The sequence below is a fragment of the Osmia bicornis genome, unplaced genomic scaffold (assembly GCF_907164935.1).
Source record: "Osmia bicornis bicornis unplaced genomic scaffold, iOsmBic2.1, whole genome shotgun sequence".
In the NCBI taxonomy this organism is placed as follows: domain Eukaryota; kingdom Metazoa; phylum Arthropoda; class Insecta; order Hymenoptera; family Megachilidae; genus Osmia; species Osmia bicornis.
This window is the reverse complement of record NW_025791113.1, coordinates 667003-739091: the sequence shown is the minus strand read 5'-3', so window position 1 is coordinate 739091 and position 72089 is coordinate 667003. Positions and strand designations below refer to the sequence as shown.

At 40.5% G+C, this 72089-nt stretch overlaps 5 protein-coding genes across 5 annotated transcripts; 4 read left to right on the top strand and 1 right to left on the bottom strand.

Moving 5' to 3' along the window:
- The first annotated feature begins 21894 nt into the window (after nt 1-21894).
- Nucleotides 21895-22839, top strand: LOC114882385 (myb/SANT-like DNA-binding domain-containing protein 3). Its single transcript, XM_046289500.1, is given in 2 exon segments — nt 21895-22071; nt 22186-22839. Coding segments are annotated over 2 exon segments (831 nt in total).
- Nucleotides 22840-31212: 8373 nt separating this feature from the next.
- On the top strand, nt 31213-33302 carry LOC123988747. The gene is given in 2 exon segments (XM_046289499.1): nt 31213-32956; nt 32959-33302. Coding segments are annotated over 2 exon segments (2088 nt in total).
- A 14623-nt stretch (nt 33303-47925) lies between these two features.
- On the top strand, nt 47926-48491 carry LOC123988746. Its single transcript, XM_046289498.1, has 2 exons — nt 47926-48404; nt 48482-48491. Exons 1-2 carry the CDS (start codon nt 47926-47928, stop codon nt 48489-48491), a joined length of 489 nt encoding a protein of 162 aa, XP_046145454.1.
- On the top strand, nt 48409-49362 carry LOC123988738. The gene is made up of 2 exons (XM_046289487.1): nt 48409-49044; nt 49154-49362. Exons 1-2 carry the CDS (start codon nt 48727-48729, stop codon nt 49232-49234), a joined length of 399 nt encoding a protein of 132 aa, XP_046145443.1. The 5' UTR covers nt 48409-48726; the 3' UTR covers nt 49235-49362.
- Nucleotides 49363-57658: 8296 nt separating this feature from the next.
- Nucleotides 57659-63317, bottom strand: LOC114881610 (putative nuclease HARBI1). Its single transcript, XM_046289497.1, is given in 8 exon segments — nt 57659-57739; nt 61216-61569; nt 61953-62202; nt 62292-62500; nt 62567-62676; nt 62759-62945; nt 63026-63202; nt 63204-63317. Coding segments are annotated over 8 exon segments (1482 nt in total).
- Between the last annotated feature and the right edge of the window lie 8772 nt (nt 63318-72089).

Below are 72089 nucleotides of genomic sequence, written 5' to 3'. Positions count from 1 at the left end.
TATTCTAATGTAGGAGATACAAAAGGAATGTTCTTCTATTTCAAAGACATGAGGGAGTAGGGCGAAATCCATGTTTACAGGTAGACATGTGTCGATGTACAATCTGATACAAATAGAGCGAGCATCGTCGAGACAGACGTTCGGTCACGTTGTTGCTTGGATGCATATTTGATGGCTCGCTGACACGGTCACGAATTGCTCTTTCTTTACAAACTGCATTCCGCGTGCTCACCACCACCGCGCGCCGCGGAGAAAAAAGGGTTAATTGCGGTTAAAGCGCATTATAGCCGCGGAGAAAAAGTGTTAATCGCGGTTAAAGCTGGTCTACGGCCGCGATTAAATCGCGTTCACGACGCGGACAAGCAGCTTTTCCGCAACCTATAAAGAGGATGAATCATTGAATATATGGTTATTATACAGACGATATGCGTTTCGCAAAGCAGCCCTTGTCTATCCTTGTTCTCAAATCAGACGAGAGAACAACACGCATGGACGATCGTCGGCGACGACACGGGCCCCTCTTGCCAAATAAGATACGTGGTATAAAATGCGGTCCATCGAACTGCGGTAAAACGAACGTCGTAATCAGTCTGATCGAGAGCTCAAACGGTGTAAGATTCAATAATGTATATGTATACTCAAAATCATTGCAACAACCAAAGTACAAATACCTCGCACGAATTTTGACAAACGTTCCTGAAATCGGATACTTTTCATTTTCTAATAACGCCGAAGTCGTGCCACCGAACGAGGCGCTGCCCGATTCGGTGTTTATATTCGATGACGTTGCGTGCGACAAGCAAGACGTGATAAGAGAATATTTCGCTATGGGTAGGCACTCGCGCGTGGACTGTTTTTATCTCTGTCAGACTTACGCGAGAATATCGAAAACCTAATTCGCGACAATGCCAACCTTTTGATTATGTTCAAACAAAATGGCACCAATCTACAGCACATTTATAATGATCATGTAAATACAGACATGTCGTACGAAAACTTTTGTAAATTGTGTGCAGAGTGCTGGGAATAGAAATATGGTTTCGTAATAATCGACAAGGACAGCTTGATGGAACGTGGCCGTTACAGAAAAGGATTTAACGAATTTGGAATAGAACGCATAGCGAGTAGACGTCTTCTCTTTGCAATGGATAATAGTAATATTAAAGTATCGAGTAAGGTTGCGAATGCTATAGCTAAAACAAGCGGTGCTATACGCAAAACACGCAGAGCTCTCAAATCGGACAGCATCGACGAGGATACAGTCATCGAAAAACGATTGAAACCCGTGGTAGAACCGCTGGAACGAATTATCGAGAATATGTCAGCGGAATCGCCACATTCAGCCACGATCGATATAAAATCCGAGTCGACATTCCCAACTTTGAATATTAAAGAATCGCAAAAATTGACGTCAACTCCTTTTCTTAACCCTTAAAGCGCACAAACTGCAGGAGCACGCATTTATTCCGAACCTGGCACATCTTCGAGTGAACAGACGGTGGATGTGACGAAAGATCGTCCCGATTTTTATCCGACTTCGAAAAGGAGGAGGATACTTGCGACGACAGCCGTGGATCGGCATCGCGCATCGCGGGCCCCACCACGGCGGCATCCCCTCTCCCGTGCGATTAGACTATAAGTAGGACCGATCGATGCGTTGATCGATGAGTTGCCTCGGTGCTTCGGCCCCGAGGGGACCTCCTAGGAGGTACGGACCGGAGCACCAGAGCTCTCGACGCCATGGTTTCCTGGCGAAGAGATCTCTGGCCAACGGGCCGTAGCATCGCACTACGCTACGACCTGGCAGCTCCCGTAGGTCCAGCGGCCGTAGGCGCCTAGCCTCGTCAGTCCCGTGGTTGACCCGGGGTGACCAAGCTAGTGCGCGTTCATAATCTCTGCTGGTGCTTCCGTGGGGATTCCGAACGCTAGCCTACACGGCACCGCATTCTGCCTTTGGCAGCCGATTCCGTCCAGCTTCGTGGCGCTACCCAGGCTGGCCAGGATTGGTCGTCGTCTCGTTCGCTGTTCGGTTCTACCTCGGCGTACGAGAAGTCGAGCCGCGTGAGGCAAGCGGGCGACAACTCCACCGCAGCGCGAAACACCGCAGCGCGATTGAATAAAACACCGTCGGCCCAATCGGGTCATTCCTTTCCCGACTCTTGCGTCCGTTTTCCCGGCATTCGATAGTGCCTCGTCGCCTTCGCTAAATTGTTCGCATTCGCGCTCCGCTTACGCTCGCGCTCCGGGTACACCAGCGTGCGTCCGTTTAGTTGGTAAGAGCGTTAGATATAAGTTCCACGTGATTTCTGTGACGGACCGGGTTCCGACCGTAGTACACAAGACCTGTACATTAGTTTTAAGACAAACGGCTCCACGCGTCTAACCACCAGATGATATTTTGATTGTAGTATCCGAGGCCGGAGACCACGGCCCGACCCCCGGCTCGGTGAGGTTAGGACCGCCACGCTGCATACGCAGTCTTCAGTAGGTTTTATCTTTTCTTGAATAAATTTATATTTTTCTAGCATAACACCGCCTCGTTATTTACCGACCTGTTCCCTTGCGAACCCTGGCACGGGGAAACCGACCGCGGTGCGCAACGCCGTGCGCACCGAACCGACCGACCCCGTTACATACTCAATTCGATCAGTATAACCAATCGGAATGAAATCTTTTGCGTTTTGTAGGATATGTCTTCCGATTGGTCCCGTTATAAAAACATTTTGCATTTTTTTATTCCGAACGGTTTTCATTAATGCAAAATACGTTCTGGTTCAAGGAATACACCGATTGCGATGAAAGTTTTCACATTTCATAGATCATTCGACGATGATTCCATTTCCCAAAATTTATGTAACTTCTTATTGTTAACAACTATTGTTATTATAATAAAAAGCCTATTCTTTAGGGTTAGCCTCCAAGGAATATACCGATCGCGATTTTTCAAAGTTGTCCCGGCAAGTAAACTTCGTCAGTTTCTTTACCAATTGGTTGCTAATAGGGTATCCTTCAAATACTGCTCGTTCCGCTAAAAAGTGTGAAATAAAATAATTTTTAACAAAAAAAAAAATCCGACTTCGAAATGCACTAAAAAGTATAAAATAATTTCTATTTCATTTATATCTGTATTCCACAGCTATTAATACAATCTATTATACTAAATATATTTCAAGCATTCAACCAGTTTCATTTCGTTCCATACCAATGGTTTCGTTCTTAATTGCACTCATTCCTTGTGGAAAGGTCGACTGACGCATGCCTTGCAGGTAGGAGAGGTATCTCGCTGGTAGGGTAGAACAAGAATTTTCTTTGTACGGCGCGGTTAGCTGGGAAATTTCCAAGTGCGTCGCACTGCTTAACTGCACGGCGAGGGATGTTTATAATACCTCTCCCTTAACGGTTTTGACTTTCTAAGTTTATTATTTATTATTTATTATTTATTATTTATTATTTATTATTTATTATTTATTATTTATTATTTATTATTTATTATTTATTATTTATTATTTATTATTTATTATTTATTATTTATTATTATTATTTATTATTTATTATTTATTATTTATTATGTTACGTTGCGCGGCGCGAGGCGAGCGCGCAACGTAAAGTGAATTTGGAAATTTACTAGGAAAGAAAATTGGAAAAAGATCGATTGTTAATTTTCCTTGATTTGATTGATCTTTGCGATGAGAAAGGTCTCGCTGCCACCAGCTCTGACCGCGTATGACGCGTTAACGTCCTCTACGATCAGAACAATTTTTAAAAGACGGAAATTTAGATAGAATTTATTTCCGTTGGGTTCGTCAGTGTTCTAGGTCCCATACGGGTCCCTCCTTGAAACGTTGTGTTGGCGTGCGTGGATTTGATGTAAAAATAGGCGTTGTAACTCAAAGAAATAAAATAGACTGGATAGTGTGCAACAAATAAAAATGTAATTCAAAAAAAAAACTATTGAAAGTAGTACAACTGAAAATGACTATTAAATTTAATTCTATTAATGCTTGATAATATTAATGATTACTATTAGATAAGTTCAATTCAAAAACAATACTGGTTTGACAAGGGTAAAGATGCTTAACCTATTTCATATAATAATGACTATTGTTTGTCTGAAAATCGTGTAAAATATAGATAGCCTTTGATTCGCAGTTGGACTTCGAATATATTATAAATTTAAACGTGTTATCGAATCTAGGTGTAAGACGACTTGCTCAACTAATTAATATATTAATTGGATGGAAAATTAGCGGTGTTTGGCCGCGAGGCAACGACCTGAATGGAGAGGGCCCTCACAACCCCCGAAAGGGCTTTACAGGTCGCCCCTGACAAAATATCGTAGTCGAGCAATCGTCACGCACACAAAGTCGCGATAAATCAAAATTCAGAATTTTAGAATAGCGTATTATTTATAAACGGTACCTGAACGTAAAAATCGAGACGATCTAAAATGGAGAGACTCTCATAACCCGAAGGCTTAATAGATCGCCCGTTTTGCCTTGTTGAAAGTTCAATGATAATGCCGTGCTCGAAAAATTAGTAATTGACAGGCTTACCGTGAAAATGTTGTTTATAAATATATGATAATAAATCGCTTGGAAATCGGTGGTAGCTCGTTGAATAATCGCTGGTTAATCTGGAACACCAAGAGAGAGATGATGAGGAAGCTGTCGCACTAACACTTGTCGCGCGCCCGATTGCCCTTTATTGCGTATCAAAATTTAATCAAAACGAACACAAGACGATTACGATTTTGAAGAAAGATGACTATTAACGCGATTGAATTTAATACGAAGATTACGCGATCAAACGGAATAAAAATGAAAGAGAAAAGATAGAGGTTTAATAGTATGAAAGCTTAACGTGCGCGTCTCTGAGTCTTTGCCGCGTATTCGCGAAATTCACCCTCACGACACTCTGCCTAACGGGTAGGACTTGCCGCGCAGCTAATTTACACAAAGTACAAATCGGCAACTCTATCTCTAGACGCACGGGCTCCCGTCACGACTTACTCGATTGTTCGACGAAGAGTAATCGGAATCGAACGCGATCCTGGCCGGAAGGGCCCGTCGCGGGGATGATGTCCTGCGTGGGGACATTCCAACAAATCATAGCGCGTGACGACAGCGTCGCGTGCGTCGCTATTGGTCGAAGACGCGTGCCAGCTAAATTCCTCTAGACTATGTTCTTTCTCTCTCTTGGTGTTCCATCTCTGTCTAACGGCTTTTCGGTGTTCCCACGCCGTAGATTTTTCTGGAATATTCCATTTCTCGCTTTCGATAATCAGCAATTATTTAAATCTGAATTAATGTTTAAACCAGAACCATTCAACAATGAAGCGAATAATTATGAATAAAATTTATATCCATCATACCATTATGTATTAATAATTTGATCGATAGGCAATCGCACGATTTAAACTAGCAGTCGGCGTAATTAATTAACATTATCAGTAGTCGTTTGTTCATAAATCGCAACGCGAGTTTCGCCGGCGCGCATGTTGTAAAACATTCGATGTTTGGATGAAATTCTCGATTAGCTAACATATTCCTTGATTATTAAATCGAATATAAGTTATTTCATTAGCAGCGTAGCTAGTTCTAGAACGTTCTTGCTATTTGAAAAATTACCGTTGGGTCTTGGTTTCAGGCAAATTCTCGGAATTCGATACAAAGACTTTTATTGCCCCGTTCGACCCTTCGCCCCTAAACAGTCGTCGAACGCTTGCTAACGCTTGACTGCGAGGGTTCTCATTCCTCGTTCATTCTATCAACCAAATGTTCAAATAGATAGATTAATCCGCGCTTCCATTCCAGCACTCATCTCACACATACGATCGAATTAGGGGCCGACTGGCGCCCACGCGTGGAAAAGAGGAGAGATTCGGTTGAAATTCGAATGATAAATTGATCTTTACGCTTTTGCGCAGTTAACCTGAGGAGACCCCTATAATGCGAAGCACTGGCTAACTGCGCAGCGAACGCTGTTTATGATACCTCTCCTCTGTCGAACTCGAGTTTTTGTATAGTTCGAAATCTGTTACTACGCAGTTGAGCACGACGATAGTTTCAAGGAGGGGTAATAACTAAAGAAAAGAATTGAGAGATGTAAGGAGAATAAAGAATAGAAAAGACAAAATAGAATAATTATAGACTCAAACTCTTCCCTGTGCCTTTCCCACATGAAGAAGATTCTCATAACCCGAAGGCTTGATGAGAAAACACAGAGTCGAGGAGAAAATTGAAAAAGATGAAGTAGTAATTTGCCCTCCCCACGTCCCTTACATGAGGAGACTCCTATAACCCGAAGGCTTGATAAGGAAGCGTGAGGCGGACAAATTTGCAAAATTTTCCAGACGTAACAATTATTTATTATTTATATTAAACATGGCTTGTATCGCCTATGAATCCGAATATCTAGCCATTTCTTACAAAAATAACATGATATCCAAACCAAAACACTTCGTGTAAATGTTGACCAAGTTCCCCGGCCCATTCACTTCAGTGATATGAAGGATTAGCAAATAGCTCATTGACATAGGAGCGATTAATCTCGAAAACTTTAAAAATACGGATTTAAAAGTTGGAACTATTTTTGTTACAAAACGCGGTAGCAACCACGTGTTTACTATCGTCATTAAAGATAACATCAACGACGATTTACCATTAGCTAAACTAGAATCAGGTTTAAATAAACTAAAACATAAGATGTCTGAATTAAATGTTCAATCGTTCAGGATATCTAGATTCGATGATTTGACCGAGGGTTTGCCTCAGGATGCATTATCAAGCATTCTGCGGAAAGTTTTCGGTCAAACGAATATTAAAATAACGTTATGCTATGGTAAAGTCCAGTTACCACCCACGGAAATACGTCCGGATATCATCTCGGAACTACATAGTAGCTTAGTGGATGGACACAAAGGGGTAACGAATTCGTGAGAGGTTTTATTGGCCGAATATGCGAAAACAAATTGAAGAGTACATACAGAATTGTGAGAGTTGCCAAAGCGTAAAATATCGAGAAAACGTACACGCGAACCGATGATAATTATGGATACACCGGTTGAACCGTTCGCGAAAGTATCGTTGGACACGGTGGGTCCATTTCCCGGAACACCTGACGGGAATAAACATATCTTGACCATCCAAGATAATTTAACGAAATTCTGCATTGCTGTTCCGGTACCTAATATCAGAGCCGAAACAATAGCCCACGCACCCGTTACAAACTTAATCCTGCAATTTGGCGCTCCCAAGGTCATACTATTTGATCGAGGCACGAGTTTCCTGAATCGAATTATTTCCGCCGTAGTTAAGATGTTCGGTATACACCACCTTACCACGTCAGGTTATAGGCCACAAACGAATGGCTCATTACAACGGAGTCATGCAGTTTTGGTGGATTACATTACACATCACTTAGGAGACTTCGATGATTGGGATAGATTAGTACCGTTTGCGATTTTTGCCTACAATACCTCGGTACACGAGGGAACAAAATTTACACCGTTTGAACTAGTGTATGGAAAACGCGCACGGGCACCTACCGCGTTTCCCGCGAGCGACGACCTGCCCACTTATGAGGGATACATTCGCGATTTAAGCGAGCGTCTGCACGAAATGCAGGACATCGCTGGACAAAATCTTGTAAGAGCTAAACATCGTTCGAAAGCTTATTACGACACTACAGCTCGTCCATTCAAAGGGTCGCGTGGGGGACGTGGCATATGTCCTGGTCGAACCGCGCAAGGGCAAGTTCGGCCAAAGATACCATGGTCCATATGAAATAGTCGAAATAACCCCTCACAAAAACGTGTTGAAGGATGAAATGGGAAACGTCTTTAGCAAACATATTGATAAATTAAAGTTCTGGAAACCCAAAGACGGTTGATCACTGCATAGTTGGCCGTCTATCCGTTTAAAATCGAATTGATCGATGAAGGGGCAACACAGCTCCATGGAGGGCCAGCTGGCGCAGTGCATTCCTATCTTGAATTAAAACAATCTTTTCAGGAGCGGACCGAGCGTTAACACTGTATTCAAATCAAAATCTAGCGTGCGAATATTTGATTTTTACACTGTATTTAAACAATTTAGGAATTCATCATCGTCATGGCATCGACATCAAAGCCCGTTTATCGGAATACGTCTGAGGAGAACCCAGGACGCCGAGTCTTCGAGACGAGGATCCCGATCTTACACCAGGACCAAAGACCTTCGATGCGCTTGCTCGTCGCCCTAGAGTTGTCTCAGTGCCGTCTGCTAATCAGCCGTTGCGGGAACGCTGAGATGGAGGACGTTGACCACACCGAGGAGCAATGAGGGCCTACGTAAAGAGAGAAGTCGGTCCAACAGACGCAGCCACATCCCTGGCAAAAGGATTCAGAGACCTGCATACTAAACTGGGAGGAAAGGCGGCGGTGCTGGGCCTCTGGATCGGCGAGACGAGCGCGGGTCAAAAAAAAACGAGCGCCTCCGTACTCGGACATACCGGACGATTCTGCATCCATCGAAGGGCCAACACATTGCAGCATAGAACTCAGCAACGTGCAGGCACCTCCTCATCGCCGAGGGCGGCGATAGTTTTAAGGGGGGAGGATTTGTTACGCCCCGGCGGAAAATTTGAAATTTATCCGCCTTACAACCCTTATCAAGCCCTTTTGGGGTTCCGAGGATTTCTCATGCAAGAGTCGTGAGGTGGGTGTTTCACTTTTCCGCCAATCTTTTCATTCCTCCTCGACCTTTCTTTTCTATTTTTGATTTCTCCTATCGCTTTCTTTTCTTTATCTGCTCTACCCTGGAATCGTGTATCTTGTCAAGCCCTTTTGGGTTCCGAAAATTTCTCATGCGAGGTACACGAGGAATGGTCATTTCTATTTCCTTCGTTTACAATAGTTTACGTGACCCTCCTTGAAACTATCGTCGCCAACCATAGTAACACAACACAGGTTAATATCAGATAGCGCACAAAAACTCGGGCTTAGCACGAAAGAGAGAGAGAGAGCCGTTAGCATAACACCAACGCTACGCAGTTAGCCAGAGCTTCGCATTCTGGGAATTTCCCTTGGTAACTGCGTAGAAACGGGAAAACCGTAATAACTTCTTTGTTAAGAAAACTCTTTCTCTGTCTATTGCACAAAGCGTCAGCCGGTTCAACCAGGATCATTATTACCTGATCGGAATGATAGCGTGAAAGGGATGGATGAATGAATATGTGTTTAAACGATGAAACTAAGGAATGAGGAGAACCCTTATAAATTCAAACGTCGCGAACGTTCGACCGCCGTTCGAACATCAAGGGTCGTTCAAAGCAATAAACACTATTGTATTAGAAATTCTAAGAACTGCCTAGTGACAACGGCAAATTTTGAACAAAGGAACGTTCTCGAAGAAATGTTTAAATTCATAGAAAACGAAATGCCGAATCCACCGAAATAACTATGCGAATAGATTGTAAATGAACGCATAAGTCGCCACGGCATTGCGATTATCGCAAATGCATCGTCCGCTTTTATACCGATAAGATCATTGTTATAAATCAGGAAAGTAAATAATTTTGATCCTGTTAAGGGAAAATATACGGATGACGGTTTCATCTCTTAAATTATATATTATAATCTCAAATTCATTCTGCATTTTAATCAAATCAATAGAATTTAATAGTTAATTATTCAACAATCAACTAAATCGATCATTTTATAATTATACATATACAGAGAAATACTGGGTAGTTTCTGAAAACCGTTGAAACTATCATGGCGACGAGATAGAAAGAAAAGGAACACCAAAGAAAGGGGATGAATGATCTTGTCTAGCTCGCGCGTCTTAGTCAATCACCGGGCACACGACACTACCGAATACGTGCCACGATTCGTCAAACCGTCCCCTCCAAGGACGATGATCGCGCGACGGGCCCTTCGATCGTCGATCTCGCGCAAAATTTGTCACTCTTGATCGATCAATCGTTTAGGTACGTGATCGGGAGTCCGTGTATCCGAGAAACAGAGTTGTTCGGAAATCGCGATAGTTTTCCTCTGCGGTAAAGTCCTCCGCGTAGCGAGGCAGAGTGCCGTGGTAGTTGAATTCGTCAGTTTCTTAACAAGGACTCACTGACGTGCACGTAAAACCTTCTATCTACCTAAATTTACTATCTTTTTCTTTCTGATTTTAAATGGTTTGCTCGCGTACTAAATTTCGTATTAACTTCACTCCGCGTAATCAAATAAAAGTATATTTTCTTGTAATCCGTTATTCGTTTGTCTCTCGTCGACGTACTCGTCCGTAATAATTCGGTTTCCGCCGCGACAAGTGTAGTGATCGAAAATTTACCGTTCTTTGGTGTTCCAGATTATCAAGCGAATACATATAGCGAACTACAAGCGAACATATTATCTTGTATTATATTAACAGCGTTTCGGTAAGTCGATCTTAGTACATTTTGAACCCGACGTCTATCTGTTGGCAAAGAGGGCGATCTGGTCCAGCCCTTCGGGGTTCCAAGAGTATCTCCGGTCAGATCGTTCCATCATATGAGGTATCGATTGTTATTTTCGACTATTATTGCTATCCGGTTGCTGCGGTTTCGTTTTCTAATTTCTGTAATATCAAAAGGGACATCTTAGTCCAGCCCTTTTGAGGGTGCCGAGAGTATCTCCGGCTGGGGTGTACCCTCACGGCGAAAATACGCCGATTTCACGTTAATTCGAAGGAGAGCGAAATAACAACCATTTACGCGACCGGTATACTACTTATAGTTTCAAGTGTGATATCAGAGCGTTTGCATATTATTATATATTTTTGTGAAATTATACTAAGCATCTTTACACTTGTTAAACAATTCGCATGAACTGGTATTTTCAATAACGAGTTTTCCAAATTAATTTACATCTCAATTTTTGACATTTTATATTTTGTTATTTACTTGACTTTTCCGTTCAAAATTAAACCAGTTTCATTACTTAAACAGTTTCAATTTCATTTCAAACACACCTAACACCTTTTCAGTTGTACACGCCTACCATCACATACAGATTCAAGGAGGGACCCGTACGGGACCTAAAGCGTTGAACGAACCCAACGAAGGACTAATAAGCTAAATTCTAACTTCAACATCGGGGGTCACGTGACGATAGCTATAGAGGCAGTACGTGTCGGAGAGTAGTGAAACAGAATCAATCAATTCCAAAGGAAAATCTGAACGGATAGAGGGGCAATAAATACCGCTGGAAAGAGGAAAAACCAAAGAACACAGGTGTATGAAGGCATCAAAAAGATACACGGACACAAGTTACTTAAAAGAAATGAAACTGGCGAAAGAGGTAAGAGATTAGATTGACTAATAAGCTACGTGGAAAAAGTCGATATTGTAGATTAATAAACGACGTGGAATAATACGTCGATAAATGTAGATCGATTGGATGATAAACTGATAAGATAAAGAAGAACGAAGGTAGCGACACCAAGAGGCAGACCAGAGCGGCCGCGTCAAGTCTGGCGCAGCCACGTAGAGAAGCATAGACATAGAAGCGAACACAGAGAGAGAAAAACATAGATGAGTAAGACAGGAGAGACGGAGAGCCCAAAGGATTCCGGAAAAAAAGGAAGGCCGACGTTAGCTGAACAGCTTGGGAAGTATAGGTCGGGCACCCAAGGATCATTGCTGGACTCTTTTAAAAGAAAAAGATAAGAAGAAGAAGCAGAAGAAGAAAGAAGAAGAGTGGAGAAAGAACTGATAGAAAATTTCCAAAAAGCAAGAAGAGTAGGAAGATCACCACCGCAAGAAGTTATGGAAGGGGAAGGAACAGAAGGCGAACCTAAAGATATAAATATGGACAAGTTAGACGGATTGACTGAGCTTGTGCTGACAGTGAAGAAGGACACACAAGATATTAAGGAAGAAAACGAATCCATAAATAAGGAAATAAGAGAACTAAAAGAGGAATGGAAAAGAAAGCAAGAAGCATGGGAGCGAGAAAAAGAAGAAATACAGAAGAAAATTAAAAATCTAGAAACGAAAAGGGATAAGGCGGACAAATTAATTGAAAGAATAAACCGTATAGAGCGAAAAGAGGAGGCAAGAGAAAAAAGGGAGAAACGAAACAATATCACACTGAAAGGAGAAGATCTACCAAGAGGCAAAACACCGAAAGATACGGCAGTAAAGGTAATATCAGAAAATTTGCAGGTGGAGGTGGAAATAGAGGATGCTTTCTGGACGAGAAAGGGAGAGAGAGGGAGTATTTTGATAGCAAAGTTAAGAAACTGGCAACAGAAAAGGAGATAATGAAAGGGCAAACTGAAAGTTAAGAAAATATACATTGATAATGATTTAACAAAAAACGAAAAAGAAACTCAGAAGGCAATCTTAGGAATTGCGAAAGCGGAGAGAGGGCAGGGAGCACATGTGAAAATAGGATACAGAAAGGTAAGGATAAACGACAGGATTTTCAAATGGAAAGAGGGAGTAGGACTTGAAGAGGCAAAATTTTGGAGCCGACAAAGTTCGGTGACTCTCTAATTTCAGAGAGAGACACCGAGCGAAACGGGACCGCGACAGAAGATAAGGCTCTAAGTACCACTCCTCCCGCGTGTGAAAAGACGAACAGGGGAGGAGAGGGAAATTACAACAATGAAAAGAACGAGAAAAGAAAACAGAAGATACATGACAAGCAGCAGGTAAAAAATAAGACATTATCGATAGGTTTCTGGAACGTCGCAGGTCTGTACAATAAAGATAAGTAATTTTGCGAACACGTGGAGACATACGATTTTGTAGGACTAACTGAAACTTGGGTAGACGAGAAACAATGAAATGGGTTACAGAACAGGTTGCCGAACAGTTTCAACTGGAAATGTCAACTGGCAAAAAAAGAGAAGAACAAAGGTAGAGCGAGCGGAGGCATCATAACGGGAGTGAAGAAAAGGATAACAGAAAGAGATACACAGGAGGAAAATTCGGACATACAAGAAAGGAAGATTGAGATACAAGGTAACATATGGAGAATAATCACGGTATACAGCAGAGATATGAAATAGACGAGAGAGAATATAGAAGATGCAATCGGAGGTATGAAAGAAGAAAGACTTATAATCGGCGGGGATTTCAATGCAAGAATAGGTTTAGAAGGATCACTTAGCAATGAGGATAGGAAGGACAAAGAAACGAGAAAATCGAGAGATAAGATAAAAAACATAGAAGGAACCAGGCTAATAGAAATGGTAGAAGACAACGGATGGGAAATTATGAACGGTAATTTTGAAGCAGACGAAGAAGGTGAATATACTTTCATCGGGGGCAAAGGAAACACAGTAATCGATTATGTATTAGTAGACCCAGCAATTAAAGAAGATATCAGAAGTTTCAGGATAGAAGAAAGGATAGAGTCAGATCATTAACCGCTGAAATTAGAAATTTATGGAGAAACCAGCGTAGAGAAGCAAGAAGAAGAGATATGGAAGGAGAGACGGCTTTGGACGGAGGAAGGAAAGAGACACTACCAGGAGGAAATGGAACAAATTGAATTCGAAAAGGAGGATTCAAACGAAATGATGGAAGAAATGGTACATAAGATCAACGGGACGGTACTCAAGAAAGTGGTAAAGGTAATGGAATTGAAACCAGGGTACAAGAAATGGTGGGATAAAGAATGTACAGAGAGAAAAAGGGAAACGGGAAAAGAGCTGAGAAAATGGAGAAGAGGGAAAGGGAAAAAGGTGACATACATTCAGAAAAGGAGAGAATTCAAGAAACTCTGCGAGAAGAAGAAGGACCAACAACAGAAGAAAGAAGAAGAAGAAATAGAACAAATTAAAAACACAAATGAAATATGGAAATATATCAGACGGGAAAGGAAGAAAAGAATAGGAACAACAAACAAAGTAAGCATACAGGGCTGGAGAAGATATTTCATGGAATTATTAGAAGGAAAAGAACAAAAGGATCAAGAAGAAGAGAGCTTAGAGGATACAGAGGAACAACAGGATACAAATGAAATTATAACGGAGCAAGAAGTGATGAGGCAAATTAAGAAATTGAAAAAAAGGAAAGCAGCAGGGGAAGACGGCCTAGAAAACGAGGTCTGGATACATGGAGGAAGAAAGGTACTCACCAGAATCACAACACTGATAAACAAAGTATGGAATGGGGAAGGAATGCCAAGGAGATGGAAAGTAGGTATAATTAGCCCTATATTTAAGAAGGGAGATAGGGATGATGTAAAGAATTACAGAGGGATAACGCTACTAAATACGGCATACAAGATACACGCGATGATTCTGGAGAACAGATTAAGTGCAGAACTAGAGGAAAAGAAAATCATACCAGAGACGCAAGCAGGCTTCAGAAAAGGAAGAAGCACAATGGACAACATTTTTATTCTGATTTTTATCTCTGTGGTAAACAGAGAAATCAAAGAAAAGGGAGGAAAGCTATATGCTTTCTTCGCAGATCTAACAGCGGCTTTCGATAAAGTAAACAGAGAAAAACTGAGCAAGGTTATGGAGGAAAAAGGAATAAGTAACACTCTAAGAACGAGAATTAACGAAATTTACAAAGAAACAGAGAATAGGATAAGAGTTAATGGGAAAGTATCTGAAAAGTTTTGGACAACGAAAGGATTAAGGCAAGAATGTCCACTAAGCCCTACCCTATTCTCGTTATACACGGCGGACCTTGAAGAGAAATTGAGAGAAGGACAAGTAGGAGGAATGGTGGTCGGAAAAGAGAAGTTTTGATCACTGTCGTACGCAGATGACATCGTAATATTAGCAACACATCCGCAGGACTTAAAGGAAATGATAAACAGAATGAAAAGATACTTTGAAAGAAGAGCGTTAATGCTAAACGCTGGAAAGTCGAAGATAATAATTTTCAAGAAAGGAAGAACTCAGAAGAAAAAGAGATATGGAAGTGGGGAGAAGAAGAATTAGAAAAAGTAAAAGACTTCAAATACCTAGGGTATCACTTCCAGAAAAATGGAGGAACGGAGATGCACTGGAGAGAAACAGCGAAAAAGGCGATGATAGTGATGAAGCAAACATGGGGAATAGGAGAAAGGAGATTCAAAAACAACTTTGAAAGAAGGATGAAGATCTACAGCAGCTTGGTGAAAAGCGTTATGATGTAAGCAGCAGAGATATGGGGATGGAGCGAATCGGAGAGACTTGAAAAACTACATACAAAATACATAAAATGGGTATTAGGATTGGACTTCAATACACCAACATATATAGTAATGGATGAAACAAAGGAGGACAAAATAAGAATAGAAGCAGGCAGGAGAGCAGTGAGATACGAAGAAAAAACAAGGACGAAAGGAATTAACAAGATAATACTAGAATGCTGGAAAGAGGTAGATATAAAATGCGAGAGGAAAAGATCTAAATGGGAAGAACAGAGAAGACAATACTACGAAGAGAAAAGGATAGAAATATAGGAGGTTAAAGCAAGCGGGAGACCTGACGCTAGCAGAAAATTTATCACAGTTAGACAGAGCAGAGCAGTGCCAATCATTTTATGACAGGATAGTAATAGGAAGGTATAACGGAAAATACAGAGGGATAGGGAGGAAAACCGAGCTTACTATTTGAAAGCAGAATACAAAGGAAGGGACCAGTTAATGATTGCAAGGTTCAGATGTGGGAATGAAGAAAGAGGCAACAGATACTGGAAAAAGAAAGAGGACAACGTCTGTAGAATGTGTGGATTAGGAGAGGAGACAATAGAACACTTGTTAGAAGAATGTAGGGAAGTAGAAAGGGATAATGATTTAAAAAGGTGGAATATTTTGCAGGGTCAAGAGCAGGGGAGAAAATGGATGAGGGAAATAATCCGAAGAAGGAAGGAGATAGGCCAGGGACAGAAGACCTGAACGGACGTTATTGTATTAAACTTAATGTACATCTCTTATAAAATATTGTAGGCGCACTCACGTGCCAAACCCCCTTTCAAAGCCGAAAGGCAAGAAGTAAAGCTATCAGGAGACTCGGTAAAGTCTCCACGCCAAGTAGTTTAGGCCGAAGGCTGGTCCGCCGGCGACAGCGAAACTCTACCGAATATATTATCCCGAAGCAGGGCGTTTTGAGCGTTATGCAAAAAGTAATTTGCTGTTACAGAAAAAGTACGCCACTTAACTTCATTCTAATAACACAATCTGCTTCGGCTTGTCTTTCTCTTTCTTTTGAGTCCAATAACACCTCAATCGGTGCATTTATTTATGAGATATTAATTTTCTTTTGTATCGATAAATTTCGATCACTTTCATTATCACCTACGTCATGCCTACGTCAGCGTGGATTACACATTTTTGCTGCTAGAGGCGCTGTTAGCGCTGTGGGTTACGTTACGCACATGCGCCGTTACTGATATTCGCGTTTGTTCAACATCATGGCGTACGATACTCTAACACGTTAAGATCGTATTGCGACGGCGCGCGGCATCAGCCGCGTTAAGGCGGCGCGTACAAAATTCAAAACGGTAGTATGTACATCGGTCGCCTATGCATCTACATATGTATTTAACGATGCTGGGTAATCATCAAAACTGCGACAGAAATGACAATACTTTTTCAAATTATTTTGAATAAAATATTTTCTTCACTTACGTACAAATTATAATCTTTATAAGTAATCTTCTTTATTCCATGGGAACAGAAGAGCAGTAACAATTTATTTTACTTTAAATAATGTAAATGTTAATTATCACCACAAATTATCACAAGATTATTTCAAGCAATATCCAACTCTGATCATACGTTATGAAAATAATGAACAGTCCGTCTATTTACTTTACATGCGTATCATAACTCAAGATTATCTTACTATTACACATGTAAAATACTTTCTGTAACCACGACCTCTTTTCGTTGCTTGCCATAACTTTAGGAGTATTGCTGAGAAATTACATATACAGTGTAAAAATATTTTTTAACAAAAAAAATCCGACTTCGAAATTCACTAAAAAGTGTAAAATAATTACTATTTCATTTATACCCGTATTCCACAGCTATTAATAAAATCTACATAATCGTTAAATAGGATACTAAAGACATTTCAACCTTTTCTTCTACTAGGAAGATCCTAGCTCAGGCGTCGGCAACCTGCGACAAATAACCCATTTGATAATTTCAAGTAAACAGTATTCAACGGAAATCAACATACCCATTGCCGATTAACTATACTGCAGTTCACGAGAGACCATACTTAACTCGCGCAGGTTACTAGGTCTAGGGACATTTTTAATAACGTGTGTGATTCCCCTATACAGCTTGCTTCTTTCTTGACGATCATATAATCTTTTTCTTTGAAAAATAATAGGAATTTCATTGTATCGTGTATCTTTACCATGTTATCATCGCTTATCAGTTATCGTACGTCACACATTTCTGTCCACTATTTATATGATCGGAAAGTAAGAAGCAAGCTGTAGAGGGGAATAACACACGTTATTAAAAATCTCCCTAGACCTAGTGAGCTGCGCGAATTAAGTATGGTCTCTCGTGAAATGCAGTATCATGTACATCAGTAGTGCTAACAACTTCTGATACAATCGTTACAATTACAAATTTTTTCTGCCGTATCTATAACGTTTCGAATTTGTTTTCTTACGACTTATTAATTATCAAGTTTACCATACCGCAATCAAATCGTTATTGGCAGGATTGTGTATTCGGGTATTTTTAATTTTGCGCCGCCTCCGAAAAGGTTGAAATGTATTTAGTATCCTATTTAACGATTAAGTAGATTTTATTAATAGCTGTGGAATACTGGTATAAATGAAATAGTAATTATTTTACACTTTTTAGTGCATTTCGAAGTCGGATTTTTTTTTGTTAAAAATTATTTTATTTCACACTTTTTAATAGAACGAGCAGTATTTGTAGCATGCCGTAAGGTGGTGTACCGTTCTTATTGGATAATTACAACAACAATAGTTATTAACAATAAAGAATACCACAAATGTTTGCAAGTGGGATCATCGTAGAAATATCTCCTATTAGATGTGAAAGGTGTTACGGGCTATGTGTTCAACGTGGGCATTTTGTAAAATGACCGGACATTGTGTATGAAATATTTCATCGCGAACGGTACATTCCTTGCAGAGTAACACCAGCGAATAGGATTCTTGCTATAACAATAGTTATTAACAATTACAAATTCCGCAAATTTTTATAATTGGGATCATCCGAAAATATCTCCGATTATGATCCGTCTCCGATCATAGCGATCGGTACATTCCTTGCAGAGTAGCACTAAAGAATAGAAGTTTGCAATAACAATAGTTATTATATATGTACAGGTAAGTCTCGATTAGTGCGAGTAATAATTCCCAGAAATTGTTCGCATTATTTGAATTCGTACTATTCGAATATTTGGAATATAGGAATTGGTCCTTATCATACGTACATTATTAAATTATAATAGCACAAACATGTTTAGTATTTTAACAGTGTTGATTGCACTTTCTTCTGCTTTTTCATATCTCCGTATATGTGATGATAAACCCGCAGTATTTTATCCAAGTTTCTGTTAACTTGCATGCTTCGATCCATGTCTGAATCGAAAAAAGCCTCGCAAACCTCGCATTAACTGAATTTTTGTTCACATTAAATGCGACCTGGTATCATTTTAACATTCGCACTAAACCGAATATCGCACTATGTGAACTAGCATTAATCGAGACTTACCTGTATACAGTATAGACTCGTTATAAGCTAAAAAGATCTCTACGCTATTTGCAAAGAAAGCATCCCCACCACTGGGGGGTATACCCCTCGAGACGCTGCGAAGCTCGCTCGCCGAGTAACGTAAGATGATCTGGGATCAGATATCAGTGAAGCAACACTAATTTAACAATCTAACTTTGTTATTTTTCATTTTTTTTTTATAATACTTTTTCCATGATGTTTCTGACATTTTTCTAGTTAAAATGATACCAAACACGATATAATTCGGACCATACTTATCGTGTAGACTCGTTATAAGCAAAACGCTCAGGACCGGACTTTTGCTTATAACGTGTAGTTCCACTATTGTTTGATGTTTGCCGACTGCTTCGAACGTCTGACATAGAACGGTTTGTTTTCGCACCGTCCTCTTTTTCATTCAAGGTCCTTTTCTACGTTCGAAGCAGTCGGCAAACATCAAACAATAGTGGAACCACACGTTATAAGCAAAAGTCCGGTCCCGAGCGTTTTGCTTATAACGAGTCTATACTGTACTGGTTTCTGGTCGACGCGATATGTGTATAGAAACTGTAGAGACAGGCGATTGCATTCTGACCCATACACCATCATACTTCACTATGACGAACTATGCATAAATATGCAGCAAAGAGAAGACAATGTTTACTGCGAGCTTTTATCGAGAGTTCGTTTTGGTGTTTTTACGAAACAAGATATTGCCACACTACAATCGAGGACAATTCCTTTTCACTCTGAACGTAGTGAAGACAGATTAAATGAATTATGCAATTATGTCCAAAATTGCCGTTTGACGCAATTTGTATATTTTCTACGCGTTACATGTGTGATGTATTTAATACAGCCATGCTTACAACAATTAACAGCGAAGAAGTGAAACTAGTGTCACGCGACACTCTTGATTGTGTTGAATATTTAAAGAAACGTGTGCACAAACTCTTAGATAAATACGAGGAGGATAATTCGCAAACAGCTGGCTTACATAGAATTATCACTGTCAAACTTGGTGCCAAGGTGATGTTAAGGCGTAATATAGATGTTACATTGGGCCTCGTAAACGGTACTATTGGAGAAATTGTTGGATTCTTACGAGCACCGGATAGTGAAGACATCAGCACAGTGCAGTTTCGATTATCAACGGGTACTGTGCATTCGTTACAAAGAATTACTTCCAAGTTTGAAATAATGGATAAAGCTTATGTCCTTCGATATCAATTTCCAATATCTCTCAGTAATGGAATCACCATTCACAAATGTTAGGGATTAAGCGCAAAGACAGCTGTAGTCGATATAGGTAATAGTATTTTCAATTGCGGTCAGGCTTACGTGGCTTTATTTCGAGTAACGACTTTAAACAGGTTGCATATAATTAATTTCAAGCCGTGCATGGTAAAGGCAAATACATTGGTTATACAAGAATATAACAGATTGAGAAGTATTTATAGGTCAGATTTAGTTGCACTGAAATGTAAGCCGGTACGAAGACAGAAAATTCATGATGTACAATGGACTTCAATTTCCAAAACTCGTCCATTCTTTGTACCAGTGGATACAGATAATGCGACAACAATCCATGCAGATGTCTCGGTTAAAGGATTCATTAATGCTGACCACGTCTCTGCAATGTATACTTTGCTGTTATAGTATGCGCCGAAAGTTATTGACACGTAAAAGTTCAGATGCTATGAGAGCTGTAGCCCAAGCTTACCTAGGCACTGATGTACAGATACTTAACTCTTTTGCTGTTAGACAACATGCGGGTGGTACTTTCGTACAAGAAATTCCACAGGACGCATCTGAATTTTTCTTGCATATTATAAATAGTTATACTGATATCCGAGCGATTGTGAAACATGAGTTAACTCACGCAATACGTTGTAAATGTTGTCATCAAACGTCTGTTAACACAGAGGACAATATAATTTTAACACTACCTTTATCTTAGGTGGAAGGAAAAAGAATAACATTCCAGGATATCATTAACACCTATTTGGAATTGGAACACAGTGGATGATGCTGTATGTACTCATTGCGGACAGAAGGATATACTTTCAAAAAGTGATATTACGACAGCTGAAAATGTTTTCATAATACAATTACCGCTATTTCACAATGAAAATGGTAAAATTGTGGACATTAAAAGACGTAACATCGCAGCCGCGCATACAGAAAGCATACACGTTGCCCAAAGTACATATAGGGCAACAAGTGCTGTATTGTATATTGATAGTAATAGTAAAGGCAAGAAACATTACACATGCTATATAAAGCATTCAAAAAAGACGTTCGTATACATTAATGATGACACAATTCAATATAAGAAACAGTGGCCAAGAGATGCAAAAGATGTATACATGGGGCCGTATTCAGAGTCGCGACTTAAGTGAGGACTTAGGACGTTCTTTACAAAGATCGTCTTATTCGAATAAGCAATGCTTAAGTCGCTATGTATTCAGAGTCAGAGAATAAGACCGACTTAGTTAAAAAAACGATGAATAAGCTTTGCTTAGTAAAGTCCGTGGTTAAGCAATGCTTATTTGACGTTCGGCTATTTCCGTCGATTTTCTACTGTAACAACCAATGAAAATGATTCTTGAAAATGTAGCATTATTTCTTACTTAGTTACGCGGTTTTTGAATTGAATTCAAATAATTGAGCGAGCAATAGACAGAACCAAATTTATTCATAAAAAAAGTCAAATTTATTAAGAACAATTCTGAAATATGAACACAAAATAACACAAAATTAAACTAACCACTGAAATTATTTAAAAATAAAATTTAAATGTAATTCTTTGTATTGATTATGAATCCTAAACTAATCTACAACGAATTCAGCGATCGCGGTGTAGCGGCGACAAACGTGTTGCCATTCTTTTTATATTTCATTCGATATGTTAGCGACGGCATATTTTGGAGCTTTGTCCAAAGCAATTAGCCAGGCGCTATTGTGCTTTCGTACCATTTATGATAGGGACCAGTGCTGGTGGCCAGGTATCAGGTACCAGGTATCAAAAGACTGTTCATACGAATGTAGAATGCGTAGAAAAGGCAAGCAGCCCGACACTGTATTGCTAAAAATGTGGACTTTTTCGGAGTGAGGAAGGCATTGCCTTTTGGTAAGAAGACTGTGATGAACCCCACGGCACTTACCGTACAACCGTACATAGGAAAGGACAGTGCAATTTTCTATACAAAATGACCAGTAAGAAACATTTTACCGAAATCGATAAAAATACATTCGTGGCAATATTAAAAAACTTTGCGCACATAGTAGAAAATAAGAAAAGTGACAGTTCCACTCTAAAGAACAAAGAAGATGCGTGGCAGGAAATAACATAGCAGTATAATATGTCGGCTGTGATTTCATGCAAGGTTTGTAGAATAAACGATATTATTACGTGAAACTATTATCGCTATTTGTAATTTGGAACGCACTGTGTGCGCTCGTATTCTGGGACACCCTGTAATATAAATTTTATTTTTCAGAGGAATACTGTACAGCTGAAGAAGATGTGGAGTAACATGAAAGCTGCGCAACGAAGCGCGATCATGAGGGAAAGGCAATCCCGAATGGCAACAGGGGGAGGACCGGCAGAACCGGCAGCCGAAATAAACCCAGAAATAGCGGAGATCGTGCCATCGTTAATGCAGAATGCACCAAGTATATTATCCTCCAATTACACAGAGGAAGAGTTGGCGAACAGACGCGAAGCTATATTTCATGGGGTATACATTTTGGACGATGTTGAAGTGGATGATAATCCAATTTGTATAAATACCAGTCAGGGAAGTAGAAACGTTACACCGGAAGGTAATGATGAGGGCCGTGAAGAAGAAAACTGTAATCGGTCCCTACAAAGTAAAAACTTAGAAATTGATCAAATCGTGGACAGCACGCTGCAGCGAAAACCGCAGAAAGCAGCCATTTCCACCGCTCCAAAGATGGATTATGATGAGAGGAGGTTGAAATTCGAGCGAATAAGACGCACAATGAAAAGTGAGGAAGAATTGGCCGATTTGAAACTGCGGCACGAGCAACGGAAAAATGAATTGGAAATCGAATTTTTAAAAACAAACTATGATTTCGAAATCCGTGCCGTAGCCGCAGCAGCAGAGAAAGCTGAATTTGAATTAAAATAACTGAAAGGTAATAAACATTAAGAACAATCTTTTTAATAATTTATTTATATAAAATTTTCTAATTTTCTAATACGTTTTAATTTCAGCCTCCTCTCATCATAATCCATCTTTGGAGAGGCGGAAGTGATTGGTCTTCGAGAGTGATGCCCACTTGGACGCCGTGCCGATTGGACGCGTTCCTTTTGGATGCCGGACCGATTGGACGCGTTCCTTTTGGACGTCGTGCCGTTTGGACGCCGTGCCGTTTGGACGTCGTGCCATTTGGATTCGTGCCATTTGGACGCCATATCTTTTATAATAATTGCCTTTGGAAATCGGCATATGGTGTTATTGTTTAAATTCCTATGCTATTTGAATGCGTATACATGCTAAAGTATATGATTACATATATCTAACGATAAGGTCAAGTGGTTGTGTGTAACGTTTGACAGATATTGGTTATAGTGAAAAACATGTGGAAATTGAATGCAGTTACTTTCATACAAGATATATCTGGAAGTATGTTTAAGGTAAAAGAAATATTAAACCTTATTTTGTTCAATACATTCTTTATTGCAAATTAATGTTGTTGTGGACAATGTATCAATATATAATAATACGATTTCTTTTTCTTTATTTTCAGCATTTATTCAGACATTGATGAGGAAATTTAAACCAATAAATTATGCAGTAAAAAAATTGAATAGATCCATTAAAGAAATGAAACAGTACGGAATAAAATAATAGGACAAATAAGAATAATGTACCCTGAAAACAGATGCAATTACATTCTCGCAGGATATATCAGGAAATCCCCTGGAGACGGGGGGTTCAGAATACGTCTCCAGCCGCCTCGGCTTGTCGTAAAAGGCGACTAAAAAAGGAACCGCGCGCGTAGCCCCTTCAGGTAGAGAACGACGTACCCGTCGTACACGAACGCGGCTCGTCCGCAACCCTTCGGATATCGGCCGATGGCTGATCTATTGACCCAGTTCTGGCCACTACCTGCGAGCGGGTGACGCAATCCGTGCATCGCCCGCTCGCACGCGACTCCCACCCACTCAACGAGACGTCAAAACTTCAAAACTGCCACTCCGGTTCTAAAATTCAAACTTTGAAAACCAAATTAATTTATGCTTTACTGTCCGAATACCTACTTCTCCCTTTGATAGAATTTTGGAAACAACCCGCACCAACTTTACTTCGCGAAAACCATTTTTTTTTTTAATTACCTTTAGTACTAATTTCCATTTAATCATCATGACAATTTCAGAGTCAGTTACGATACATATCAATTCTCATTTATAATTTCAACGAGGTTTTCAACCACAAATCATCAATTCTAGCCTCCTGATAACTTCCAGATTCTGATAATTTTGAGCTTTATTATACTTCCCAAATCTCAAATTACATTTTATTAATCTAATTAAAATTTTAATTTCGCACGCGCGATTCCCAAGCGGCGACCTTGAATCCCGGATTGTGCTCGCGTCTCGGCACTCCTTCGGTTGTTGAATCCGCGGCTTCATCTTTGATCCTCTGCGCTCGCTCCTCGCAGCATCCCGGGCATGAACGGTCCCTCTCGCCGTGCCCGTTGACAGTGGATCGAGACCGGCCGGCCTGATCCTTCTCCTCGCCGGCCGACTCTTAGCGAACCGCGACCCTACCCGTTCTTCTCCACAGATTCTCCGACTGCGTACGTACTATACGTAGCATCCCGCTTACGGTACCCTTACATACGTGTAGTATAGAATTGAATTACGTGTAGTATAGAATTGAATCGGTACCCTTACATACGCGTAGCATAGAATCAAACGAATAGAAGTTGAATGAATGAATGAACGCTTGCGACAAACGACACGAGCCTACCGAGTGCTACCGCGTGCTCTCGCATGAGCATCCCCTCGCTCGAAAAGTTTTCGCGTCCTCTCCCACGCCCGGAATTCGCTCATCGAGAGATTTAGCTCACCCAAATGCGTGTTGCGATCAAAGGTGTCCAAGCGACCCGGGCACCCCCCATACGCGGGCTCTCACGAGCACTCCCCCGTTAACGCGTTACGCTTCACATCCCCTCCTTCATCTGGAACTCGCCCGCCGGGTGGTCCAGCTCACTCTCACGAGTGCTGCTGTCACTGGCGTCCAGGCGACCCGGAACCCTCGCGCATCGACAATCCTCCGATCACGCGGTACCTTACGCTTCCATTGCTGAAATCGGATTTCGCCCATTAAGAGGACAGCTCACTTAACCCGGTGCTGCTGCCTCTGATGTCCAGGCGATCCGGCGTTACCTGCCGCGAGCTCACACGAGCTTCCCACGGAGACGAATCACCCTACGCGTTTATCCTTAACCTGGAACTCGTCCATCGACCCAAAATTGTGTTTTGGCCGCAGATGTCCAGGCGATCCAGGTCGGTTCGGTACGCGTTTTGAAGGGCATCGTTGCGTGCGAGCAGTGCCCTTTCGCGAGTCCACCTATGCTTGGTATTTGCCCATTAAGAGACTTAGCTCGCCCAAATGTGCGTAGCGGTCGCTGGTGTCCAGGCAACCCAAGCCTTCCTTTCGCTCGCTCTTATGCGTGCATTTCCTAGTGCGCGTAACCAATTCCCGACCTGAATTCCGCTCATCGAGAGGCTTAGCTCACCCAAATGTGTGGTGCGGTCGCTGGTGACCAGGCGGCTCAGGTTCTCCTTGTCTCGCAATTTCGCGAGTTCTCCTGCGTTGTCGTGACCTCTTCCAGGTTGAGACTCGCCCATTGAGAGGCTTAGCTCGCCCAAATGTGCGTTGCGGCCTCTGATGACCAAGCGACTCAGCTATCCCACCCATTTCCTGCGTAGCAAAAACACGGTTAGGGAAACAACTCTTCAAGGAAAATTTCACACTGTCGGCGGTGTGTACGCACAGCGGCTGCAGGGTGCCCACCTAATGCATTCTGTACCTTCTGTGGCTAAATGAAATCACCGTCGGCCAAAACGAGCCTGCGCCATGAGCGGAGGTGCGATGGGGTTTATTCGCGACGTTCTTGGGCGACTGAACGCCTTTAGGTCGTCCGAGGGGGTCGATGGGTAAGCAACATCGTGGCTACACAGTATGCTCTCCATCAAGGCCCTTTGGGGTTGCCGGAGGTGTCTGTGGCTGATACGGAGCAAGTTTTTAGTGGGTATTAGGGTACTGTAACGATCCAACTCAGGGAAACCTGTTTTGGTATGTACCTTCGAGTCCTACACTGCCCGAGACCCCTCCTAACCCGACGGGTCCCTCGCGTACGCAAATGTATTTTCTTGCTGTCAAACTAAAAAAAAAAAAAAAAAAAAAAAAAAGGATATATCAGGAAATATGTTTGAGGTAAAAGAAATATTAAATCTTATTTTCTTTAATACATTCTTTACTCTAAATTAATGTTGTTGAGTATAATGTAGCAATATATAATAATATGATTTCTTCTTTATTTTCAGCGTTTGCTCAAACAAGGAGGGGAAAATTGCAACAGAGATATTATGGAGTAGAATTATTAAATAGATACAGTGCAGAAATTATTCAAGCAAGAGCAGTATTAAATTAGATAAGTTTGTCTTGCACGTTATAGACTTTAAAAACAATGTAATACCAGCATATTTCAAATAAATAGTTTAATAAAATAGATGAATCCCTTAAACTTTAACTTCCTATTCTAATTTCCTTAGTATAGAATTTAAGTTACAATTTACAGTGTTTTCTTCTACTTTCAAATAAACAGTTTTACCAAGTAATAATTTATAAAAAAAATAATTTGAAACAGAGTTTCTATTTCAATATTCACTTGTATCTTTTTTATAGCGCTTGTATTGTTTACAAATCTTGAATTTGTGTCAAACGAGTAGAACAGTTGTATTGAAATATTCCAATGCTAAGTCGAATCTGAAATGATATTAAATTGTTTGGAAAGAATCTTGTCAAAGAAGATTTATGGACAGAATGTTGGAAACTCTTTTCCTCTCTAGTCAGTCATATCGTTATTGGTAAATATGCGACGACAGCCGCGGATCGACGTCGCGCATCGCGGGCCCCCACCGTGGCGGCATCCCCACTCCCGTGCGATTAGACTATAAGTAGGACCGATCGATGCGTTGATCGATGAGTTGCCTCGGGGCTTCGGCCCCGAGGGGACCTCCTAGGAGGTCCGGACCGGAGCACCAGAGCTCTCGACGCCATGGGTTTCCTGGCGAAGAGATTTCTGGCCAACGGGCCGTAGCATTGCACTACGCTACGACCTGGCAGCTCCTATAGGTCCAGCGGCCGTAGGCGCCTAGCCTCGTCAGTCCCGTGGTTGACCCGGGGTGACCAAGCTAGTGCGCGTTCATAATCTCTGCTGGTGCTTCCGCGGGGATTCCGAACGCTAGCCTACACGGCACCGTACTCTGCCTTTGGCAGCCGATTCCGTCCAGCTTCGTGGCGCTTGCCAGGCTGGCCAGGATTGGTCGTCGTCTCGTTCGCTGCTTGGTTCTGCCTCGGCGTACGAGAAGACGAGCCGCGTGAGGCAAACGGGCAACAACTCCACCGCAGCGCGAAACACCGCAGCGCGATTCAATAAAACACTGTCGGCCCAATCGGGTCTCTCCTTTTCCCCGACTTTCTCGGCACTCGATAGTGCCTCGGCGCTTTCGCTAGATTTGTTCGCGTTCGCGCTCCGCTTGCGCCCGCGCTCCGCGTACACCAGCGTGCGTATTCGTTAGCTGTAAGGCGGTAGCGACCGCAGTAGCATGTAAGAGCGGTAGGTTTAAGTTCCGCGTAACTCCTGTGACGGACCGGGTTCCGACCGTAGTATGTAAGATCTGTACACTAGCCTTAAGGAAAGCGGCTCCACTTGTCTAACCACCAGCCTATCTTATGATTGTAGTATCCGAGGCCGGAGAACACCGCCCGACCTCCAGCGCGGCGAGGGTAACCGCCGCACTGTAACACCGTAGTCATCACTAGCTGCTATTACTTTCTTTGAATAAATTCATATTTTTCTACATACACCTGTTTCGTTATTTACCGACCTGTTCCCTTGCGAACCCTGGCACGGGGAAACCGACCGCGGTGCGCAACGCCGTGCGCACCGAACCGACCGACCCCGTTACAAATATAATCTGAGATTTTCGACATGTCCCCAGATAGCCAAACCTGCGCATAGCAGATTCTGTCGGATTCCTGTTACTAGGTTTTGTAAGCAGAATGGCTACAGATTTGATGCAGGATCTGTTAAATACAGTTATTGCAGCAGATTGGCGGCAGAAATGTAACAAACCCTGCAAAAGCAGATTGGCGTAAGAAACCGAACAGATTCTGCTACCATAACCTGTTGCCAAATTGGAGGCAGAAACAGAACAGAGTCTGCGCGCAGACTGTGATGGCAGATTTGCGGCAGATTGGCAGCAGATCCTGCAACTTCAGCCATTTAAATTTTAAACGGAACAGTGACTATACATATAAGTGGTATTTAAAATCTTTTTCCGAACTACGAGTGTTGAGGAATAAGAACTCTATAAATTTCATAGGAGCACAGGATATTTTTTTTCAATAACATGAATTGTAATACTACGAACGAAATAAAAAGAAAATTATAAATTATAAAATAAAATTATTGATAATTAATAAATTGCAATTAATTGATAATGCATTAACTTTATTCAATAAGAACAATGAAAGACACCATTATACATTTTTCATGTATACAGTGTATGTACATTTATATATAATCTTCTGAAAAATTGTCATGATCAGATTGTGAAAAATGAATGTATAACATATATACAATACATTCACACTTGTCCTTTTCTGGGGGGGGGGGGGGGGGGGGGGTAGGAAAGGGACGAATACTGAAAGAACTGTAAACAGAATATATGACAAAAAATAAAATATTTTATTTGGCAGAATAAATACAAGAATACCGACATTTGTTGGTAGGATAAGGAAAACTGCCAAAACCTTACCAGTATTCACAACCAAAAAATGTACATTTACAATGTCAATAATATACATAACAAATCAACATATAAATGTTGATATAAATAATATATAAATTCATAAAAATAAAACAAGTGTACAAAATAATTATATCTTCAGGTCCTCTTCCGTTTCTCTTCAGTTTCTCTTCAGTTCTTCTTCAGTTCCTCTTCACGGCTTGACCCCAGCCTGCTGCAAATTATAAATATTATGCATATGTATAAATGTTTATGTACATATGTACATTCTCGCTAGAGGGCAGTGTTAGAGCTGCCGTGCCATAGATGGATTGCTCGCTATGAGAAAGCGAAAGAGAAGAGAAAGATTGAAAAAGATGTGTTTGGATTAGAGTTATTTATCCAACAAGTGAGTTTATGGCAGTGAATGAAAAAAGGCATGAAGGTACTTGCGAGTACATACGTAAGTACATGGGTTTCAAGGTTATGATTATATATGTAATAAAATACAAAACTAACCTCTTCTTGTTTCAACGTGATTCTTCCTCAGCGGTCCAAAAGTTATCCACTGTTTCATGCTGAGAATTTCGGGGGCCTCTTCTTTTGCTTCGCACTCTGTCCTTAGCAGTGCGAAGCGTCGCTTTCAAGTGTTCCGCTACATCCTTGCGGGACGGCCTTGGGAAGTGCCTATTCCGGAGCACGGCATCTAAAAATCAAATGTAAGCATATAATATGAATACTGAATACCATATGAAGTAATAGTATCACAATTATACAAACAGTGATTCTTACCGTGTATAGCACGAACAAATTTTGTCTCGCAAAGTGCGAGATTGTTATCTTCGCGGCCCAACCAGGAATAAGATGTTAGCAAGCAGTCACTCACTGTTTCTTTAAAAGAGAGGGTGACTGCTTCCTTCAGGTTGAAGCCGCCCACGTACTCCAAATAGTGTACCTAAACAAAGTAAGTAACAACTGTCACAAACATTTGTTACATAAAGATAAATAAAATGAGACTTCTGTTTCACTTACAACTTCCGTGTAGCTGTCTTCATCAATATTTTGGAATTCCGTCATTCCAGCCAGTGATGAAATTGGTAGAAACGCTGGCTTTGACGGAATTCCATGATGCTGGTGCAGCAGCTGCTGCTGCTGCTTCGCCACCTTCTCCAATAATGAATGGGTTTTCCTATAAAGATAAATGATAATTATATATACTTTAATAACATGCAATCAATACTTACGTCACCATGAACTCCAGGTTGCCAATTTTTGTATATAGATCCCTGTAAACATTAATATTTGTAAGAAAATGTCCTTAAACATGTAACAAATTGAGGAATATATTTTTATTCCCTATATTGTATAGAAGAAGAATGAACATGCAACTTACCTTATTTGTAAATTTGTAGGTTCCGGACCTTGCTGCATCCCTGGTTCAGGCCTGCTCTCCGCTGCATCTGGAATATGAAAACTTTGCGTTGGTGGTGCATATACTGTTGGAGGTGGCCTGTATGTGTTTGGTGGTGTGTGTGACGAGTATATGTTTATGTTTGGTGGTGTGTATGTACTTGTGTATGGCGAGTATGTGTCTAGTGATGTGTATGTGTTCGTGTGTTCGTGTTGTCTATAATTAGATACAAATTCATCGTCCGCGCCCTCCAAGGTAGCCCTCAGGTCTGTTATGTCCTCGACGATACTTCCGGGGGCCACCTTTAAACGCTTTCGCGGTTCTTCGTCGGAGGACGTGGTTTGATACCGGGCCGGCTTGTTAGCTATCGTCTTCGGACGGTGTTCCATTTCCATCTGTAATAAATGAATATTGTAAGAAAATTTAAAATATGTATACATTCATATCCACGATACATGTAATTGCAATGAATAAAAGTCATACTTACATTTGAATTCATCCTTGGCAATTGCACTTCTCTCCGGTAGTCCCTATAAAGAAATTGAAAAAAAAATCGCAGTAAAATGTATCCGAATTTCGCAGTCTGTACCGTCTCCGACGAGCCTCACAAGGGATAACAATCATCTCTGCGGTCGTTCCGTTATAAAACAAAAGACGATCCATCAATTTTCGCTGGAGGTATTTGCATTGGTTGCAGAAATCAAGGTGACGGAAATTCGCATCCAATAAACGCGTTTCCCGCAAAAACTTATACCAGAGACAGCGTCCAACCGTTTTATATCATTCGCTTTGTGTCGCTGAACGAACGAGAGTGCAGTGCAACAGGCATCTTATTCGAATCGCATATTAATTAATATAAATTATTCATATATTTTATTTACTATTATCACTACTAACTACCATTTTTCTATTATCTACTAACCATTTTTTTCCATTTTTAAATTATATTGATTTTTTTCATATATTAACCACAAATTATTTTTACTTACATTTATTTTTTCATATACATATATGTACATTTATATTCCTAACATACATTTAATTTAATTAGTAACTTTAATTATGAGTTCCTTTAATTTTAAGTTATCTGTGTCGAAGAAGCCGATATTTAAAATATCATCGACCAGACAGAGACGCAACATAAGGAATGAGGTAGGATCCAATAGTGTTGTCCCTTCGTTGGCTTCTCCTTCTTCTTCTTGTATTCAAGAGATCAATGCCCCTGTTAATCTGGCGGATGTTCCTTCATCTTCAACAGATTACGCAGATGGTATTGATGCCATCCATGGTGTAGATGTGGATTACAATTCTTCTTCCTCTTCTTCTTCTTCTTTGTCTTCTTCAGTGTTGTGTACTTCTGAAGCTGTTCCTGAAACTTCATTTCAGGAAAGTTTGGCTTCATATTGTGTGGCTAATAATATTAATCACGTTCAGGGTAATAATTTACTTACCCTTCTTCGAACACATAGCTGCTTTAGCCATCTACCCAAGGATATTAGGACTGTCCTGGGTACTCCACGAACTTGTGTTGCAACATATGTTGTAGAACCGGGAGAGTATGTGCATTTTGATGTCGAAGCTGAAATTGTAAAATCTCTCAGGAATGCTTTTTTTTCACCAGATAGTAAATTAGAATTAGATTTCAGCACAGATGGATGTGCTTTAGATAGAGCGGGAACAATCCATCTGTGGCCGATTCAGTGTATGATTAGGAACATACCTGATGCAAGGCCAATAGTTGTCGGCATTTATAGAGGATTGCAAAAGCCTAGTGATCCTAATAGGCTTTTCAATATGTTCATCATGAACATTACCCATATGCTTTCCAACGGTGGTGTTGATCTTGATGGTACTAAGATACCAATAAAATTAAGGTGCTTTATTGCTGATGCACCAGCAAGACCTTTCATCCTTAACCACCGTGGACATACATCCAGCCGGCCCTGTTCCAAATGCAAAGTGTCTGGTACGCACAGCGAAGGTAGATATGTCTTCAATGGCATAAAGCATCTGCTTAGGACTGACAACCAATACTCTCAATGTGTAGATGAGGACCATCATAAAGAAGGTTGCAGTCCCTTATCATTACCACCTTTTGGAATGGTTTCCCAGGTTCCATTTGAATATATGCATTTGGTATGCTTGGGCGTCACGAAAAAAATATTATCTGCATGGATAAGTGGAAAATTTTCACGTTTGTCCAAATTGTCAGGTAGCCATCTTGCTTGTATGTCTGCAAGACTGGACAAACTCAGAGAATTTTGCCCCTCTGAGTTTGGAAGACGCCCAAGATCTCTGGTGTATTATACCAAGTATAAAGCAACAGAATTTAGACAATTTCTTTTATACACAGGGCCGGTTGTGGCATATGGGCTCCTCAATGACAATTTATATACTCATTTCCTTTTCCTTCACACCGGTATTCGAATTTTAGCGTCACAATCTCCGTCTAGTCACTTTTTGAATTTTGCAGAGCTTGCTCTGCAAAAATTTGTCCATCGTTGTGAAGAGTTGTATGGCCCAAATTTTTGTTCCTATAATGTTCATGGTCTTCTGCATTTGACTAATGATGTAAGACGTCTTGGTCCTTTAGATTCTTTTTCTGCTTTTCCGTTTGAAAGCAATATGCGAATTTTTAGAAAGTATTGTAGAAAGCCGGGCCTACCTCTTCAACAATTTCTGAACAGAATGGCGGAGATTCAGGCTCATGGAGCAAATAGGGTGAGGGTCGTTCCATCTTCTCATATTGAAGTATCTGTGCCTCTTGGTTGCGGTACTGATTTCCTCCAGTATCGTAGGATACAGTTTATGGCATGTCGTTCAGTCTTGATGTACGCGATAATTGCTGCATCTTGCGCGACGGTGCCATATGTATTCTGTCCTCCATTGCCGAGCACAGTAATACATTCCGCTTAGGTGTGAAGAAATTCACAGAGGTCGATGATATTTTTGATAGTGGCATAAAATCTTCTGCGGTAGGTCTGTATAAATGTCGATATTTGAGCCCCGTATTTAATATTAGTCCACACGATGTTTGTTCAAAGTGTTTCAGAATGCCGTTTCCTGGAGACAACATGGACGACAATGAAGAGGACGAACAAGAAAGAAGAGAATACGCCGTGGCTGTGATACTACATTCCGACAACATGTAAGATCGATATGTATATATATGTATTTTCCTACTGTTAGCGTTTCGAGTGTTGGCAGTGGGAAGGAATGCGGGCTTGATCGGTCGTGCCCCATCTTGGCTCATACGCATTTTCGGCCGTACTGCCAACTTTTCAAACACGAACAGTATTTATTTGAAATTATTAAATAAATAAATAAATGCAACATGTATTCATCTCTCTGCATCTCTTTCAATATTGCTATTGGTTTTACAGGCTACACTAAAGACGCGGGAAGGAGATGGCATTTAAATAAGAAATATATACAGGATGAAGCGGCTTTAATTTTAAGGTATGACCCACTAAATGTTTTTGTTATTATAGTATTATTCTTACCATTATCCTATATGACAGGTTTGAAAATTAACTACTCTTTCTGACCAATTTTCAGAAGCTACAACCTACCCTACGAATCAGGGTAAAGCAATGCTGACACAGGCGGTTCTGGTGTATATATAGGTAAGTACGAGGAGTAGGGTTTTTAGTGGGTATACGGAGTCCCACACTACCGGGCTTGCGGTCCCTGCCCGGTGTGCATAAAGCATTTTCCCCCTCCTCGCCAAAAAATAAAAAAAAAAACCCCCTAGGAACCAACCCTCGTCAAAATGTTTTATCCTAATCTAACCCTAACCTAACCTCAACCTAACCAACCCTCGTCAAAAAGTTTGGAAACACCTCATTTAAAATTGGACCAAACGACGAGATTTTTTGAGAAGTTCTACACATGAATTTACTAACATATGTACTTTTGTCGTTTTAAAAAATTTCATTGTTCATAGTAACTTCTTCATAGCATTAATACTAATGAATTGTATACTTTCTTTTTTCATGTACGGTAACGGAGAGGTTTCAAGAAGAAGCAACTGGATACGCGATGCATACACGAGCACGCTCGCTTCAGCCCAAATGCAGTGGAGAAGAGGAATCACCACAACAAAGAAGAAATAAATAAAATACTAGCAGTCACAATTTTGGAATTCGATTACAAGTAATATAATTTCACATTTCTTCTCTTTGTTTGCAGTACTTACAATCCTGATTTCAAATTTTTGACTGATAGTATACTTCACAGAAATTGTTAATATAAAAATGAACACCGAAATTATAAATATGTATATTAAATTAATAAATACATATATATATGTCGATTATTATGAAAGTGGTGTAAATAGAAATGTAAAAAACATTGAACTTGTCAGTTCTTATGTATTATGCCGTTCAATAGAACTGATCAATTTTGACTTATACCACATTCATAATAACCAGCACATATGTATATTAATAATAGAATAAAAATATTATAATATTTCTTTTTTTTCCCTTCAAAAATAAGTAATAATAAGAATTTAAAGAGTTCATTTAAATGCCAGTATATGCACGTCCATTTAAAATTTAAATGGCTGAAGTTGCAGGATCTGCTGCCAATCTGCCGCAAATCTGACATTACAGTCTGCACGCAGACTCTGTTTTGTTTCTGTCGCCAATTTGGCAACAGGTTATGTTAGCAGGATCTGCTCGGTTTCTGACGGCAATCTGCTATATCATTTTGTACGCAGGTTCTGTTTGCAGAAACGCAGCCAAATGGGGAAACAGATGGCTATGGATTTGTAGACAGATTCTAGCAGAGACTGCTGCCAATCTGCTGCCAATCTGCATGCAAATTGCTATCTGGGTCATTGTTTATGCTATTATGATATTAAATCTATTAATCTAAATGCTCATCCATATATATTTATTCCGCGACCCAATCTCATCAACAGTATTTAACACGTAAATTCCAAAAACACTAAGTTCATGCTTTGGAATCCACTGCTTCTTCTAACACTTTGATAATATTCGATTGGAAAATTCGTAATTTATATACATATGTAAAGAAAATGTACCTCTCTAATCTAAATATACTGCCGCGCCGCCGCGAGCGCTGATGGCAGAGATCACAGAAGAAAGAGAGAATTAGACTGCACGTGGCTAACGTACATTTGGAACTGATTAGGAATTAATTAATTAACGGGTCACTGGGAATTAATTGGTGACTAATAACACTAAATGTCGTTTCTTTTATTACAGGTAGGAATGTTGTAATTAATGTAAAAAGATAGATAACGTAGAAAATGTAAATAGCGAAATATAATCTTTTATTACAGAGAAACTCAGTGGTGTTTAATTGATTGGCGCCAATTCCCCTGATTAACTCACAACACATTATAAAACGACATTTCTTGGAACTCCCTGGGAAAATGGAAAAGTTAAAATTTGTGTTTGAAGCGAAAGCGGCAGCGGATGGAAAATCCAATTATATCGCCATAACCTCAATCATCACCCAGGATGACAAAACCTTCTTGGTGCCTGAAGAGCTGCAAGCAGTAGCAATGCACAAAGAGATCATTAGTACAAGAGTTTTTACAAATATCAAAAACACAATAAAAAGAAGACACCAGACCAGAAGTGTTTGGATAGGACTAACAGATAAACTAAAAGAAACATACTTTGATGAAGTTGAAAATTTGGTGTTTGAAAACCAATATTTGGAAGAAGTCACACAAGGAAAACAATTTACTGCTGCAAATACACAGGGTCCAGAAGATCCTATTGTAAAAATTTTGGAAAAACTGGTTGAACAGAATCAGAAGAAGAATGAAAAACAAAATGTAAAGAAACTTGCAGAAAGATTTATATTAGAAAAATTTGATGGGAAAAATGGAAGTGTGTATCAGTGGGTGGAAATTTTTGAAAAAGAATGTGCGAGATTTGGTATAACAGAGAATGAACAGAAAATTGAAGTTTTTAGACTATTTCTGGAAAAATCCTGCTTGGACTGGTATAACTCCATGATGATTAGAGTCACTTTGGAATCTGAATGGACGGAATGGAAACAGAATTTCTGTGAAACCTTTGCAAACAAAGGTTGGTCAGCTAGTAGATATGCACTGTCATTTAGATACCAAGCAGGTTCCCTATTGGAATATGCTATAAAAAAAGAAAGACTTTTACTTGAAGTAAGGAAATCAATTGATCAAGGTACCCTAATTGATATTATTGCAGCTGGTCTACCAAACTTTGTGACTGACAGAATCAATAAAGAAGAAATACAAGAAACAAAAGATCTATTCAATGAAATTGGTAAACTGGAGCATCTAGTTAGCAGGAAAAAGTTGGTAGAAAAGAAAAACGATACAAAGTTAAACTCAATAAAGAAACAAAAATGTAGTATCTGTGAGAAACTAAAGAAGGGTGTTCGCTTCCACCCAGAGGCCTCATGCTGGTTTAGAACAAAATACAATGAAAATGAAGAGAAAAATCAAACTAAAATCATTAATAACTCAGAATTGGAATGTGAACTAAGAAATGAAGATCAAAAAAACTAGTTGCGCCGCCATTGATCAGAATCAAGTTAGTATTGAATGATAAGCTGGAAATATTTGGAATCTACGACTCAGGCTCAAATGTTTCTGTAATAAATTCAAGACTATTGAAACTGAAAGACAAGAGAATAAGTGATGCAAAAAATAGTAAGTTGAAGACAATCAATGGCGTGAGCAACACGAATGGAATAGTAACATTAAAAATAAAAATTTTTAATATAGAAAAAACAATCGATGTTTTTGTAATAGATAAAGAAAACTTTGATTACGAATTTCTAATTGGATTAGACTGCATAACAAACTTCGGATTAGCTCAAGATGAAAATCTAAAAATCACACAAAAAGTCCCCGTAACAAAAGAACATAATCAGGAAAATAACATTTCTAAGGAAATAAAAACAATTATTTCGGACTCAACAGGTGTAAACATTGAAGATAAACGTTCAGGAGATAAAATACACATTTCTAAGGAAATAAAACAAATTACTCCTGATGCAACAAGTGTGAACACTGAGAAGGAAGATTCAGATTATGGGAAAAAGATTTCTAAGGAAATAGAAACAGACTCTAGAAATAGGGAAAAAATCTCTAATTGTCCAGACAACACCATTAAAAGAGATAACAAATTTGAAAGAAAACATTTAGTAAACTTTAATGAACATGTGGAAGAAAAGGATTTTGATCTATGGATAAATTACTTAGACTATGAGCAAAAGTCGAAAATAGACGAATTAATACTCGAACATAAATCAGTTTTTGCCAAGGACAATTACGACATCGGCACAGTAACAGACTACGAAGCACATATTGATGTATTGATAGATAAATATTGCAGTAAAAGGCCGTACCGATGTACAATTGAAGATAAAAAAGAAATTGAAGAGCAAGTCTCAAAATTATTAGAGAGAAATCTAATAGAGGAATCGTACAGTCCATTCGCGGCCCCGGTAACGTTGGCATACAAGAGGGAGGAAAATAAAAAATCAAGACTGTGCATAGATTTTCGGGACCTTAATAAAATTGTTGTCCCTCAGTCACAACCCTTTCCGCTAATTGAAGATCTGATGGTAAAAACAAGGAATTGCAAATTTTTCTCAGCTTTAGACATAAATTCGGCATTCTGGTCAATACCTCTACGCATTACAGACAGACATAAGACGGCATTTGTCACACAAGAGGGGCATTTTCAGTGGACATGTTTACCATTCGGTCTAAAAACCTCGCCGGCAATTTTCCAACGAATATTGACTAATATAATAAGAAAACATAAACTCACAGAGTTCACAGTGAATTACATAGACGATATACTGGTATTTTCAAAAACATTTCCCGAACACATTGGACACTTAACACAACTTTTTCAAGCAATAAAGGAGGAAGGCTTTAGATTAAAATTTTCAAAATGCACCTTCGCATCCGACTCAGTAAAATATCTGGGCCACATAATACAAAATAACTCAATCCAACCAATAAAAGATAATGTAATCTCAATAAAAAACTTTCCTACCCCGAAAACTCAGAAAAATGTGAGGCAATTCTTAGGGAAAATAAACTTTTACAATAAATATGTACCAAACATAACCTTTACATAACTTGTTGAGGAAAGGACAAGAATTTATTTGGACAAGTGAATGTCAAAATCATTCGATAAGATGAAAAAAACTATTATGTTCTCAACCTGTTTTGGCTATTTTTGATCCAAATCTCCCTATACATATCTACACAGATGCAAGTTTGCAAGGAGTAGGAGCAGTACTCAAACAGCCACAACAAACCAAAGAAGAAAAACCAGTGGCGTACTTCTCGAAGAAGTTGAATGAGGTACAAAAGAGGAAGAAGGCCGTATATTTAGAATGCCTAGCGATCAAGGAGGCTGTAAAATACTGGCAATATTGGCTGATAGGTAGAAAATTCACTGTTTTTTCGGATCACAAACCGCTAGAAAAAATGAACATCAAAGCGAGAACTGATGAGGAATTAGGAGAACTGACATATTACCTATCACAGTACGACTTCGAGATCAAATACTCTCCAGGAAAGTACAACTTGGAAGCGGATTGTTTAAGCAGGAACCCTGTACTGCAACCAGACGAGAATGCGGAGGAAAGATTAAGAGTTGTAAACTTTATAAACCTAGAAAACATCGTAATCGACCAGGAGGAAAATGAAGAAGTACAAAACAAAAAGGATAAATTAATAAAGAAATATGGGGTGTACTACAAGAAAGTAAAAAAAACAGAGAAAATTGTGTTGTCAGAAAACTTCAGCTTAAAACTTATCAGAGACGTTCATAGACGCTACTGCCATATAGGCATAAACCAGATGCGAAATAAGATAAACCAGCTATACACAGCAAAAAATCTGACGAAGAATATAAAAAAACTCTGCAGAAACTGCGAGATCTGCATAAGAAATAAGTCGAGAGGTCAGAATAAATTCGGTCTGATGTCTCATTTGGGTCCGGCCACAAATCCTTTTGACATAGTCTCCATAGATACAGTAGGAGGTTTTGGGGGATCGAGATCAACGAAAAAATACTTGCATCTGCTGGTCGACCACTTCACAAGATACGCATATATTTTGACGTCAAAAACGCAAAGTGCAAACGACTTCATAAACTCGTCAAAAAGGTATCGGACAACAACGAAATTGGTATGATTCTGACGGACTAATACCCAGGTATAAATTCAAAGGAATTTAAAAAATTTTTGCACGATAGAGACATACCAATGATCTTTACATCTGTGAATTCGCCTTTCTCCAATGGTCTGAATGAAAGACTGAACCAAACACTGGTCAATAAAATCAGATGTAAGATCAACGAAGGAGAAAGAAAAAAATCAGCATGGACGACCATAGCACAAGAATGCACACAGAAGTACAACGAAACTGAACATTCAGTAACCGGATTCGCCCCAAAATATCTATTAGAAGGCGCAGATATCAGGATTCTACCAAAAGAACTAAAAAAACAGGAAACAACCAACGATTTAGAAACAGACAGGAAAATAGCACTGAAAAACTCAATAAGATCACACAATTATAACAAAAACCGATTCGATAGACACAGGAAAGGACATGACTTTAACATAGGCGACTGGGTATACGTCGAGAATGGGAATAAACTGAATAGAAAGAAACTGGACGAATTAAAAATCGGACCGTATCAAATACTGGACAAAATCTCAACATCAATATACAGGATAGATACAGGATACAGAAAACCCGAATCGAACCTATTCCACATAACAAAACTTATTCCGGCCCTTAGCGTAACGAACCAAAAGGAATAATGTTATATATGATCACCCCGTTAGTACTGTCTTCCCCAAAAAGGGGGGGGGGGGGGCGATGTAAAGAAAATGTACCTCTCTAATCTAAATATACTGCCGCGCCGCCGCGAGCGCTGATGGCAGAGATTACAGAAGAAAGAGAGAATTAGACTGCACGTGGCTAACGTACATTTGGAACTGATTAGGAATTAATTAATTAACGGGTCACTGGGAATTAATTGGTGACTAATAACACTAAATGTCGTTTCTTTTATTACAGGTAGAAATGTTGTAATTAATGTAAAAAGATAGATAACGTAGAAAATGTAAATAGCGAAATATAATCTTTTATTACAGAGAAACTCAGTGGTGTTTAATTGATTGGCGCCAATTCCCCTGATTAACTAACAACACATTATACATATAACCTAACATGTGTCAAACTACAAAAAACACAACCAGCATTTTGTAATGTGACTTCTCTGCAATATTTACAGGTTCCAGTTATTAGATATTTTAAAGTTCTCGAAAGTCGACTCTTTCGAAAATTGTCGTTACTAAGTTGTCGATCACCTGGCGAGGTTGTTGTCTATGACTGACAGAGTCGACATCATCGGGTCGTTGGCCTAGCGGACAGCTGACAGCAGCTGACAGTTTGAGAAAGTAAACATTCTCGGTTTCGACAGGAGCATAACAAAACCTATCTCTGTGTTTCGCTAGAAAATTTTGAAATATTGGAGAGTATCAAGAAAAAGAATTGTAACTGGCACAATATATTGTCGGATTATATGTAATTAATATTATCTATTACAATTGTCAAGAAATTTAGTGAATTCCATTTTGTAAGATGTTAGGTTATATTTACCTATGGTGAAATAAAACATTAATTCATAGTAATTGAATTTCCTTTTCTATCTTTTCTCCATAAGTCTTCTTTGAATAAGATCGTTTCTAAATGTTTTAATACCTTTTTATCCGACTTCGAAAAGGAGGAGGATACTCAATTCGATGTGTATATTTTTTTTTTTTATCCGACTTCGAAAAGGAGGAGGATACTCAATTCGATGTGTATATTTTTTTTTTTTTATCCGACTTCGAAAAGGAGGAGGATACTCAATTCGATGTGTATATATTTTTTTATTTTTTTTTTTATGTATGTTTACCGATTAGGCTGAGACGGATGGACCAATCGGAACGAAACCTTTTGCATCTGGTAGAGTATGTCTCCCGATTGGTCCCGTTATAAAAACATTTTACATTTTTTCACTCTGAACGCTTTTTATTGCAAAAAAACGTACTATTTCATGTATGCACGCCGTACGGTCGCCGGTTACTGCGAGACGGATAGATCAATCGGAACGAAACTTTTTGCGTCTTATAGAGTATAACTCCCTATTGATTCTGGAAAAAAAATATTTTGCATTTTTTCATTCCTAATGATTTTTTCTTCCAAATGTATATCCGCCGATTACTCAGAGACGGATGGACCAATCGGAACGAAATCTTTTTGCGTCTGGTAGAGTATGTCTCCCGATTGGTCCCGTTAAAAAAATATTTTGCATTTTTTCATTCCTAACGACTTTTTTTTCTAAATGTATGTTCGCCGGTTATTCCGAAACGGATGAACTAATCGGAACGAAACCTTTTGGATCTTTTAAAGTATGTCTCCAGATTGGTCCCGTTAAAAGAACATTTTATATTTTTTCATTCCGAACGCTTTTTATTGCAGAAAAACGTACTATTTCATGTGCGTGCGCCGTACGTTCGCCGATTACTCCGAGACGGATGGACCAATCGGAATGAAACTTTTTGCATCTTGGAGAGTATATCTCCCACTTGGTCCCGTCAGAAAGGCATTTTGCATTTTTTCATTGCTAACGACATTTATCGTAAAATACGTAATACTTCATTTATATCTTCCGGCGTTTATGCTGCAGGGAATGTACTGATAGCGATGAAACCTTTCATATTTAGTAGGAGGTATATCCGCGATGATCCCACTTGCAAAAATTTATGAAATTTGTTGTTTATTAATTGTTATTTATTGTTGTTAATTTAAGTTGTTAATATTAAATTCGGTAAATTCTTTTCGGTTTATGGTTATTAGCTAAGCAACAGAAATTTAAAATCACCTTACACTATCCTACAAACACTACCGGTTCCACTAAAATGTGTGAAATAAAATAATTTTTAACAAAAAAAACATCCGACTTCGAAATGCCCTAAAAAGTGTAAAATAATTTCTATTTCATTTATACCAATATTCCATAGCTATTAATAATATCTACTTAATCGTTAAATAGGATACTAAATACATTTCAAAGTTTTCGGAGGCGGTGCAAAATTAAAAATACCCGAACAAACGATGCTGCCAATAACGATTTGATTGCAGTATGGCAAACTTGGTAATTAATAAGTCGTAAGAGAAAAATCATAGGACCGGCTGAAAACATTTGTAATTGTAACGATTATATGAGAAATTGGCAGCACTCCTGATGTATATGCACTATACTGCAGTTCACAAGAGATCATACTTTACTCGCGCCGCTCACTAGGTCTAGATAGATTTTTAATAACGTGTTTTATTCCCCTCTACAGCTTGCTTCTTATTATACTTTGCGAACATATAAATGGTGGGCAGAAATATATGACGTACGATAACTGATAACCGGTGATGATATTGTAAAGTTACACGATACAATGAAATTCCTATTATTTGTCGCAAAAAAAATGATGTGAACGCAAAGTAAGAAGCAAGCTGTAAAGGGGAATCACACGCACTATTAAAAATCTCCCTAGACCTCAGTAGGTCACTAGCTGTGCGAGTGTCACGTCTGGAAAATTTTACAAATTTGTCCGCCTCACGTTTCCTTATCAATCCTTCGGGTTATAGGAGTCTCCTCATGTAAGGGACGTGGGGAGGGCGAATTACTACTTCATCTTTTTCAATTTCCTCCTCGACTCTGTGTTTTCTCATCAAGCCTTCGGGTTATAAGAGACTTCTTCATGTGGGAAAAGCACAGGGAAGAGTTTGAGTTTATAATTATTCTATTTTGTCTTTTCTATCCTTTATTCTCTTTACATTTCTTAATTCTTTTCTTCAGTTATTACCCCTCCTTGAAACTATCGTCGTGCTCAACTGCGTAGTAACAGATTTCGAACTACACAAAAACTCGAGTTCGACAGAGGAGAGGTATCATAAACAGCGTTCGCTGCGCAGTTAGCCAGTGCTTCGCATTATAGGGGTCTCCTCAGGTTAACTGCGCAAAAGCGTAAAGATCAATTTATCATTCGAATTTCAACCGAATCTCTCCTCTTTTCCACGCGTGGGCGCCAGTCGGCCCCTAATTCGATCGTATGCGTGAGATGAGTGCTGGAATGGAAGCGCGGATTAATCTATCTATTTGAACATTTGGTTGATAGAATAAATGAGGAATGAGAACCCTCGCAGTCAAGCGTTAGCAAGCGTTCGAAGACTGTTTAGGGGCGAAGGGTCGAACGGGGCAATAAAAGTCTTTGTATCGAATTCCGACAATTTGCCTGAAACCAACACCCAACGGTAATTTTCGAATAGTAACAACGTTCTAGAACTAACTACGCTGCTAATGTAATAGCGAATATTCGATTTAATAATCAAAAGATATGCTAAATAATCGAGGATTTCATTCAAATACCGAATGTTTTACAACATGCGTACTAGCGAAATTCGCGTTGCGACTTGCGAACAACAATTACAAAACCGCCAATTGTTAATCAAAGAATTTCGCGATCCCTGATCAATAGTTTACTCATAATAGTAGAATATATTCATAATTATTCGTTTTATTGTTTAGAAGTTCTGATTTAAATACTAGTTCAGATTTAAATAATTGCTGATGTCTGTTTATATCTGATATTGAAATTATAAGCGAGAATGGAATATTCCAGAAAAATCTACGGCGTAGAAACACCAAGAAGCCGTTAGACAAAGATGGAAACCAAGAGAGAGAAAGAACATAGTCTAGAGGAATTTAGCTAGCACGCGTCTTCGACCAATAGCGACGCGCGCGACGCTGTCGTCACGCGCTATGATTTGTTGGAATGTCCCCACGCAAGACATCATCCTCGCGACGGGCCCTTCCGGCCAGGATCGCGATCGATTCTGATCACTCTTCGTCGAACAATCGAGTAAGTCGTGACGGGAGCCCGTGCGTTTAGAGATAGAGTTGTAATAGTACTTCGCGTAATTTAGCTGCACGGCAAGACCTACGAATTAGGCAGAGTGTCGCGAGGGTGAAATTCGGAATACTTTGCAAGAACTCAGTGACGCGCACGTTAATTTTTCATACTTTTAAAATACTATCTTTTCTCTTTTATTTTAATCCGTTGCTCGCGCATTTTCGTATTAAATTCAGTCGCGTTTAATTATTCTATTTTTCAAAATCGTAATCGTCTTGTGTTCGTCTTAGTTAAATTTTGATACGCAATAAAGGGCAATCGGCTGCGCGACAAGTGTTAGTGCGACAGCTTCCTCATCTCTCTCTTGGTGTTCCAGATTCAACAGCGATTATTCCACGATTTAAAAAGCGAACATCAAAGCGATTTATAGTATACTATATTCTCCAATTTCACGGTAAGCCTGTCAATTACTAAATCGTCGAGCACGGCATTGTGATTCACTTTCGACAAGGCAAAACTGGCGATCTAATAAGCCTACGGGTTATGAGAGTCTCTCCATTTTAGATCGTTTCGATTTTCACGTTCAGGTACCGAATTATAAACTATACGCTATATTAATATTCCAAATTTTGATCCGTGCGACTTCGTGTGTGACGATTGTCTCGACTGCGATATTTTATCAGGGACGACCTGTAAAGCCCTTTCGGGGGTTGTGAGAGTCTCTCCATTCAGGTCGTTTCCTCGCGGATTGCCGCCAATTTTTCCATCTTCATATTATATTTGGTCGGGTCAGTCGTCGGGCATAGGGTTTCAACTACAAATTCGTTTAAAAATTATATTCGAAAGTCTCATTGTGAATCAAAGGAAAAACACCTTTTCTGATCAAAGGCTACATATATATATATATATATATATATTTTTTCGGGTAAAACAATAGTCGTTATTATACAATAGGTTAAGCATCTTTACCCTTGTTAAACCAGTATTGTTTTTGGATTGAATTTATCTAATAGTAATCATTAATATCATCAAGTATTAATAGCACTAAACTCAATAGTCATTTTCAGTTGTACTACCTTCAATAGTTTTTGAATTACATCTTTATTTGTTGCACACTATCCAGTTTATTTTATTTCTTTGAGTTGCAACACCCATTCTTACATCAAATCCACGCACGCCAACACAACGTTTCAAGGAGGGACCCGTACGGGACCTAGAACACTGACGAACCCAACGGAAATAAATTCTATCTAAATTTCCGTCTTTTAAAATTGCTCTGTTCGTAGAGGACGTTAACGCGTCATACGCGGTCAGAGCTGGTGGCAGCGAAACCTTTCTCATCGCACCGATTAATCGAATCAAGAAAATTGACTATCGATCTTTCCAATTTTCTTTTTCTTTTTTTATTTTTAATCTTTTACGTTGCGCGCTCGCCTCGCGTCGCGCAACGTAACACGAGTTAAGTGCGGTCACTCGTGAACTGCAGTATAGTTAATTCGCAATGGGTTTGTTGATTCCCGTTGAATATTGTTTACTTGTAATTATCAAACGGGTGATTTATCATAGGTTGCAGACGCCGGAGTTAGCATCTTCCTAGTAGAGGAAAAGTTTTTAATTTTGCGCCGCCTCCGAAAACTTTGAAATGTATTTGGTATCCTATTTAACGATTAAGTAGATATTATTAATAGCTATGGAATATTGGTATAAATGAAATAGAAATTATTTTACACATTTTAGGGCATTTCGAAGTCGGATGTTTTTTTTGTTAAAAATTATTTTATCTGATTGGATTGAGTATTGGAATATTTCAGTTGGACTGTTGTAGTCGGGTGAAATGAATTTGGGATTTGTAAATACAGTACAAGTGATACAAAATAGATGAAAATGAAGAGTGAAGTAATTACAACAATATTACAACTTCTTTTTTTTATTTATGAGTTTTCACTCGACAAAAGTATTTGTTTACAGCTAGAAGAAGACAATGCGAACTGTTAATTAAATTCTATATTAAGGAAATTGGAACAGGAAATTACAAATTTACGTCTCATTTTCTCCTATTAATTTATTTATTTAAAATATTCTGACACTATGATTTACAATACAAACTTATCTAATTTAATAATCCTCTTTTTTTGATAATTTGTTCAATGTATCTATCAAAATCTTCTACTCCATAATTTTTTGGTTGTAAGTTTCTCATCAATGTATGAATAAATGCTGAAAATAAAGAAAAAGAAATCATATTATTGTATATTGCTATCGTTACGCCCCGGCGGAAATTTTGAAATTTATCCGCCTTGCGTCCCTTATCAAGCCTTTCGAGGTTCCGAGGATTTCTCATGCAGGGGTGTACAAGGAAGAGTTTGAGTTTAATTCTTTTCTATTTTTGACTCCTCTATTGCTTTCTCTTCTTTATTCTACTCTACCCTGGAATCGTGTATCTTGTCAAGCCCTTGGGTTCCGAGAATTCTCATGCGAGGTACGCGAGGAAAGGTCATTTCTGTTTCCTTCTTTACAATAGTTTACGTGACCCTCCTTGAAACTATCGTCGCCAACCATCGAAATACAATACAGTTTACTATCGGGTAACGCACAAAAACTCGCGTTAGCTCGTAAGAGAGAGAGAGAGCCGTTAGCACAACACCAGCGCTACGCAGTTATCCAGTGCTTCGCATTCCGGGAATTTCCCTTGGTAAATGCGTAGAAACGGGAAAACCGTAATAACTTCTTTGTTAAGGAAACTCTTTCCCTCTCATTTGCACAAAGCGTCAGCCGGTCCGACCAGGATCATTATTACCTGATCGAATGATAGTGTGAAAAGAATGGATGGATGAATATGAATTCAAACGAAGAAACTAAAGTAAATGAGAACCCTTACAAAACTTAACGTCGCGAACGTTCGACCGCCGTTCGAAAATCAAGGGTCGTTTAGAGTAATAAACACTATTGTATTCGAAATTCTAAGAACTGCCTAGCGACAACGGCGAATTTTGAACAAAGGAACGTTCTTGTAGAAATGTTTAAATTCATCGCTAACGAAATGTCGATTCCACAGAAATAATTATGCGAAAGATTGTAAATGAATGCATAATCGGCATTGCGACTATCGTGAATGCATCGTCCACTTTTACAATGATAAGATCTTTGTTACAAATCGGGAAGTAAATAATTTTGATCCGGTTAAGAGGAAATATACGGATAACGGTGTTCGGTTACACCTTATCGAGAGCGTCGCAAGAGTCGCCGTGACGTCACCGCGCAAACATTAAATTATAGGGCTATGCGCAGCCCCCACCATGCGGTGGTTTCGCGGAGACACGCGTGTCGCTCAACCGTTTAACGACGATTAGACCAAATTGAGATTACGATTAGACCAAATTGAGATTACGATCGAATATCAGTGCGCAAATTAGTAAAAGTTAATTCTTCCAACCGATTTTATTAAAGTTATTCTGTACATCTTCGTTCGGACAACGTGCCAAAGAACGGAGCACATTGTGACAAATAAAGTTACAATCATTACTTTATTAAAACCATTCCTTTATTAAAAGGATTTCGTTATTTTCACACCGCCTCGAAATCCATTCCTTCGGATAAGGACGCATCAGCGATCCGACCATCCAATCCAACCCACATTTTTTGGTCCTTCGAGCCGGATTGGAGTCGAGGAGTGAAAACCGTTAAAGTAGTGAACCACGTGCTCAGCCTACGGAAACCATCATGAGTACATTGGAAGAAATTTTGTTTAAACAAAACCAAGTTATGCGCTCGATCGAACGTGCACTTACCAATTATAAAAAGCTGGGTCAAGCTAAAATGACTCCAGCTACCACCCGGAACCGGATGAACATGCTAAAAGAGGCATACCAACAGTGCCAAGACCTGGACGCGAAAATCGTCGCCATGGCGGATCTACAAGCCAGATCAACTCTTCAGTACTTCGTCGACAACCATTTCGAAAGATGTGAGGAGTGCTATCAGGAGTCCCTGGACTACATGTCGGAGATCCTGGATAAGACATCCTCGACCCAGGAGACAGCATCCGAGAAAGGGAATCTTCAACCAGTGAAGCTACGCTCGCAATCGTTGCTGCCTCAAATCCAGCTGCCGTCTTTCGATGGAACCTTCGAACAATGGGAGAGTTTCCGAGATAAGTTTCAATCTATAGTAATTAATGATAATTCTTTGTCAAATGTTGAGCGTTTGCATTTTCTTTGTTCCGCTTTAACCGGCGACGCAAAAAAAGCGGTTAATCATTTACCTACCACCGATGCAAATTTCGAGGTCGCGTGGCAGTTAGTTAAAAATAGATACGAAAACAAACGCCGGTTACTTTCGACCTATTTAAATAATTTGTTTTCGTTACCGCAAGTGACCTCTGAATCTGCGAAAGAGCTCCGCAGTTTACGCGATCAGTTAAACGTTTCGATACACGGTTTGAAAAATTTGAAACGACCCGTCGAACATTGGGACGACGTAATTGTTTTCCTCGGTACACAAAAACTTGACCGTTCCTCCCGAAAGGCGTGGGAGTTACAATTCGGTGATACATCAGAATTGTCTACTTATGTCGAATTCGACAAGTTTTTGGAGTCTCGAGTTCGGGCTTTAGAGTCAATGTCGCCAATAAAAACTGATAAACCGGAAAACGTAACTGTTAAATCAAAACCGAAAACAATTTCAACGAACACGTCTACCGTGTCGCCAATTATATGTCCTGTATGTAAACAGAACCACTTGTTATATCAATGTCAAACATTTCAGGCGCTTGAGCCATCCGAACGGTTTAAATTAATTAAATCCCAACGAAGATGCGTTAATTGTTTTTCCGCGAAGCATGCGAAAGAACAATGCCACAGTCAAAGAAGCTGTAAAGAATGTAAACAGCGACATCACACTCTGTTGCATTTTCCGATAAAACCGGAGCAGTCCAGCGTGAGTCAGTCAAATCAGACGTCGGCTACCAATCCGAATTCAGAACTTGAAATCAGCTCGAATTCTGCGTCGCGAACGAAAACTAATACCGGCATTCTTCTTTCAACAGCTCGCATCCGAGTGCACTCATTGCAGGGTCGAACAGTACAAGCACGCGCATTATTGGATCAAGGGTCAGTCGCAACTCTAATATCAGAGAACCTAGCCCAAATTTTGCGACTCCCGAGAAACAAACAAAATACATGCATAACCGGAATAGGAGGAATACAGTCGTGGGCTAATCACACCGCTCGCATCACGATTACTCCGTTGGTAAGAACCGAGCCTGTATACTCGACAACTGCTATTATTTTGAAAACTTTAACACAATACACTCTAAAACGACATTCTTCCGTAACTAATTGGAATCATATTGCAGGACTTGAATTGGCCGATACAGACCCCATGAGCTCAGATCCGATCGATATCGTTATCGGTGCGGATTTGTTTGGTCAATTATTATTGGACGGAGTTCGGAAAGGTTCTACAAGTGAACCGATCGCGCAAAATACACACCTGGGATGGATCCTATCTGGTCCTACGTCCACTCATCCTCTTCCTTTCTTTATAGATGCCCATCACGCTACGTTGTTAGAAAATCTCGATGCAGATCTTCGCCGCTTCTGGGAAGTGGAAAATATCCCAACTCAATCAGTGCTCTCACCTGAGGAAGAAAAATGTGAATTACACTTTCAATCCTCTCATACTCGTACGTCGGAAGGGCGTTACATAGTTCGACTCCCGTTCAAGAGCGAACCCCCTATAGATTTAGGCGAATCTCGTTTTGCCGCGATGAAAAGTCTTCTCTCTCTTGAAAGACGCTTTAAAAGCGACCAAGTAAATACCGAAACTTATAAAGAATTCCTCTCAGAATACGAAGCCTTAGGCCATATGGAAAGGGTTCCAACTGTCCCGGTTCAAACAACCAACCAAATTTATTATATTCCTCATCACGCAGTTCTTCGCGAAAGTAGTTCGACAACTCGTCTTCGCGTCGTATTTAACGCTTCCCGCCGAACTTCAAACGGCACTTCTCTAAATGATCATCTTTTAACTGGACCCAAGCTCCAAACCGATCTAATTGCAATCCTTCTCCGGTGGAGAGGATTCCGGTTTGTATATACCACAGACATCGAGAAAATGTACCGTCAGATTTTAGTTGATACACGAGATACAGATTTTCAACGCATTTTATGGCGTCCCTCGTCGCAACAGTCCGTTGAGGAGTATCAACTCTGTACCGTCACGTATGGCACTAAATCAGCTCCTTATCAAGCTCTTCGCGTTTTAAATCAGCTGGCAGTGGACGAAGGTCATCAATATCCTCTAGCTCTTCCAGTATTAAAGGATCAAACTTATGTCGACGACTGTCTCTTCGGAGCAGACGACAAAGATCTCTTGCGAACAATCCGCGACCAGACCATAAACCTGTTAAACAAAGGCGGCTTTCGTTTACGAAAATGGGCCAGTAATGATCCAACTCTGTTAATTGATATCGATCCGCGCGATCACGGTCTTGCGAAAAATAAACTCCTTAAGATCGAGGAGACCTGCTCAGTTTTAGGCTTAGAATGGAATCCAGTGCTCGATCACTTTCAATTTCGAGCTACCATTTCTTCGAATTTTGCCAATACGAAACGAACAATTCTCTCTCAAATTGCAAAACTTTTCGACCCGATGGGGTTGTTAACTCCAGTCGTTATACCCGCGAAAGTGTTTATGCAGAAATTATGGTCACTCCAATATGATTGGGATGACATTCTTCCTAACGATGTTCTCCTAGAATGGCAAGATTACTACACTCATTTACCAGATTTAAATAAGATCACGATTCCTCGCCAAATAGCCAATGGCATCGCGCTACATCAGGAAATCCACGGATTCGCCGATGCATCCACTAAAGCCTACGCAGCTTCGGTTTATATAAAAAGCGTCCTCCCAGATGACAATGTCTTCGTGGCGCTTCTCGTTGCAAAATCACGAGTAGCTCCCGTTAAAACATTAAGCGTACCGAGATTAGAATTATGTGCAGCGGCATTGTTGGCACGTCTTGTCGTTTTTGTGGAAAATTCCTTGTCGCTCATCCATCACAATGTCCACTGTTGGACTGATTCAAGCATCACTCTCGCCTGGCTTAGCCAACCTCCGACTCGTTGGAAGACTTTTGTCGCCAATCGAGTGTCGAAAATTCAGTCTCTTTTACCGAAAGCGCAGTGGCATCATGTTCCAACAAATAGCAATCCTGCTGATTGTGCAACCCGCGGTCTAACGCCATCGGAATTAAAAATCCACTCCATATGGTGGTCAGGACCTTCATGGTTAAAACAAGGCGAAGAACGTTGGCCAAAACCCAATATCAGAATAGTCGATTCGCATGAGGAGGAGAAAATTCCAAAATTATTGTCTGCAGTTTCGACTACGGATCCCTGGGATTTACCCACGCGATACTCATCCTGGTCGAAACTACTTCGAGTGACGGCTTACATACTTCGTTTTACTTCTAACCTTCGCTTCCGACATACGAATAAAATTAAATTACAACTCACCATTAAGTCACTAATAGCAGTGCCTCCTCTTCAACCCGACGAGATTCAGAGAGCAAAATTCCTTTGGTTGAGAAGAATGCAATCCGAGCTATTTCCGGATGAGCTTAGTAGTCTGTCTGCGAAAAAGACTCTCCTAAAATCCAGCAAGTTACTTTCTCTTAACCCTATCCTAGACCAAGACGGGCTTATTAGGGCGAAAGGGCGACTTGCACACTCGCTATTTCCTGAAAACACAAAGAAACCTATTATCCTAAGCTCCCATCCACTACTATCATTGATAATAAATCATACGCACGTAATCCATCTGCACGCAGGTTCGCAACTCACTCTTGCCTGTTTGCGACGTGAGTACTGGATCTTGCGAGCACGCACCACGATACGATCCGTTTTACATAGGTGCGTACCATGCGCTCGTCATCGCGCATCTATTCCGTCTGAGCTCATGGGAGATTTACCGGCATCCAGAGTCACTGCGGTAGAAAGACCATTCATAAATACAGGTGTCGACTACGCAGGCCCGATTCACGTTCGTACTACATCGGGACGAGGACACAAATCGCACAAAGCTTACATTGCAGTTTTTGTTTGTATGGCAACAAAGGCCGTCCATTTAGATCTCGTAAGCGACTATACATCAGCCGCATTCCTAGCAGCTTATACGAGATTTGTGTCCCGACGCGGAATTCCAAAATCCATGTATTCAGACAATGGAACGATCTTTCAAGGAGCAAACAAGGAACTTCGAAAAGCTCACCGAGAATCTCTACGAGATACCAATCTCCATAATAAGCTCGCCGTGGATGGGGTCGCTTGGCACTTTTTACCCCCATCAGCACCTCATTTTGGAGGGTTGTGGGAGGCAGCGGTGAAAAGTGTTAAGCACCATTTACGCCGATCCATCGGTACTCATACACTCTCCTTTGAGGAATTAACCACAGTACTGTGTCGTATCGAAGCCGCATTAAATTCTCGTCCGCTCGTCGCCATGTCTGATTGCATCGATGATTATAACGCACTTACACCAGGTCATTTCTTGATTGGATCGGCCTTAACCTCAATTCCGGAACCAAGCGTACTACAATTAAAAGAAAACCGATTGTCACGTTGGCAGTTAATCCAGCGAATAACGGAAACCTTTTGGAAAGCGTGGCATACCGAATACTTACATACTCTTCATCAACGTCCGAAGTGGAGAGTCGCGCAAAATCTCACAAAAATCGGTCAGCTTGTCCTCTTGCGAAATGAATGCACTCCACCAGCACAATGGGAATTAGCACGCATAATAGATTGTCACTCCGGTACCGACGGGATAATTCGCGTCGTAACCATTAAAACAGCGAACTCAACGTACAAGCGACCCATTTCGAAATTATGTTTCTTGCCGATTGACATTAATGTCGAGTCTGACGCCCAACAAAGTTCTTGAATGAGTTCATTCAACGGGTCCCGGCGTGTTCGGTTACACCTTATCGAGAGCGTCGCAAGAGTCGCCGTGACGTCACCGCGCAAACATTAAATTATAGGGCTATGCGCAGCCCCCACCATGCGGTGGTTTCGCGGAGACACGCGTGTCGCTCAACCGTTTAACGACGATTAGACCAAATTGAGATTACGATTAGACCAAATTGAGATTACGATCGAATATCAGTGCGCAAATTAGTAAAAGTTAATTCTTCCAACCGATTTTATTAAAGTTATTCTGTACATCTTCGTTCGGACAACGTGCCAAAGAACGGAGCACATTGTGACAAATAAAGTTACAATCATTACTTTATTAAAACCATTCCTTTATTAAAAGGATTTCGTTATTTTCACACCGCCTCGAAATCCAGTCCTTCGGATAAGGACGCATCAGCGATCCGACCATCCAATCCAACCCACAACGGTCTTATCTATTATATATTTTAATTTCAAACTAAGTTTGCATTTCAATTTAATCAATATATCGTTTAATAACAATATTTCATCATTTTGATCATCAAACTAAATTAATAGCCGTATTTAGAAGTAATACGCATAAAGGAAATACTGCGTAGTTTCTAGAAAACCGTTGAAACTATCATGGCGACGAAGTAGAAAGAAAAGGAACCCCAAAGAAAGGGGATGAAGGATCTTCGTCTAGCTCGCGCGTCTTAGCCAATCACCGGGCACGCGACACTTCCGACCACGTGCCACGATTCGTCAATCCGTCCCCTCCAAGGACGATGATCGCGCGACGGGCCCTTCGCCCGTCGATCTCGCGCAAATTTCGACACTCTTGATCGATCAATCGTCGAGGTACGTGATCGGAAGCCCGTGTGTCCGAGAGACAGAGTTATTCGGAACTTCGCGATATTTTCTCTGCGGTAAAGTCCTCCGCGTAGCGAGGTAGAGTGCCGTGCGAGTTAAAATAATCTGAATTCGGAATAAGGACTCATAGACGCGCACGTTAAATTTTCCTTCTACTTAAATATCTATCTTTCTTTCTCGTTTTAAATCGTTTGCTCGCGTAGAAATTCGTATTAGCTTCATTTCGGGTAATAAAATATTATATATTCTTTTTCCGTTCGTATTCGTTTGTCTCTCGTCGACGTACTCGTTCGTTTAATTCATTATCGCCGCGACAAGTGCAGTGTTCACAAATCTTACCGTCCTTTGGTGTTCCAGAATATCCAGCGAATACGAGAAATCACCAAACAAATTTGTTATCTTGTAATAATTAGACAGCGTTTCGGTAAGTCGATCCATTTACCATTTTTGAACACGACGACTATCTATTGGCAAAACGGGCGATCTGTCCAGCCCTTCGGGGTTCCGAAAATACTCCGGTCAGATCGTTCCATCGTTTGAGGTATCGATAAATACGTACAACTATAATTGTGTTACGATTCCGTTTTCATAATTTATTTCTTATTATATCAAAGGGGCACCTTAGTCCTGCCCTTTCGGGGGTGCCGAGAATATCTCCGGCTAGGGTGTACCCTCACGGCGGAAATACGCCAAATTTTGAATCAAAACAGAGGAAAACGGGACTGGGACATATCATTTCCCGCGGCCGTTAAAAATTGTTAACCTTCAAGTGTGATTTCAGCGCGCGCATATCATTATATTTTTATATTTTTATATATTATATTTTTGTTACTTATACGAGTCATCTTTACCCTTGTTAACCAACACGTATAAAACTGGTATTTTCAATAACGAATTTCAAAATTAAAACATCTTCAATTTTTGGCTTTTCATATTCTGTTAATTTTTCTGATTCTTATTCGTAATTAAACCAGTTTTACCAGTTAAACAGTTTCAAATTTATTTCAACACACCACACACACTTTTCAGCTATATACGCCTACCATCATATACAGATTCAAGGAGGGACCCGTACGGGACCTAAAGCGTGAACGAACCCAAACGAAAGATTAGAAAGTTAAATTCTAAATTCTAACATCTTAATAATTGTCTTTCGTCTTTTAATTTGTCGAGAGCGTTAATCCGCTCGAGACTGGTGGCAGCAATACCAACCATCGCGCTCAGAACAGGGTAAAAAGAATAGGGAATTGCCTTTCAATCTTCTAGTTGAAATAGCAATCTCTCCTTTCTTTTTCTATTATCCTTTTACGTTGCGCCGTCGCACGCGCAACGTAACACTATATTATACTCAACAACATTAATTTGGAATAAAGAATGTATTGAAAAAAATAAGATTTAATATTTCTTTTACCTTAAACATATTTCCAGATATATAATGCGAGAAAGTAATTGCATCTGTTTTCAGAGTACGTTTAAGTTATTTGTCCTAGTATTTCATTCTATGCTGTTTAATTTCTTTAATGTATCTATTCAACTTTTCAACTCCATCATTTTTTGGTTGTAATTTTTCCATCAATGTGCAAACAGATGTTGAAAATATAGAAAAAGAACAAGAAGTCGTATTATTATATATTGATACATTATATTCAACTGCACCCATACTTGGAATCCACCAAATTACTTACCAAATAATGGCAAATATACCCCCATTTTGATTTTGATTGTCATATTCAATTATTGAAAAGCCACTGTTATATGCTCTTTTTCTTTTTGTACAGAGATACATGCTACTTTAGGAAGAGTAGCCAAGAGTACGTATGAATGTACGTACCATGCCATGCCATTGTCAGCAACATAAAAAGTTCTATTAAACTCAAATAAACTTTCGCGTATTTATTACTGGACAACATTATTCGATCTTGCATTCTACTTCCTGCAATATGAAATTCGATAAGTACTTTCAAGATGTGGTTCACTCTAACCTATACCTGTCAAAAGTTATACGTAGTTTCCCTGACTGTATTTGCTTCATGAAATAAGCGATTCATCATTCAGTTTGCTCTTACTTGGACATCTGTAAATGCATGGAGAAATAGTCGAATTGTCAATTTTATCGGTTTTTACAATTTTATTGAACCGTTTACGTAACAACTTATTTTTCATGATAAGTACCTTTCCTCGCTAAAAAATTGAAAAGTATTCGTGATTTCCAGTAAAGAGAGTGGTCGATCATGCAAATATATGGAAAAATAATGGAAATAATGATTTTTTCAATTTTTTACTATTTTATTGCGTCATATATAGATCAACTTATTTTTCATGATAAGCACCTTCCCTCGTTAAAAAATTGGAAAGTATTCGTGATTTCCAGTAAAAAGAGTGGTCGATCATGCAAATATATGGAAGAATCGTGGAAATAATGATTTTTTCAGTTTTTTACTATTTTATTGCGTCATATTTAGAACAACTTATTTTTCACGATGAGCACCTTCCCTCGTTAACAAATTGGAAAGTACTTGTGATTTTCGGTAAAAAAAGGGGTTGATCATGAAAATGCGTGGAAAAATAGTGGAAATATTGATTTTTTCGATTTTTTACTATTTTCTTGCGTCATATATAAATATATATATAGAACAACTTATTTTTTATGATAAGCACCTTTCCTCGTTGAAAAAGTGAAAAGTTTTCGCGATTTTCAGTAAAAAGAGTGGTCGATCATGCATATACATGGAAAAATATTGGAAATAATGATTTTTTCGATTTTTTACTATTTTATTGCGTCATATTTAGAATAACATATTTTTCATGATAGGCACCTTCCCACGTTAACAAATTAGAAAGTACTCGTGATTTTCGGTAAAAGAAGGGGTTGATCGTGAAAATGCGTGGAAAAATAGTGGAATCATCGGTTCCTATTGATTTCTACAGTTATATCGCGTCAGCTGCATAACGCGTTACGTTTTGTCATGTGCTACGTGTTTCGCTAGAAAATTTTGGAGTACTGGAGATTACCAACAAAAATAAATGTTAACAGGCACAATATATTGTCGGACTACATGTAATTAATATTATCTATTACAATTGTCAAGAAATTTAGTGAATTCCGTTTTGTAAGATTTTAGGTTATATTTATCTATGGTGAAATAAAACATTAATTCATTAACATTAAGTAGTTGAATGTCCTTTTCTATCTTTTCTCCATAAGTCTCCTTTGTTTCCAAATGTTTTAATCCTTTTTCCAATTAGCGTGAACAATGGAATATTACAGTTGGAATATTAAACCTTGTAAATATTCTTCAATACATCCTTTATTCCAAATTAATGTTGTTGAGTACAATGTATCAATATATAATAATATGATTTCTTTTTCTTTATTCTCAGGATTTATTCAGTCGTTGATGAGAAAATTACAACCAAAAAACTACGGAGTAGAAAAGTTAAAAAGTTACATTAAACAAATTAAACACTGCGGAATGAAATACTATGACAAATGAGAAAAACGTACTCTGAAAACAGATGCACTTACTTTCTCGCAGGATATATAAGGAAATATGATTAAGGTAAAAGAAATATTAAATCTGTAACGGGGCGGTCTGGTCGGTGCGCACGGCGTTGCGTACCGCGGTCGGATTCCCCGTGCCAGGGTTCGCTTGGGAACAGGTTCGGGTAAATGACGAGTCGGTGTTAGTAGAAAAATAGAAATATTTATTCAGAAAAAGATAAGTAGGAGTAGCAGTCAGTTATGCCGTGGTCGGTGGGCCGCCGGCCGCGGCCCCGGGTGTCGCCGTCGGTGGTGTCGGCGGTATCTCCTGCCGTTCGCGCTACAACAGAAAATAATCTAACCGTGAGCTGGCGATGGAGCTGTGTCGCACTTAACCTAGGTGTACAAGGCCTTACGAACTACGCTCGGGACCCGGCCCGTCACATGAGTAACGCGGCCTTACTAACTAACGCCGGTCGTAGCCGTCGCTACGCGGTCTTAACCTAGCGCGGGTCGTAGCTGTCGCTACGCGGTCTTACTTGCTACGGCGCGGAGTGAGAGCGCGGCGCGGAGCGCAAACGCGAACGAGAGAGAGACGCGGTGTTCGGTGTCCGCGGGAAACGCGGAGTCGCTGGAGGCTAGGAGCGGGGATGGCCCGTTCGGGCCGCCGGTCTTTATTTGAAATTCGCGCTGCGGTGTTTCGCGCTGCGGTGGAGTTGCTGCCCGCTTGCCTGATGCGGCTGTCTTCTCGTACACCGTGGTCAAACCTAGCAGTGAACGAGGCGACGACCAATCCTGGCTCGCCCTGGGTCAAACCTCGGGACGGGACGGAATCGGTTGCCATAGGCCGGATGCGGTGCCGTGTAAGCTAGCGCCTGGAACCCCGCGGACAAATCGGCGGATGTTACGGGCGCGCACTAGTTTGGTCATCCTGGGTCAAACCTCGGGACTGACGAAGCTAGGCGCCTACGGCTGCTGGACCGATTGGGAGCTGCCAGCTCGTGACGTACGTCACGAGCCGACTGCCGGTGAACTCGCCGTCGGGACAAACCGCAACGCCGAGTCTGCCGGTGCTCCGGTCCGACCTCCTGGGAGGTCTGCTCGGGGCCGAGGCCCCGAGGCAACTCATCGATCCACGCGTCGATCGATCATACTTATAGCCTCGCTCGCGGGAGTGGGGAGGCCGCCGCGGTGGGGGTCCGCGATGCGCGACGCCGATCCGCGGCTGTCGTCGCAAATCTTATTTTTTTCAATACATTCTTTATTCCAAACTAATGCTTTTGAGTACAATGTATCAATATATTGTAATATGATTTGTTTTTCTTTATTTTCAGCATTTATTCAGAATGGAATATTTCAATACAACTGTTCAACTCGTTTGAGACAAATTCAAGACTTCTAAACACAATACAAGCGCTATAAAAAAGATACAAGTGAATAGTGAAATAGAAACTCTGTTTCAAATTATTTTTTTTATAAATTATTACTTTGTAAAACTATTTATTTGAAAGTAGACGAAAACACTGTGAATTGTAACTTAAATTCTATATTAAGGAAATTAGAATAGGAAGTTAAAGTTTAAGGGATTTATCTACTTTTATTAAACTATTTGTTTCAAATATGCTGGTATTACATTGTTTTTAAAGTCTATAACGTGCAAGACAAACTTATCTAATTTAATACTGCTCTTGCTCGAATAATTTCTGCACTGTATCTATTTAATACATCTACTACATAATATCTCTGTTGCAATTTTCCCCTCCGTGTCTGATCAAACGCTGAAAATAAAGAAGAAGAAATCATATTATAATATATTGTTACATTATACTCAACAACATTAATTTAGAATAAAGAATGTATTGAAAGAAATATGGTTTAATATTTCTTTTACCTCAAACAAATTTCCTGATATATCCTGCGAGAAAGTAATTGCATCTGTTTTCAGGGTACGTTTTTGTTATTTGCCCCAATTTTTTCATTCTACGCTGGAAAGTATCTTCAATGTATCTATTCAACTTTTTCCCTCCATAATTTTATAGCTGTAATTTCCGCATGAATGTCTGAACAGGTGCTGAAAATATAAAAAAAGATATATTATTATTGTAACGTGGTGACACTCGTGCCCCCCGTTACAATCGCTGCGCTTTCCCCCACCTATGCGTCCACCTAATAATAGCCTCTAACCCTTCCTTCACCTTACCCCTTTTCCCCCAGCCACCGGGGTCGGACCGATGGAGGCGATGGACAGGTCAACGAGGATCACCCTTACAAGGAGCTTCGAGGCCGGCGACAGACACACTCCTCCAATAAGCGGAACAACGTGGGACTCCCAAGGAGTTTCCAGAAATTTTGATGAAGCGGCCCAAACTAACGCAGACGCCCACCCGGAGCCATCTGTCGCCGGGCCCGAAGACCTCAGACTACCCGTCACCGTAGGAAGTCCGTCAGCCCCATCGATCCCGACCACCGGTGTATCGAAGATCGATAATCGATCGTCCCGTGCCGTCGCAGCGGCGACGACGAGCCGGCAATGAGCCTAAGGCTACCATATCGAGCGCATAGAGAGTTTAGAGATTATTTTTGAGAAAGCGATTATTGAGATTTACGGAGTGTGAGAGTTTGAGTGAGGCGTTTGGTAAGCCCTTCCGATTTTAAGATCTTCTTATACTGTTTGAGATTGGCCACGTACCCCTTCTCGTTCTGACCCCGTTCGATTACATAAACTACGCGTAACGTAGAGACCCCGCGAGAAACCATCCCGACCCTGCACTTTCCTGTCCTCCACTATTTCCTCCTCGCGCACTACCCCGCGAAATTGTACATACGAAAGTGCCCGGGAACCCTTCCCTTTGTGAACACCCCATACCCTTTTCCCCTTTTGATTTCGGTTGCCACATTGCGTGGCTGGCGCCCAACAACTTTGTATTTTGCGACGTCCCCGTTTTGTATAGAATGAACCCCCAAAAGGGTCACATTATATATTCATACATTGTGCTCAACATTAATTTGAAATAAAGGATGTATTGAACAAAATAAGATTTAATATTTCTTTTACCTCAAACATATTTCCTGATATATCCTGCGAGAATGTAAATGCATCTGTTTTCAGGGTACATTTTTCTTATTTGTTCTATTTATTTGTCTTATTTTATTCCATACTGTTTGATTTCTTTAATGGATCTATTCAATTTTTCTACTGCATAATTTATTGGTTGTAATTTCCTCATCAATGTCTGAATAAATGCTGGAAATAAAGAAGAATAAATCATATTATTATATATTGATTCATTTTACTCAACAACATTAATTTGGCATAAAGAATGTATTGATGAAAGTAAGGTTTAATATTTCTTTTACCTTAAACATACTTCCAGATATATCTTGTAAGAAAGTAACTACATTCAATTTCCACATGTTACTCACTATAACCTATATCTGTCAAACGTTACACATAACCACTTGACCTTATCGTTAGATATATGTAATCATGTACTTTAGCATGCATACGCATTCAAATAGCATAGGAATTTAAATCGACAAACAATACCACCATCTGCCGATTTCCAAAGGCAATGATTATATAAGATATGGCGTCCAAATGGCACGAATGCAAATGGCACGACGTCCAAACGGCATGGCGTCCAAACGGCACGACGTCCAAAAGGAACGCGTGCAATCGGTCCGGCGTCCAAAAGGAACGCGTCCAATCGGCACGGCGTCCAAAAGGAACGCGTCCAATCGGGACCGTCCAATCGGGACGCGTCCAATCGGTCGACGTCCAAGTGGGACACCCCCGTCTTCGACGCTGCGATCCACGGTTTGATCAATTTCATCCTTTTGGTATTCTGGGGAATGATTACCAATATCACAATGACCTTCTTCATGGTCCTCATCATTAATTTCTGTTGTAATGGTTGTACTTTTCTGACTGATGTTTATACAAATTGGATTATCATCCACTTCAACATCGTCCAAAATGTATTCCTCATGGAATATGGCATCACGTTTGTTTGCCAACTCTTCCTCTGTGTAATTAGAGGATAAAATACTTAGCGCATTCTGCATTAACAATGGCACGATCTCTGCTATTTCTGGGTTGATTTCTGCCAATCGAGATTGTCTCTCCCTCGTTATCACGCATCGTTGCGCAGCTTCCATGTTACTCCATATCTTTTTAAGTTTATAATCATCATTAGAATTATTTATGTTTTATTATTATGAATTGAATAAAAAAAGAATTTATAATAACAAATTACTGCTTTATTTTCCCACATCCCATCTCCGTACCGATTCAAAATATATCGTCGAAATCTCTCTAACATGGAGAAATCCCATGGTTCAAGGTATACGTTATGATAGGACTGAGGATGAGGATATTTTAATAAATAAATTAAATCAATTTGAGCCGAAAGAATAACAATTATTTATTGGCTCGATAGACACAATAAGGGGAAAAAGCCTTACGGCATAAAAAACCCCTTATTACATTACATTGCAAGTACTTAATTAAACATACGGGCAATGAGTGCTTCACGTGTAGCAAATCCATCAACGCCATTATCATGTTCCATGTTTCCCAATAATGCTTCTCCATCTTCATTTTCGATTTCAATTTCATCTTATTGAACAAGAGTGTCATTGAAAATGAAGGCTAAATTGTGCAACACAGCACATGCAACTACCGTTGTTGTGGAACATAATAGCTTCGTTGTTAGACCCCTTGACAGACATGGAAAACGGCGCTTCCAAACACCGAACGTTCTCTCTACTATTTGTCGGGTCCTGATCTGGATTTCATTGTACCTGTGTCGATCAAACCATTTAATGTTAATTTGTGCATCAATCAATCGAGTAAACAAGTAAAGAAACAAGTAAAACAGTATCAGTATTACCTTATTTCTTCTTCAGTCTGGGGATTCCGCAGGGGTGTCATGAGAAAAGGCAGACATGGATATCCACCATCCCCGACAAGGATTCCATCTAATTCTCTCGTCACATATCGCAAGTGTAATCGGGATGTACGAAAAATTCTGCTATCATGAGCACTGCCAGGCCACTCTGGTACGATATCCAAAAATTCCATACTAGGACCCACGACAGCCTGCATTTATATTAATATAGTTCATTTCAATGAATATTGGGTAAAATAAATAACTTAATGACATACCTGAACATTCAATGAAAAATATCCTTTTCTATTCCGGTACATTTCTTCCATGTTATTGAATCTGGATGCTGTTAATCTAATGTGGGTGAAATCAATAGCGCCATCCACACCTGGTAAATCAATTACATTGTATACGTATGTATGTATGTATATGTGTATATAGAAAAAGTTATAATGATATAAAATCCACACCTGGTAAACCAATAGCTCCGTTTCCGTGTCCCAGCTTATTGAATAACCTGCGATTTTAAGTGGAATTGTCCGGATCCCTGGGAAACTTAATATACTCCGTCATCAGACTGCCTATTAGTGAACTCACCCTAAATACTATGCGGGAGATTGTGGGCTGAGAAACATTCATCGTGTCTCCCAGAATAAGCTACAATTACAGTACATATATAGATAATCTCTATTTTTTTCTTTTAGGAGTAGTGATACTGATATATTTATATGACTTACTTGAAAACTTGCAGTAGCATAATACCGCAAACAAATTAAGAGCTGCATCGCAGGAGGGATCGGTAAACCGCGATTATTACTTTTATGTAGCCCTGCTTCAATTTTAGGCAAAATTCCATTTAAAACAGAGTCTTTCGTGAAACGGTAGCGTCTACGGAATTCTTCCTCAAAATTCTTCGTCAAAACAATCAAACGGATCACTCCCGTCTCGAATGTATCGCCTTGATATTTCTGGATGTTCATTCTGGATGTCCTCAATGTCCTCGATATCATCGATATCCTCGAAGTCCATTTTGTATTTAATCAAAATAAATTGTTTAATACACCACAATATTAGCTTCAAACGTTGAATGCCGACTACGAGAAATAGCGTGGCTGGTGTTCTTGCCTAGGATGAAAATCCCGTTACTTTTACCGTATTTGTGTACCCTAATGTAACATCCAACAAGAAGAATAAACAAGAAAAATTTAATAATTAATATTTATTAATATATTTATTCATTTTTCGTTTTTATATAATTACAAATTTGTTTGATTTATTTTTGTACTACATTGATTTAAATAATTATATTTATATTTAATAACTAAACAGAATCTTATATTTATTAATATTTACATTTAACAAAAATTTTATATACTTCAGAATATACGTCGATAATTCTACCGCGTCGATAATTCTACCGCGTCGATAAAAGATCGACACAGCGCGCTAAATAAATAGAGAAAGACAGCAATAGCGAATAGAAAGAGATAGGAACAAGCGCAGAGTAGAAAGAGACGGCAATAGCGCGTAGACAGAGATAGCGATACGCACGGAGTCACGTACGCGCAGGTCAAAGTCCGAACACTTCCGGTATCGAAAACACAGGTAGAAAAAACTGCTACGTCAGCAGTTCTCCGGTATAAATACGAGCGTGCCGCGCAAAGAATTTTCACTTCGATTCTGATCGTAGTCCGAGACGGGTCTATGATACGATTTGTATAGAATTCAGTAATCTTAGACTCTTTTGTCGGCAAAGCGGCAAAGGTTCCGCGTCAGACCCGGAGCGCTCAACTATCGGTTCGCAGCGGTTCTCTTACGTGTCAGGTTCGCACCCAAGCTTAACGAGCGAGCGAAAGCCGAAGCTCCTTGAATGCGGCCTATCAGTACACTGGCTCTAGAGCGACGATACCGTTTTGCAGAGTTCGCTACCAAGCTTAACGAGCGAGCGAAAGCAGAAGCTTCTTGGATGCGGCCTGTTCAGTGACGGCTAAGTTGCCCAGAAACCAAACTGCGGCCATTGCACCTTACTAATACTATTGTTTTCTTTTTGTATTTCAAAAACAGGGCGCAACATTTGTTAATTACATTAATTCAATTCATTACATCAATTAACTGCATTATTTAATTACATTCAATATTACTTACCTTTTTATTATATTATAAACAAACACAAAACGACAGACACATCATTTCTTTGAATAAACACACATATTGTTTGAGAAAGGAATTAACGTTGGATTTTACTCCTTTACCGCGTGCCAGCCGAACCTATAATCCCCTCCTTTATTATTATATTATATATAAATACGATCCGCCTTCTCATAGGGAACCGCTCTCCCTACGCGTCGGTGCAGTAGCGTGCTCGCGAATAATTCCGGGACCTTACACTTGGCGTTTGGCTGCCGCGTTGCGATTCAACAAAATTTGTTGTAAGTTATTCAAAACATGTGAATACATTATCGACTTTATTGGAACGAAGCCCCTCTATTAAACGACTGATAGGCATTTCTTGTGACTTTTTAACTTAAAAACTGGATTATCAATTTTGACCATTCTTTGCAAGCTGATCACAGTGGTCACTATGAGTGTTTATATAGAATAAAATCAGAAATCGGTGGTGTCTTTGAGGAATGGTCACAGAAACCGATACCCATGTTAAGGGGGTAGATGCAGGTAATGCAGACAGGTGACATTACCGGCAAAAATGGGCCTAAAAAGGGGTTTACGGGAATACACTTTTCGTCCTTATATGAGAAGATTTGGGGCTAGGTGATGGTTCGTTCGAAAGAGGAAGGTCCAATGCAGGGGGCTCTGGTCATGGTTCAACAAATTTTGTTGAATCGCAACGAGGCAGCCAAACGCCAAGTATAAATATTTTGAAAAATATATATAACTCAATACTTGGCTGGTTTTGCATGATATCCATTACTTTTTTAGAAAAATCATAAAATATGTACCATATAGTGCCTAATCTACTTGGCGTTACCGTTTTTTTGCATGTAATGTACTTTTTGTGGGATCTATCTATCTATCTAACTTCAACATCTTAGTAAACTTGTCTTTCGTCTTTTAATTGTCGAGAGCGTTAACCCGCTCAAGACTGGTGGCAGCGATACCAACCATCGCGCTCAGCGTAGGGGGTTGAGTTGGGTGGTAGATAACTCACAGCGCTATGCGCCATTTAACATCGCCGGTATAAGCGAAAGCTTCGGAACGGCAGAGCGTGTTTATAAACACCCCAAGGGTCTTTATTGACAATAACCTGTCTCTATCTATGAGAGGACGTCATCTTAGTTCGGTCGAGTGCGGATGTGCTTCACGTCGCTCCGTGACTTTTCTAAGTTTTCTCAGGAAATTCTCGGGACAGAATCGATTAGCGTAGCTCGGTGTGTGTGGTTAGTGACTGTGAACGCGCAGAGACATAAAGTTTCGCAAAATTTCGACGTGTGGACTGGAATTTATCGAAACACTGTATTCGGGCGTCAGCCACGCCTTGTGGCGACTCACCAACCAACGCCAGCCTTATTTTGCGAAGCCACCTGCCGCCACAGCCAAACTGCCTACACCAGGACGCCCAGAAACGCACAGCGAGCACCCTAAAACCCAAATATCAAGGATCAAACTAAAATTAGAGCGCAGGTGAGCTAAAAATAATTAGTATAACCTAGACATCTCGACAGACACGAGCGGCAGCCATATTGGACGCCATATTGAACCGCTGCACCGAGGCGCCACCTGAGCGGCCGGCGCGGCATCTACGCGCCGATTCCTGATTGGCCCGCCCGAACGGAAATCGAGCGACTACATTGGCCGACGTATCCGCAGTGCAACGCTCGCCGGCCAACGATTGGCTGCCATCGCTGCAGCCAACGTGGCGACTGGCTGCCTGCGTATCCAACACTATCGCGATGAGCAGGAATACCGCCAAGTTCGACACGCAATCGGAGATGGAGGCAGAGCGGGAGGAGTTCACCGAAATAAAGAAGAAGTCTAGGAAGAGGAAAGAGGAAACTTCCGATAGCTCAGATTCTGAGACCATTAGGAGAACGAAACGCCAAAAGAGGAAGCTGGCAATCCGTAGCTCGAGCGAAGAGACAGAGAAATTCAGCCTACAAGGCCGAAAGAGCAAAGGACTTCTGGCCACAGCCAGGCAGCTCCTGGCATTCCTGGACGTAGTACGAGGACCCGAAGACTTGGAAACCGCAAAGGAGCTCGCCGCACAAATCTGCACCCTGGCGCTGGATTCAAAAAAAGCCTCCACAACGCTCAAACTGGAAGCCCGCGCAGCAAAGACGACGAACGAGAGGATTGACGCGATGGACACAACCCTAAACAGCGTTGTTAGAGCCATAAAAGAACTTAGCAAAGCACAAAAGTCACAACCGCTACTGTCTTACGCTGAGAAACTGAAAAGCAATGCCGTCCCCAGCTTGGAGGAAGCCATAAAATATGAAGAGGCACGTCATCACGATCTTCCCAGACGAAAACAGCACAATAGCCGACAGCAACGAGACGAAGCAGACCATCATCTCGAACGTCGCACCGTCAAAAGAAAAACTAAAAATTATAAACGTAAGAAAAATCAACAACAAGGGAGTCTTGATCGAAACCAAGACGGAAGAGGACCTGAAGAGGGTTCTGGAAAATGCAAAATTAAAAGCCGCTGGACTAAAAGCAGGGCTCCCCGCGAAGATCAAGCCTAGGATGCTCATAAAAAATGTACCATCAAACATGAACGAGAAAGAAATCGCGTCAGCAGTGCGCCATCAAAACTTGGACCAGTACCCTAAAGATAAACTGCAGGAACATTTCAAGTTATCTTTCAAAACGGGACCAAAGGGCAGAGAAACTGTAGACTGGGTAGCGGAAGTCAGCCCTAAAGCTAGGAAGAAGATCATGAAAGAGAGCAGAATATACATTGGATGGCACGCCTGCTACGTGCAGGACTTCCTAGCAGTAACAAGATGCTACAAATGCCAGTCGTTTGGGCATGTAGCGAAACATTGCAAAGCCACAGTAGATACCTGCGGCCACTGCACCGAGAATGGACATTGTCAAAAGAGCTGTCCCAACGCTAAGGAAAACCCATCCTGTGTAAACTGCAAACGAGCAGGCAAACCACACAGCCACTCGTCCCGGTCGAGAGACTGCCCAGCATATCTATTAGCAGCGAAAACGCACATTTCGAAGATTGACTATTGACAAGACCAATAAATTAAACAGAATCTCCCAGGGAACGAAGACAATACGCGGAACAAACGACAGGACAACACCACCGCCACTGCGAATGGGGCAAATAAATGCTCACCACTCCAAGTTAGTAATGGACGAGCTGAGAGACGAAATCTCCAAAAGAGAAATCGACGTTATCGCGATTCAGGAACCGTACTGCTTCAATAACACCGTACCCTGCTTGGGAACAGCCACCAGGATTATCACTGACTCTAAAACCTTCACCCGCATCTCCACAGCCAACAAAATACACACTGCAATAGCCATAACAAACCCGGACTACACGGTGTTAAAGGTGGAACAATTATCCAACACACACTGTGTTTGTGCCGAAATCACAGGCAAACAATACAATGGCTATATAGTCAATACATACTTCCAGTGGTCAGAAGACATCGAGCCATATATTCAACACCTGGACAAAGTGCTGCAGCACCTGAAAGGAAAAAACCTCATCATATGCATGGACGCATGGAGAAACTGGGAAGCCTCATAGCACAACACAGCTTATACATCTTAAATGAACCCTCAAACACCTACACGTACAGTAGCATCAACGGGAATTCAAACATAGATGTCACACTCGTTAGCTCAGCCTGCGTTAACAAAATAGCATACTGGCGGATCCATGAGCACTGCACAACCAGCGACCACAACTTAACCACCTTTCAAATTAATGCATCTACAAGCACCACCACACCTGAACAGCAAGAAACACGGAGGTACAACACTAAGCGTGCGAATTGGAACAAATACACGAAACTCCTCGGAAACTTAGTACAGCAGTCCAGCATCCTGCAACGCAGCGATGACTCTACAAATCCAGAGGGCCTCGCAATTGAGCTCGAACGCATAATAACAACAGCCAGCGAAGCCTCCATTCCAAGGAAAACACGCTTCCCGGTCTCAGCACCTTGGTGGATAAAGCAGCTAACGTACCTTAAAAAACAGGTCCGGAAAGCACGACGAAGGTTCCAAACCGCCTGCAACCCTGACTGGCGACAGGAATTCAAAGCTCACTACAACTCTCTACGGAACAGGCACACAAACGAAATCCGGCAAGCAAAAAACATCAGCTGGAAGGAGTTTGTCACGAAGGAGGGAAACTCCAATCCCTGGGGCATCATATACAAAATAAAAACCGGCAAAATTCAGGTTGAAACAGTACTTGAAAGCATCAAAACGGGCGAGCAACAAACAACAACCTGGAAACAAACAGCATTAGCACTTCTCGACACGCTCGTTCCAGACGACAATCCTACACAAGAGACAGCATGGCATAAAGTCGTCCGCAACGAAGTAATCGGTCCACCCAACACCGAGAATGCGCTTAGATTCGAAGAGCAAATTTGTCTTTTTAAATATGCTCTCTTAGAATTTACCCTCCCTATATGCTGGCATTGTGATTGAAATTCAAGAATTGTCCTATACCATGAAATTCGAGTGATACACGAGACTGACGCGCCAAGATCACTGGAGAGGGGTACCGGGCGACTCAACGTTTAATGCATTAACGTATACGGAAACTTTAACGGCTTTTTTCTAGGAGAAGGGTTGATTTCCGGCACATGGTTCCTTTCAGACTTTTTATCCCCTCGATGAGCACTATACGATAAGCCAATAAAAAAGTTTGACCTTGAAATTAGGGGTCAAGGTCAATTTTGCGGTCGCTTTCTTTGACAGATCTCCACCGATCCAGAGGTGTGGAATCACCCCATATAGGTCGTGACACTTAATTTTTTTACACCCTGTACCTGGACTGGGACTAGCCACTCGGATCGTCACGGACAACAAAACTTTCACCCGCATCCCAACAGTCAACAGAATCCACATCGCAATAGCCATCTCCAACCCAGACCTTACCGCACTGAAGGTGGAACAATTATCAAACACGCACTGTGTCTGCGTAGAAATTACCGGGAAGCAGTTCAAAAACATAGAACCATACATCCAACACCTCGACAAGGTCCTGCAGTATCTGAAAGGATCGAAAAAATGGAAAAGGGTATTGGGAGCGTTTACAATGGACGGGTCTCGGGCACTTGCGTCCGTACAGCTTCGCGGGGGAGTGCACGAGGAGGAGTATTGGGGGAAGGGAGGTTGCAGGGTTGGGATGGGTTCGCACGGGGTTTGTTACGTTACGCGTAGATCACCAAAAAGAAAAGGGGGTCTCGTAACGTGGTCGAAACGAGAAGGGGGTCGTTACCAAAACTCAAACAATACAATCGTAATTAATAAAATCATAGAGCTCACCCTAAACGCCTCGCGTTTCACGCACACACAATACTATCAAACTTTACTCTCTATCAAGCTCTTTCTATATCGCTCGTCTATATTCGGGACAAAATCTTTATAACCGCTTCTGTACAATTACAATACTGCTCTCTATGGTCGCTATACGCTAATTAGCGGCTCGTCGTCGCCGCTGCGACGACGAGACCGTCGCGGGATATTTTTGGGAAGGGGATAGGACTAGGATGGGGGCCTCTTCCGGCAACGGGATGGATTGATTATCAATCTTCGATATACCGGTGATCGGGGTCATTGGGCTGACGGACACCCTGCGGTGACGGGTGGGCTGAGGTCTTCGGGCTCGGCGACAAATGGCTCCGGCTGGACGTTTGCGTCAGCTTTTGGGTTGTTTCGTCGGAATTTCTTGGGAGTCCCACGTTGCTCTTTGTTCGTTGGAGGGGTGAGTCTGTCGCCGGCCTCGAAGCTCCTGTTGAGGGTGGTCCACGTGGGAGCGGCTCTGCTGCGCACAATACGATTGCGCACTATCGCATTGCGCACAGGTCCCTTGGACACAGTATTATTGCGCACAGTAAGAATTGGACACAGCTCTATTGCGCACGCAGAATATCGCACAGTACAGTTGGGCACCGTAAAAGTTGCGCATAGCATCAATTGGAATATTTATATATTATTTAATTCTTTCAATTTGTGAAGCTGTTTTAGGCTTATCAATTATTGTATCTATATTAAGAATAGTCGGTAATCAGGGATTTATAATAATAAATTCAAAATGTTAATAATAGAAACATTAATTTTTATAAAATCATAGAGTTGTCTGCCATTCTTACTACGGCTGCTGTCAGTTTGTGAAATAACGGTTTTGAACTTGGCGATGTCTTGTATTCATGTTTTATTTATACGTGCAGTTGAGGTTAGGTTAGGTTATATATTAACCCTTTGCACTCGAGCGACGCTGCTACGGCACTATGGTCTTTTGTAACTCGATCTCTTTATTTACGATGTGCGATAAGATATTATTTGTATACGCTTGTTTGTTAATAAATGTTTTTAAAGTACCTGTAAAATGTTTACCTAATTTGGCCGAAATCATCTCGAGTTGCTGGATCGCGCAAGTGAAAAAGGCCTCGAGTGCAAAGGGTTAATATTCCATAGATTTAACCATGTCAGACGGAACACGCATAACCAGAAATAAATCACGACATAAGAAGGGAAACGGGCGCATAAATTTAATTCCGTGTCCAATTGATGCTGTGCACAATCTTCACGGTGCCCAACTGTACTTTGCGATATTCTGCACGTGCGCAATAGAGCTGTGTCCAATTCTTACTGTGCACAATAATACTGTGTCCAAAGGAGCTGTGCGCAATGCGCTAATGCGCAATCATATTGTGCGCAATTGCAGGCCTCTCGTCCTCGATGGGTCAGTTTTTGTGTGCGCAGACACAAATGAGAAATGCAACCTATGGCACAGTAACGGTACGGACGACAGAGCGGAGAAACTGGAGAATCTCATTGCTGAACACAACCTATACATCATAAACAAGCCGTCCAGAACCTACACATTTAGTAACATCCACGGGACCTCAAACATAGACGGCACCCTCTCCACATCAACCTGTTACAACAGAATTACACACTGGAAGATCCACCAAGACAGTACAACCAGCGACCATAATCTAATTACGTTCGAATATAAACACAACCACTTCTGACACTACTCCGACACAACAAGCAACACCCAGATATAACACCAAACGCGCTAACTGGAAACAATTTACGGAACTCCTCGAAGAGCAGCTCCAACAGGACGACGCACTACAATGCACAGCAGACACCACGGACGCGGACGCACTTGCAGTCAAACTAGAATTGCAACTACGATCAGCCGCTGATGCATCCATCCCGAAGAAAACTCGCTTTCCGAACTCAGCACCATGGTGGACGAAACACCTGACAGAGCTGAAGAAACAGGTTCGAAGGGCACGTCGTGACTACTAAGCCACACAGAACACCAACCGGAAAGAAGAACTAATACACTACCAGACACTACGAAACAACTACACAGGCGAAATCCGAAAAGCCAAAAACACCAGCTGGAGAGAATTCGTGACAAAGGAAGGCAATCTCAATCCCTGGGGACTAATCTACAAAATCAAAACGGAAAAAATACACACCGAAACAGCCTTCGAGAGCATCAAAACCAGCACAGAACACACCTCAACGTGGGAACAAACAGCAAAAATACTACTCAACACGCTCATTCCAGACGACTGCACAATACGAGAGACACCATGGCACACAAACGTACGCAACGAG

Excerpts from the sequence above, each read along its gene's own strand:
- LOC123988746 (XM_046289498.1), top strand. The coding sequence starts at position 47,926 with ATGACTCCAGCTACCACCCGGAACCGGATGAACATGCTAAAAGAGGCA.
- LOC123988738 (XM_046289487.1), top strand. The coding sequence starts at position 48,727 with ATGTCGCCAATAAAAACTGATAAACCGGAAAACGTAACTGTTAAATCA. Across the intron at positions 49,045-49,153 it reads TAAAACCGGAGCAGTCCAGC|CTCGCATCCGAGTGCACTCA; the intron begins GTGAGTCAGTCA and ends TTCTTTCAACAG.